We start from the raw sequence: 68,849 nt of genomic DNA, 5'->3' as shown, positions 1-68,849 counted from the left end.
GACTTATCATCATCATCAAACTGTAAGTGTAACCTTTTTTACGACAAAGAACGCAACAATAGATCCAATAATACATAAAAGAACACATAAGAGAAATCGAAACAAGGTAGAAACCTTTGAATCTGGATGAGAAAAACACAGAGAATACTTGTGGTGGGATGGATATATAAGTGTCGCTTACTCCTCGGATCTGCGCCGTGGAGTGAGAACTGAAAAGAGTGGTTATAAATAAAATCCCCAAGGGTTTGCCTTTATATAGAAGCTTTGCCCTCCCTATTTTTTGGTTTTCCCTAATTGCCCCTACCCGTTAACACGGGCTTTGCCTTGCCATTGTCTTTCTTTTTTCCAAAACTGGCCTCCCCTTTATTCTTTAACATAGGCCCATTCTCCTCTTTTTTCTCTTCACAATACATACGAGTTAATTTCACGCGATGAATCTTTTATTTAAAAAAAATTAATTTTTATACTAAAAATATTAATTATTGTTATAAATATGGATATGATTTATCGTCTTATGGATAAAAATTCATGAAACCCTCACAAGATATTTATTGATATATATATATATATATGGCTGATTGAAAAAATAATAATATTTGACAAAATAGGATGAGCGTAAGAAATCATTCTTCTGTATCAAAATAAAAGGCTAGAGCTCGGCTCACGAGCTAGATCACAAGTTCATGTTATATTTACAAAAAAATGTTCAAGGCATGGTTAGAAAAATTATCGAATTTTCAGTATATCTAGATTATCATATCGAAAAATAGTGAATCTATCGCAATTTTCGGTACAATATGATATCGATACCGAAATTTTTATATAGTAATGATATAGAATTTGAAATTTTTTTATATATACCGAAATAATATATATAAATTAAAAAATATATAATATTTTTAACTAATAAAATTAAATTATTTTAAAAAAATATAAGGTATTTTTCGTTATAAAATAATATATACCGATATTGTATCGAAATCTCGGTATACCGCAATATTTTGGTACAAGCGGCATGCTAATTATACATTATTTTTAGGCAAAAACTTGATTAAGACGATATCAGGGGTCGTAATTTGTGAGACGAATCTCTTATTTGGGTCATCCATGGACCATGAAAAAATATTACTTTTTATTGTGAATATCGATATGGTTGATCCGTCTCACATATAAAAATTCATGAGATCGTCTCACAAGAGACCTACTCTTATTTTTAATAATATAATTTTCAGTACGATATAAAATATAAATATTTTTAATATCATAATTTTCGATACGATATATGATACATATTTTTGATAGGGTATGCTACAATATATTTTCTCTGAAAATAGGTGAAAAAAACTAAATTCCATAGAGCATTCCATAGAGCAATATATCCTTATTTTTGCATTATAATATAATACATAAATCATAATAACATTAATATGATTTATCAAGCATACATTTTTTTTAATGATAAATAAAAACGCTAACTTTGCAGGTTCATAGCTTTAGCCCAAATTCCTTCATATCCACGCGATTTTTACGTCGTTCCCGATGCTTTGCTAACCCTTTGGCCTTCTCTCCCCCCAAATAATTTCCCTTATTCAGGTTTTCTTGTATGATCTGCATCAAATTTCTCAGATCTCCATCGGTTGCCTTCGTCGAAATCCAATATCGGATTTGAGGTGACGCACTGTTGCGATTCTATTTTTGATTGTCAATAATGTCGTCTTGCTAGGATGTTATGGTTTTTGGCTAATTTTCGAGTTGTTGTGAAATTTTTGATGAACTGCAACGAAGAATGGAAATTTCTGATCCTTTATTATGATTTGGATCTGGGTTTACTTGAAACTGTGAAATCTAGGGGACAAGTTGTTTGCTTACGCGATTGATTGCATACTTCAATCAGAGTTTCCATTAGCCAAGTATATCAAGGTAGGTAATATGAGAGTTTAGGTTTTCTAGTTCACTATTCAGTATTATTCGCTGTTCAGCTGGCGGATAACTGACATGAAATTCGTGTTAGGGCCGAGCTATGTAATGAAAATAAAATCAAAGTTATTTTTTTTATCATTCCAAAATATATGAGTTTCAAAAAATGCTTTAAATTTCTTCCCCTTTTATATTAATTTTATTTGCACATTATTGTTTTTGATCTAGATTTACTGAGAATGTTAAGTTTGTGTAGAATTTGAACTATATCTTACCTTGCTGTGACAAATCTTCACTAATCCGTTGGCTATAGTATTTTGATGAATAAGTTGCATGTTGTGGGTAGACATTATAGAGTATGCATCAAGAAGACGTTGCTGATGTTGGAGTCTATCCAATCTGGCAGTAAGTTTGAAGCTCGTTTTGTGGTTTTTATTGAATGCTAATCCAGTAACTCATTCAGGTTAAATCTGTGGATGATATAGACAAATTTATTGGTCCTAAACAGCTGCTGTTCTTTTCCTTATATCTCATGCTTATATTGAATTCTTTGTACAAGAGCGTTCCTTGGGATATTGTCTTTTGTTCGTTCGATTAACCGTTTGTGCTGCTCTTTGATTCACTTCAGAACTGAACCTTTTCTAGGATGGCTGATAACAATGCACCAACTGAAGACCTCGTTTCTTCAGGGGATAATAATGTATCTTCTGACAATGAGAACGAAGTATCAATTGATACCTTGGCAAAGAAGGTCCAAGAGTCTCTATCACTGGCTAAGAGGCACAAGTTTTGGGAAACGCAACCTGTTGGCCAATTCAAGGATCTTGGAAATACGAGCCTTCCGGAAGGCCCAATCGAGCAACCGACACCTTTGTCTGAAGTTAAACAAGAACCATACAATCTCCCGACTCCTTACGAGTGGATTACATGTGATATAGACTCTGAAGAGGTGTGCAATGAGGTGTATACTCTGTTGACAAACAATTATGTTGAGGATGATGAGAATATGTTCAGGTTCAACTACTCGAAGGAGTTTCTTTGTTGGGCCCTTCGCCCTCCTGGTTATTTCAGGAGCTGGCATATTGGAGTGAGGGTGAAGACTTCAAAAAAATTGGTTGCATTCATTACTGGGATCCCTGCAAAAATCCGGGTTCGGGATACTGTTGTGTTGATGGCCGAGGTAAACTTTTTGTGTGTGCACAAGAAGCTTCGATCCAAAAGACTTGCTCCAGTCATGATTAAAGAGGTTACCCGAAGAATTCATTTGGAGAATATATGGCAAGCAGCTTATACTGCTGGAGTTGTCCTTCCCACGCCAATCACGACTTGTCAGTATTGGCACCGATCTTTGAACCCCAAGAAACTAATCGATGTGGGGTTTTCGAGGCTCGGTGCAAGAATGACGATGAGCCGGACAATCAAGCTATACAAGTTACCTGACCAGACATCAATTCCCGGGTTTAGAAAGATGGAACGGCACGATCTCCCTGCAGTAACACGGTTGCTTAGAAATTACTTGAAGCAATTTGTCGTGGCACCGGACTTTGATGAGAATGATGTAGAGCACTGGATGCTTCCACAGGAGAATGTTGTGGATAGTTATTTGGTGGAGAGTCCCGATACACATGAAATCACCGATTTTTGCAGCTTTTACACCCTTCCTTCTTCCATACTCGGGAACCAAAACTATTCGACTCTTAAGGCCGCATACTCTTACTACAACGTGTCCACAAAGACCCCGTTACTTCATCTGATGAATGATGCTCTTGTCGTGGCCAAAAAGAAGGAATTTGATGTTTTTAATGCGTTGGATGTTATGCAAAACGAGACATTCTTGAAGGAACTGAAATTTGGACCGGGAGATGGGAAACTTCACTACTATCTGTACAACTATCGGCTCAAGCATGTTTTAAGAGCATCTGAGCTTGGGCTTGTGCTCTTGTAGAGTAGAACTCGTGCGGTTCTGCCACGGAGGGACCAGGAAGCATTTTTGTGATCTCGGCAAACTTCTCGTTTCATTACTGAAATCACCGCTCTTCATAATTGCATCTGTTTTTAGTGTTTAATTATTGTAAAACAAACAAGAGATGAATTAAACTGTGATCGGACACTTGCACTGAGTTTATCTATGTTATGTTGTCTTGTCTTGGAACTGTTGTGAAAGTTACGCTGTTTGATGAATCTTGTATGTTTTCTGCATCATTTTTTTCTCCAATTTGTCTGAGTTCTTTGGTATAAATTTGAATGATATTCAGGTTGTAAAAGCATTTGCACTCGATGAAAATTCATTGGTTTCTGTGTTTTCGGAAAGTTGATTTTTGAAGAAATGGTTATGTTGGGCAACATAAAATTTGGTGAATTAAATTTCACGAAAATAATTACATCATAATAATCGATTTCGTTGTTAAATACAAAAAGTAATATGCTATTTCAGTGATGAGATTAGGGGTGTCTAAAATTTCTGTTAAATCTAATTAATCGATGATCGAATTAATTCGGCTCGATTCGGTTAATTCGGAAGTTCGGTTTTGAATTTTTAAACAATTGGTTAACTCGATTAAATCAGTTTGGTTTCGGTTTTAATTTGAAATATTCGGTTAAACCGAATTAACTCATTTAGTATATATTAATTTAAATTGTATATTGACATTAAAAATAAATTAGAAGAAAGCTCAATTTTTCATACATTAGAAAGAAGCTCATTCATCCAATGAATTTATCTTCAATATTTTTATTTTTTATTAATATTTTTTTCAATGTTTTTTGTTATTTATGAGTTATGCATTGTTTTTTTTTTTTGTGTGTGTTAAAATTCACATTTTTTAAAAAATATCAGTTATTTCGGTCGGTAACCAAAATAATCGATTTGAAAATCGGTTCGATTTAATTCGATTTCTATGAATATTTCGATTGGTTCGGTTACTCAGAAATAAAATCGGTTAAATCGGTTATAGATCTATTCGTTTCGGTCGTTAACCGAATAGACTGATTGCACACCCCTAGATGTAACATAATAACATGAAACGAGAAAAAATATGATATTCCTAAATATTAAAAATATTATTTGAATACATTTCATTACAAGAGTGATATCCTATTAGCAGTCTCACATGTTTACAATGAAAAATAATATTTTTTCAAGAATTGTGAGTCGGAGATCTATCTCACAAAAGTTTGTCTAACAACAATTTGTCTGCAGAATAGTCAAATGGGGCCATAGGTGCATTATTGACAGAATAATGTGAAGATGAAGCAAAACGTGGGTTGGCAAGGAAATTTCGTGGAATTTCAGATAACGCGTTTTTAACGCGTGTTCACACGGTCAAAAGGCTCTATAAATAGAGCTCCCCCCTTCATTCTGAAATCATCCCTTCTTCGAGTTTTATCTCATCTTATAAGCATTTGAGGGCTTATTTCTATCATATTTGTGAGGTGTTTTGTTCTCCTGTATTAAGAGAGTGTGTGTTTTCTTTGGAAACACAGTGAGTGAGTTGTATACCACAAAATATTATAGTGGAATTCTTTTCATCTTGCCCGTGGTTTTTACCCTAATAATTTTTAGGGGTTTTCCACGTAAATCTCAGTGTCAGTTTATTCTTTATTTTCGGGTTTTATTATCTCAAATTCCGCACGTGGGACCAACAAGTGGTATCAGAGCCTTGGTTTAAAATTTCTTAAAATTCTGAGTATGCTCTGTGGTTGCAGCCTTGTCTGATCTTCCACATCAGAAAATATTTTTTGAGATTTTTTATTTAAGGCGGGATTATTTTGTCCGGTCTACTAAAATTGTTATAGACATAATGGCGGAAAGGTACGAGATAACAAAGTTCAACGGAAGCAATTTTATGCTGTGGAAAATAAAGATACAAGCAGTTTTAAGAAAGGAGAATTTCTTGGCGGCAATTGGAGATAGACCGGTGGAGATTACGAATGATGGAAAGTGGAATGAGATGAATGATAATGTTGTTGCCAATTTACACTTGGCTATAGCTGACGAAGTTTTGTCAAGTATATCTGAAATAAAAACAGCCAAAGTTATCTGGGATACTCTGACAAAGATGTACGAGGTCAAGTCGCTACACAACATGATTTTCCTAAAGAGAAGGCTTTATACTCTTCGGATGACGGAATCTTCATCAATGACCGACCATATCAATACACTAAATACTCTATTTGCCCAACTCACTTCCATGGGGCATAAAATAGGGGAAAATGAACCTGCGGAGCTTTTACTTCAAAGTCTACCAGATTCATATAATCAACTTATCATCAACATAACCAACAATATTCTTATGGGCTTTCTAAGGTTCGACGATGTCTTAACTGCGGTTCTCGGAGAAGAAAACCGGCGCAAGAATAAGGAAGATAGGTTGGTAACCTCGAAGCAGGCAGAGGCTTTGCCGATGATAAGAGGAAGATTTATGGACCGTGACTCCAGTGGGAGCCAAAAGCGAGGTAGATCAAAGTCGAGAAGTAAGAAGAAAAATATTTACTGCTTTAAATGTGGCGGTAAAGGGCACTTCAAGAAAGAGTGTACGAGTATCGATAAAAGCTCTCAAGGAAATGTGGCCAGTACTTCAGGCAGTGGTGAAATATTATTCAGCGAAGCGGCAACTGTTGCGGAAGGCAGACACAAATTTTGTGAGACATGGATTATGGATTCAGGAGCGACGTGGCATATGACGTCTCCGAGAGAATGGTTTGATCATTATGAACCAGTCTCAGGAGGATCTGTATTCATGGGAAATGATCATGCCTTGGAAATCGCTGGGGTCGGTACTATCAAAATTAAAATATTTGATGACACCATTCGCACCATACAGGAGGTACGATATGTGAAAAGACTGACGAAAAATCTTTTGTCCTTGGGGCAATTGGATGATATCGGGTGCAAAACTGGGATCGAGAACGGGATCATGAAAATTGTGAAGGGAGCGCTTGTGGTTATGAAGGCGGAAAAAGTTGCTGCAAATCTGTATGTACTTTTGGGGAAAACACACAAAGAGGCATAGCTAGCTGTTGCATCAATTGGTTCAGGAGAAGAATTAACGGTGTTATGGCATAGAAAGCTCGGGCATATGTCAGAACGAGGGTTGAAAATTCTCTCAAAACGGAAGCTGCTGCCGGAACTTACAAAAGTGTCACTACCCTTTTGTGAGCACTGTGTTACCATTAAACAACACAGATTAAAGTTTGGCACTTCTACTGCCAGGAGCAAAAGCATATTGGAGCTGATTCATTCGGATGTTTGGCAAGCACCGGTTGTATCCCTAGGAGGAGCGAGATACTTTGTCTCGTTTATTGATGATTTCTCTAGGAGATGTTGGGTGTATTCAATCAAGAAGAAATCAGATGTTTTCCAGATCTTCAAAGATTTCAAAGCGCGGGTTGAACTTGATTCTGAAAAAAAAATCAAGTGTTTAAGGACTGACAATGGAGGAGAATATACCAGTGACGAATTTGATGCATATTGTCAACATGAAGGCATCAAAAGACAGTTCACGACGGCTTACACACCTCAACAGAATGGAGTGGCGGAGCGGATGAACAGGACCTTGTTGGACAGAACAAGAGCTATGTTGAGGACTGCGGGTCTAGAAAAGTCATTTTGGGCAGAAGCAGTCAAAACCGCTTGTTATATCATCAATCGTTCTCCTTCAGTGGCGATTGATCTGAAGACTCCGATGGAGATGTGGACCGGGAAGCCGACAGATTATTCTCATTTGCATACATTTGGAAGTCATGTGTACGTTCTGTACAATGAGCAAGAAAGATCGAAGTTGGATTCGAAATCCAGAAAATGTATCTTCTTGGGTTATGCTGATGGAGTAAAGGGGTTTCGCTTGTGGGATCCTACTGTTCACAAGCTTGTCATCAGCAGAGATGTTATCTTCGAGGAAGATAAAGTAAAGGGAGACAAAAGCACACTGAATTCAGAAACTACTATATTTCAGGTGGAAAATAAGACGGACGAAGGTCAGGTTTCTTGTGAAGCAGTACCAGAGCACGAAGAACAAGAGCATGTTGAGTCTGAGGTTTTCAATGTGAGGCAGTCAACACGAGATAGAAGACCACCAGGTTGGCTTTCAGATTATGTCACTGAAAGTAATATTACATATTGTCTATTATCAGATGATGGTGAGCCATCGAGTTTTCACGAAGCTACTCAAAGCTCGGATGTATCCTTGTGGATGATAGCAATGCAAGAAGAATTGGAGTCATTGGAAAAGAATAAAACTTGGGATCTTGTTACACTACCACGAGGGAGGAAAGCCATTGAAAACATATGGGTCTATAAGATCAAGCGTGATGGCAATAACCAAGTGGAGCGGTATCGTGCTAGATTGGTGGTAAAATGGTATGCTCAGAAGAAGGTATTGACTTCAATGAGATATTTTCTCCTGTGGTTCGGCTTACAACAGTCAGAGTGGTGTTGGCATTGTGTGTGGTGTTTGACCTACATCTAGAACAACTAGATGTGAAAACGGCATTTCTTCATGGAGATCTTGAAGAAAAAATCTATATGCTCCAGCCAGCAGGTTTTGCGGAAAAAGGCAAAGAGAACTTGGTTTGCAGGTTGAACAAATCTCTGTACGGTCTCAAACAGGCGCCGAGGTGTTGGTACAAGAGATTTGATTCCTATATTATGAGCCTTGGATACAACAGACTGAGTGCAGACCCTTGTACGTATTTCAAGAGGTCTGGTGATGATTATATTATTTTACTGTTGTATGTGGACGACATGTTGGTAGCAGGCCCCAACAAAGATCAGGTCCAAGGATTGAAGGCACAGTTGGCTAGGGAATTTGATATGAAGGACTTGGGACCAGCAAACAAGATTCTAGGGATGCAAGTTCACCGAGACAGAAGTAACAGAAATATTTGGCTTTCCCAGAAAAATTATTTGAAGAAAGTCTTGCAACGCTTCAACATGCAAGATAGTAAGCCAATTTCGACCCCTCTTCCTGTTAACTTCAAGTTATCCTTCGAGATGTGTCCTAGCAGTGAAGCAGAGAGGATGGAGATGTCTCGAGTACCGTATGCATCAGCAGTGAGAAGTTTGATGTTCGCCATGATATGTACAAGACCGGACATTGCTCAAGCAGTGGGAGCAGTTAGTCGGTATATGGCGAATCCTGGACGAGAGCATTGGAGCACTATTAAGAGGATCCTTAGATACATTAAGGGTACCTCAAATGCTGCATTATGTTATGGAGGATCGGATTTTACACTCAGGGGCTTTGTCGATTCAGATTATGCAGGTGATCCTGATAAGAGAAAATCTACTACTGGTTATGTGTTTACACTTGCGGGGGGAGCAGTAAGCTGGGTTTCAAAACTGCAGACAGTTGTGGCGTTATCTACAACAGAGGCAGAATACATGGCAGCTACTCAAGGTTGCAAGGAGGCAATATGGACTAAAAGGTTATTGGAGGAGATCGGGCACAAACAAGAGAGTGTTCCTTTGTTTTGTGACAGTCAGAGTGCCTTGCACATCGCAAGGAATCCAGCCTTTCATTCCAGGACTAAACACATTGGAGTCCAATTTCATTTTGTGCGGGAAATAGTAGAAGAAGGAAGTGTGGATATGCAGAAGATCCATACAAAGGATAACATAGCTGATTTTCTGACAAAGCCAATAAACATTGAAAAGTTTGAGTAGTGTAGATTCTCAAGTGGCCTAGCAGAAACGTAAGCAGCAGGGAATGGCAAGATTGAAATGATGTGTGAAGATGTGTTTGATTCTCAATCAAATCTCCAAGTGGGAGAAATGTATGCAGAATAGTCAAATGGGGCCATAGGTGCATTATTGACAGAATAATGTGAAGATGAAGCAAAACGTGGGTTGGCAAGGAAATTTCGTGGAATTTTAGATAACGCGTTTTTAACGCGTGTTCACACGGTCAAGAGGCTCTATAAATAGAGCTCCCCCCTTCATTCTGAAATCATCCCTTCTTCGAGTTTTCTCTCATCTTATAAGCATTTGAGGGCTTATTTCTATAATATTTGTGAGGTGTTTTGTTCTCCTGTATTAAGAGTGTGTGTTCTCTTTGGAAACACAGTGAGTGAGTTGTACACCACAAAATATTATAGTGGAATTCTTTTCATCTTGCCCGTGGTTTTTACCCTAATAATTTTTAGGGGTTTTCCACGTAAATCTCGGTGTCCAGTTTATTCTTTATTTTCGAGTTTTATTATCTCAAATTCCGCACGTAGGACCAACACAATTGTTATAAAATCACTTTATAAAAATATTTTATAAGTAATTGTCTATACAAAACTTTTATAAGTTGCGTAATAAATGGTTTATAGCTTCTTATTTTTTCGAGATTATATGGATCATAATTAATTTAGTTGGTAAATTGTAAATCAAGAACTAGGAAAATCCTTTCGAGTATAAAGAAGTCGCTAATGCGACTCTTACCCTGACCAAATGTCAACATCGGCGGAGTAATTGATTTAGAAAACGCAAAGCGAGGTGGGAAGGTGTCCGGAACTCTTTCGATCTGTTCTCTGCTGACTCACACATATATGTCCGATTAAAGTATCATTTTATGCTGCATATATTATCATGTTCGAAACCCAGCCCGAGATTTCTTCTTAGTAACTCTAACCAACGTAATTGATCGTAATCTGGTGGATTTCGTCATGACTTACGTTTCAAGAATTCTCAATCACTCCAAAAAGGTACCGCATTTTGATGGTCTTGAATTGTTGATCAGATGATTTTGTTTTTGCTTTGATGTTTTTCAATTTGATGCCTGTAAGGCTTTTTATGATTTTATTTTGTATAGCAAGGTTTCTGTTTGTGTGATTGTTGGTGGTGTTATTATTATAATTTTTTTGCGAATTTGTATGTGTTTTACTTTTGTCAGTCAGCTCAACCTGAGACATCATCATTCCCTTTTTATTTATATATTTAAATCTGGGTTTTGGATCTTTCTTTTTGGCCATCTTTTAATTTGAACTTCTGCAACATAAACTGCTATCATTGTATTTCCGTGGGTAGTCTATCTTTAAGTTGTAAATTCTGGAATTGGGTTTTATGTATTGGTTGCAGGAAGGATAATGCCGCTTAGGAAGTTAAGATTTATTAGCTATTGACCCCAAATTTCCTGTTTGCTTGGCAAGTTTGATTACATGTGCCGTTTGTTGAGAGCATCTCAAAGTAATATCTGAAATGGGACTCTTATCCTGTGAACATTTGACAATTTGAAAAACCAGAATGTTTCATTAACATCAGCATTCCAGATTTCTTGGTTCAACTTGGGATCATTGTAAAAGGATTGTTGATATTAATTCTGATAGTGGCTTATGAACTCGTATTAACGTGGGTATAGTAATGTCAATAAATGTGCTATGTGGTCATCTTCATCTTTATCTTCACTCCATGGATGTTGCTCATCACACAGACAGTGGGTCAGCATTTCCCTGTTGCTGCTTGATGATCCACTGCTCTCACTTTTTCCAATTTGTATTTTGAATTACTCCCTTGCCATTTTGGTTTGCTTTACAGTTCAGACTTGCCCAGAACGTTTTGCGAAATGATCGTGCGATCATGATGCGCTGTTTTACACATAATGCCAGGCCATCAGTCGATAAAATAGATGGTAAGTTTCTGATAATTCTATTTTAAATTGCTTTAGTACAAGCGCTGTCTCTCTCCTCGATTGGAGGGCTGAGAGGATATGTAAGTGAGGTGCCGCCCACCTTCCACCAATGAAGATTATGCTTTCTATTTGAGTAAATTTATGGAGGTTATGTTTCACCTAGAAATAGTTCTATAGGGATGTTTACGAGAATGTGGTCCTTGGAACCTGCTAAACTGGCACTATGTTACCCCTTCTTTGGCAATGGACTTCTTACATTGGTTTCCTGCTGCTTGAGTATCCAACTATTGTGGAACTTAAAATGCAACACAAATCTCTGTAGATGTGCTTTTTGACCAAAATCATTATTCATCCATCCATCAAGTTGGCATCACATGTTTGTTTCTGAAGATTTAAATTTTCAGCAAGGAGTGGTTAGCTCCTATGTTTTCTGCACATCAATGCTTAAGATGCTCTTAACTTAGGTGCCGGCTCAAGTTTTCTTTTTGTTAGGCAGTTAGGTCATGTTTGCATTTAAATGACAGAATGATGATGCTTTAGTTACTTAAATCACTTAAAATTTTCAACTATGTGCTGTGTAAAGAGGTGTTGCAAGATAGAGAATCATTACAAATTACCCTACTCAGATGGAATTAGGGACTTTCATAGCAAGATTGTAGTACCTTCTTGTATGACATTATTGTGTTCTGTATTATGCTCTTGCATTTCTGTTATTTATTCAATGTGATGTGTGTTGTACTACAGAAGTTTCAAGGTCCAGACAACTTGGTCTTGGATCTGGAGACAAGTGTGGCATTTCTAAGTTTTCCAGTGAAGACTGTTTTTCTACCAGTAGCCGAGCAGTGAATTCCACCAAGGTGATTAGATTCATTGAAAATTCATCCTCTCTTATTAGCATGCTGTGGGTTTATTAGATTGTTATTTGGTAAGTTGAAGTTTAAATTATGTAATGCAGGAATTAACTATGAAAATGTGCAAGGGAAATACTTTGTTAGCAAGGAAGATGCATGCATCAGCAATAGGCGTAGAGTTTGACAGGTTTTTATGGTTGATAGTTTTTATTGCAACTTCTGCCTTCATGAACTGAAAAATGATCTCTTCGCTCCTTTTTTAATTATGTCCAGTAGACATCGAAGCTCAGCCAGAAGTTTTTCCACAGAGTCAGGTTAGTTTTATATTGGACTAATACTAGTAAATCACTTTGAAAATCTGAAGCTTCACCCTTGTGACACAGGCTATTAATTTATATTGGAAGGTTAGATGTGGGTCTGGCCTCTTGTTCGTGTTTCTCTGTTAACTGATGGCATATTGAAGTTACTTCTTCCACAGTTTAAAGCTAACACTCAATGTAAAATCTTAACGCGTATAATGAACTTCATATTTCGACCTTGGTCGCTACTTGCTAGGATGTTGGATTGTTTTATTTGATCTACATCATTCGCAAAAGCTTTTGTTTTGAGGTGTATCTCTCTACACCAATTTTGCCACTTTCAGGTCTTCCGCCACACGAAGAGATTGGGATGCCTTCTCTGTCACCTACCATGACAGAGGCAAGCATAATTCCAATATTATCCTAGTTATCTCATTCTGTACATACCACTACCATACTAAATGCTTCTTCTATTACTCTATTGCAGGGAAATATTGCCAGGTGGTTGAAGAAAGAGGGCGACAAAGTTTCTACAGGAGAAGTGCTCTGTGAAGTGGAAACCGTGCGTCCTTTCAATTTCTGTGCTGTCTTCTCTTCAGTGAATTTAGTTCTTCATAATGTTCATCAAAATTTTGTATATCAAATTTTTATATTCCCTTTATCTCCAGGACAAAGCTACGGTTGAAATGGAGTGCATGGAGGAAGGATATCTTGCAAAAATTTTACGTGGTGATGGCTCAAGTGGGATAAAAGTTGGCGAGGTATGTGTATGATAAGGTGTTAGGACTTTTAGTTCAGCCCATCTCTTGCATATCAGCTGAGCATTGTGTCTAGATACATGAAGATAAGCAGGAAATGAGAATCAAATTATATTTATATGAAATAATCTTTGACAAAATGGTAGAAGTTGATATCCATTACGTTGGTCATAAATACTTGTTATTTACTGAGACACTGTTCCTTTTAACGTCTGAAGCTATCAGTTGTTTCAAATTGCTTTTAAATTGAATCTGACCTAAAATACAACTAGGTCAATGGAACTATTTGCTTTTTAATCTAAATATTTACGTGCTAATTATCGAAGTTGTAAGCAAAAGAAACATTGATTCCGAAAATGAAAGAGCTGCCTACACTTGGTAAATGACCAGATTATAATATGATTGGCTCTAGATTATTGCCATAACTGTTGAAGAAGAGGAGGATGTTGCAAAATTTAAAGACTACAAACCCTCAACATCAGCTGCTGCAGCAGCTCCAAAACCACAGTCTGCTCCAATCACACCTGAAAAAGAGACCGAAGAAGTGCCTGTTGCTTCACCAGAGCCGAAAGCTTCTGAGCCTGCTACACCTTCTTCAGCTGGAAACCGCGCTTTTTCCAGTCCTCTTGCCAAGAAATTAGCGGAAGATAACAATGCAATTTTGATCCTCTAACTATATATTTATTCAACTGCTTTATATTTGAAAAGGAATATAATGGTTGTTGTGTCTTTCCAAAATGCTACAATCTTATACATTGATAATTTGTTTCATTTACAGGTATCTCTTTCAAACATCAAAGGAACTGGTCCTGAGGGACGCATTGTGAAGGCTGATATTGGGGATCACCTTGGTATTTATTTCTGCCTGGTGCTTCTTTGTAGTTTTTGAACCGCTGAGTGCTAACATGATTTTTTTTTTTTGCATTTGAGTTATGTCACTTTGTTTTTCCTGCTCTTTTTTTTTCCGTTCTTCTTTTTCATTTCTACAGTCCTTTTCATCGGATCATTGAGTTATTTTTGAGACAGTATATTTATCTGTTTCCACCTTCTATGTTTTGCAGCTTCTCATGGTAAGGGAGTTTCAGAAGATCCCAAGGTGGGCAAGCCAACATCTGGTGCTCCGGATTACACAGACATCCCTCATACACAAATTAGGAAGGTAAAAATATAAGCTTTGATATTACATTCCCAGCATTGATGGATTGCTTTTAGCTTCATCATTGTCAACTTGCCAGCACAAACATTATTAATTGAGAAAGTTTGATCTAGTCGTTTGGGGTTACTTTACTTAAGTGGAGTTCTGAGCCATACAAACCCTTGGTGTGACTTGTTTTGACCAGAAAAATCAGATGCATGTTTTTGAACACGTGCTTCTGTCTTAGCACTGAAATTGTATCTGAGGTTTTTTTGGGGCTTCAATGGGTGCTTGTATGCAATTGATTTAAATTCTGAGGACAAAAATTGGATTAATGTCGATAGCTTGCCACATTTTGATTTGAATTTTCTATTCCAGTTTAATCTGTGTTACCAACTGTGACAGATCACAGCATCTTCGTTGTTGCAATCAAAACAAACCATCCCGCACTATTACCTAACTGTGGATACATGTGTTGACAAGTTGATGGAGTGAGTACTAAGCTCTCATTTATGATACTTACCACCCAAAAATTTGTCTTGTTTGTGTTATACTCTTCTATTTTTTTCCTGCAGAGTGCGGAGCCACTTGAATTCATTGCAAGAAGCTTCAGATGCAAAAAGGATATCTGTCAATGATCTTGTGATTAAAGTATGAGAACTTGGCACAAATATTCCGTTTAATTTAGCTTGTTTGTCTGTATCTCTGTCTGCTGTGCTCTGGTTTCCTTTCCTTCTGCTTATCATTTTTTTGGCAAAATTTGCCTCACCAAAAGGTGCGAATCAGGAATTCACTTTGAATGAGTCTCCCTCCTTTTCATTTATTGTTTGTCTTCCTCTAATTCTTTTTTTTTTCTGGGGGGAGCTGACAGTTTTGTGAGGGCTCTGGGAAAGGCTTCATTTGTTTCAAACAACTTAGATATGGCTTTGATTAAATCGAATATCTCATTGCTAATCAATGGACCAACCATTTTACTGCAGGCTTCTGCCCTGGCTCTTAGAAAAGTTCCTCAATGTAATAGTTCATGGACCAATGATTATATTCGCCAGTAAGTATGTTCATTAACTTAAGTAGGCTTTCAATCATTAGAGGTTACTAGTCTCTAAATATTTTGATCATTACAGGTATCACAATGTGAATATAAATGTTGCAGTGCAAACAGATAAAGGGTTATATGTTCCCGTAATTAGGGTGAGTTGTCTCACCAAAAGTCAAGCCATTTTGTATAGTGTTTGTCAGTGAATTTAACTCGTAAATAATAGAAGTATGTAAAAAGTTTATGTGACAGTACTCTATGCCGATATTTGCAGGATGCTGACCAGAAAGGTTTGTCGAAGATTTCTGATGAAGTCAAACATTTAGCTCAGAAAGCAAAAGAAAACAGCTTGAAACCGGAAGATTATGAGGTGAAACCAAGTCCCACTTTATTACTTTTTGATGGCTTCTAGCGTTTTAAATCGATTTATAAGCTACCCTTTATGCAGGGGGGCACGTTCACGGTTTCAAACTTGGGAAGGCCATTTGGTATCAAGCAGTTTTGTGCCATCATCAATCCTCCACAAGCAGGCATTCTTGCAGTTGGTTCTGGTAAGATGAACTGCATCTCAGTGTAAGTTCCGATGTTTTTTATGTGTGTATGTCTATCCTCACCGCTTAACATGTGTGAGCAGCTGAAAAGAGGGTCGTACCTGGTACCGGTCCTGACCAGTATAAATTCGCATCATTCATGGCTGTGACATTGAGCTGTGATCATCGGGTAATTGATGGTAAGATAAACTCTGGTTTATTAAAACATAACACATTAAATTGTTTATGATTGATTTTCCCAACACATTGCTTCACAGGTGATGTCCAACAAGATGTTTATACCTTAACACGTCCTTTACATGTGTATGGAGATCAGGGAATGTATGCTTGAAATTAATATTTAAGGCACCCACATATAGATTAGTTGGGTTTCGGGCAATAAGAAAACATAAATAAGCACCCAATACCGCCTTATTGACATACAAGTAAATTACTATCATGGGATTTTGAATATGTGATATCTGGCTTTGATACAATGTTAGTTACGACATTCTTAAAAGCTTGGCCCGAGCTCATAGAAAATGAACCTACCCTTGTCTTATGTTTTATCATAAGCTACTACCAACGCCATTGATTATACGTGGATGGTTCTAATAACATAATTTTGATGCTCTTTTCAGGTGCCATCGGTGCAGAGTGGCTGAAGGCTTTCAAAGCTTACATCGAGAATCCAGAGTCGATGTTGCTTTAAAACGGTTTTTACCTTTCTTCTACTAGTTTCTCCAAATTCTTCCTGTATCGACAATCACCAGGTAACACAAGCGAGGCAATGGGACACGGCCACGGATGTCTTTCAAATGCTTTCTTAGGTCTGCAACTGATTGTGTCGATATTTTGGTTTTTTGACAACATGATGTTGATGCTATTTTTTTGAGAATAATGGGCACTGAAGCATGTGTCCTGAACTAAGTTCTTGCTCATGAAGAGTAGTGTAAAGGCCCTTTACCCCTTTCTGATTAAATAAGTCACTTGTCTGATGAAATTTTTTGGCATTTTGGAATTCAAATTAGTTGTGTAAATGATAAAAACTGAAAAATTAAAATAATTTTTTTCTTTAGAAAAAACAAGAAGAAGAAAGTTTGATGGAACTAACATACATTCATTTGTAATGGAAGTGAGGTATTTGATGAAGAGAGAAAAATTATTTCCCAAGAGATCACAAGGTATGAGTTTTTCTAACATATATTTGGGAATCAAATATACGTTTTTAGGGAGGGGGAAAAAAAGAATTAGAGGAAGACACAAAAGAATTAGAGGATCACAAGGTATGAGTTTTTTTAACATGATTTCGATTATTTTTATTGTTTATAATAATATAAAATATAATGAAATTTAAATAATATTGTTATATGATTAATTTGAATTTCATATTACTTAGATATATAAAAGATGAATTTAAAATTTATAATATTATTTATTTAAGGGTAATTTGCCAAAAAATCTCTATTCTCATTCTCAACTTTTTCTTTACTCCTTATCCCACTAAAACTTTGTTTCAACTCTCCATATCTATAAAATTTTCAATTTTATCCTTATATTTTTATTTTTAAATAATTGATTTTTCTTTTATAAATAATGGCACATCATGCTTCCGTAAAATAAATTAGATATTTTACCTCTTTGACCAGATTACCACCTGGTTATATCCACCGTATTTTACAGACCGCTCCTCACAGCTCAACCACGCGATCGCAACCGATAGTTATTGACGCAGATTCCTTCAGCAGCACTTGGCACAACCCTAATTCGTTTCCTATTTTAGGGTGTATAATAAAAGATAAAATTTTGAAAATAATACATGAGAGGGGCTAAGAGCAAAGATCTCTTTATTCAAACACAAACATTTATTATTACACTGAAACCTCCTGTAGAGGAGGAGAAACTTGTTTACCTACTTATAATGGCCGAATTTGAAAAACACATATACTAGAAAGATAAATATTACAATTTATTTGTTGAAAGAAATGAGGAAAATGTTCGATATTCTTCACTTCTTTCTTCCTGCCTTATTTATAGAATGCTTCTTCGGATTTGAAATTCGGATTCCAAATCTTGATAAGCCTTTACAGCTTGTACATGGACCATGTAGTGGTTGAGTGGTCCCTTGCGATGGTCCTTTCTTGAACTGTCTTTTTCTAGATTATCAATCTAGAAATCAACTTCTCATCTTCTTTTATTTCTCCGTAATACCAGTAGAGATGAGTTTGTAAGAGATCTGCTGTAATCTCATTTCCTTTTTCATTGAAATGTTGGACTAGCCATCTAAGGGCTTCCGCCTGATCTCTCTTATACTTGATTCTTCTTTTTAAAACCTTTAGATATGTGTAATACATTTTTTTTATATTCTTTTCTGGTGTGGTTTACTGGTTCCCATTTACCCTTATTTATAGTATAAGTTTTGGGTCCAATTTTCTTGTCCGTTTATCAGATTTCCTTTAAAGCTAAGGAATCAAATGTTCTTTGTTATTTTTCACCTATTATTGGTGGTCCTTGTTCTTTTACCACCGATTATTGGTGGTCCTTGAATTCCACTCACATGGTTTTTCACATGGTGGTCCTTCTTTTTTCAGTGGGATGATCACATATTCCTTTTAACTATGTCGAAGAATCTATGGCTTTTTGTATCATCGAGGAAAATGGGATTGTGGTCATTCCCTACTTGTCCTTATTTCGGTAAAATGTTTCCGATCAGATCTCGGTTTGAATCCTTTACCGAACTCCGGTTCTTTCTGATTCTGGCATTCAATGCAAATGTTTTCTGACCATCTTCCTACATGTGCCATATTACAGAATTTTCGGCGAGTTTCTTTACTGGTCGGCAACTTACTGTTCCACAGAAGATTTTTTTTCTTTTCAAATATTTCTTCTGCAAAACTTGGGATTTTTCCTGTCATTGTATTTAACAGGAACGATCCATTTAAAGAATTTTGATAAAATTTAAATGAAAACTTGACTTTGTCTATCTCAGTGAGACAGACCCCATGCTCTTCTGGTTGAAATATCGTCTTCAGTTATTGAAGCAACCAGGGGTGTTTCTTCTGTCTGAGGGTCCTTGATAAATTTTTGAATATTTGTATCTGGCCTTCTTAACTTGATGAAATGAAAGACTTCGTGTGAACCTTTCTCTGCTGGTTCTGGTGCTGCACTGAAAAAGTATAGCTCCAAAACATCTTCTCTGGACAAATAATCGTTATTCGCCCAAGTTTCATGAATAGCTTCCTGAATCCATTTAGGTAGTCCTGAAATTTCCGGAAAGCTGGGTGATGTGATATAAACTGAGGCAAGAGCCCCGAATTCATACCAGGCTTTGACCTCCTTGGGATATGAATTATGTTTCATCCATATCATAGGATATTTTCCTGAAACATTAACCCTATTGGTAGCTTGGTTAATGCCAAATCTTGTTTTTAGTTTCTTCCAGTTCTGTTGGTAAGCCTGAAATGGAGAAATTGCAACTTCATTAGTACCAACCTTAGATTTTCCTTTGTCAGTACGAGGCCTAAGGTTGATCTCTCCCTCTTCAATTCCCGAGGTGAAGGGTTGACTTGAGGACTCAAGATAAGGATCAGGAGTCTCAATTTTTGTTTCAGCCGACTCATATGGAGATGATACCGACTTAACACTTGTGCTAGGGGTATTTAAATCTCCTGCTCCAGGTATAGAGTCTTGTACTCGAAAACTCTCCATTTGGGAAACCAATGGCTTCTCAATGCCTTGGAGGATAGGCCTTTGTGTTACAGACCATAACTGAGTATAAGCATGTAAACATCCTGTAATTCGATTAGAGACAACTCTCTTATCGGCTTATTGTAGTCTTCCCGCAACTTCTGCGTTTAAGACCAGCTTGTTAAACTCGTTTTGAAACATTTCAAGGTGTTCCCTCAAATGCCTCTGCATCTTGATGATTGCATCGATATCACCGCTGTCCATCTCTTGTTAAAAAATCTGCAAGAATATTTTCATGAGATTTTATTATCACAATATCAAAAATGTAATTCTGACATAGTGCCTACCACCTTAATAATCTGGCCTTCTCAGGTTTAGACTCAATTCTATTCCTTAAGAAAGCTTTTACTTGTGTGTTATCAAGTTTCAAAGTAAATTTCTTTGCAAGTAAAAATAATGGTCATTTTTCAAAAGTCCTTTTTACTGCATAGAATTTTTTCTCGTTGATATGCCATCTGATGGCTTCTGTATCTGAGAATAAATAACTACAGTATCTGCATGGTTGTTCTCCTTCGGGTGTGAGCTTTGTTAAAACTGCAGTACATCAATGATCACTAGCATCGGTATATAATACCAGATCATCTTCATCTTGAGGTAGCCATTTTTGGAAGATTCTTACAAATCTTTTTCAACTGGGCAAGTCCTTCTGTGTGTTCTTTTGTCCATATAAATCTTGAATCTTTTTTCAATAATGGACTAAACACTTTAATGTATTTTGTTAGGTTTTTAATAAACATCCCAGCAAAATTAACAACTCCCAGAAAACTTTGAAGCTGTTTCTTTTCTTTTAACTCGTTTGGAAAATTTTGCACTTTCTCAACTATATGATCCTGCAAAATTATTCCAGACTCATCGATTTTTATTCCTAGAAATTCGATCTTTCTTGTGGCAATGACTGCTTTCTTTTCAGATAAAACCAGTCCTTTTTTGCAAACATTAGAGAAAAATTCTAAATGCTTGACATGTTCTTTTATATTTTTATATGCTATTAAAACATCATCAATATAGACAAACATAAATTTAAAATAATCTTTAAAAAGATTATCCATTTTTCTTTAAAATATCTGAGGTGAATTAGCCAATCTCATTGGTAATACTTCCCAGATATAAAGTCTTTGCGGTGTGGAGAAAGCTGTGAATTTCTTGCTTTCTTCCTGCATCCGAATTTGTTAAAATCCAGATTTACAATCGAACTTAGAGAATATCTTGGCGTTGCGTATGCAACTAATCAAGTGTTATCTACTAGGTATAAAATATCCATCAAACTCCAGAATCTTATTAATTTCTTGATAATTAATAACTAATCTGGGTTTTCCTCGTTTTATCTCACCATGATTTCTTAGCAGAAAACCTGGACTGCTATATGGTGACATACCTACTTTGATTAAACCAAGGTCCAAATGTTCCTTGATTATAATCTGCATATCCCTTTGATCAATGATATTCATTGGGATAGGCTTGCAACGGAAAAATTCATACTCTTTGCCTTCCTTAATTTTAAGGCAAGCTTTAAGTTGATTTATGTCCCACCATGCCAAGGGATCTTCATTGTAATTTTCTTTGATCCTCTTCTTGACATCTTCCAATGATACCCAGGATTCAAACTCTACTTCATTCGTTTGTAGAGTTATCTTCAGGCATTCTATATCTTCTGGTTTGAGTACTTTGTCTGCTCTTAACTGGAGTATTGTTTCTCCAAATCGTCTAGAATCCTTCATTTTTGGGTTCAGAAATTTTCTTTCATCATCACGCTTGCTGCGAAACTGGATTGGCAATTTTCTGTAAAATGCCTCTCGTAGTCTCTGGACTATAATTTTGTGATCACATGGTGTTGTGAACACTAATCGTCTAGTTTCATTTTCTTGAGTATAGGACTTGAAATTTGTAGGAAATTATTTCCTAACAATATGTCAGCTCCTGTATCATGAAAATAAATTGGTGGTGTTTTTATCTTGTACCAAGGTGTTTGTCCAGCACTGCCAGTCATGATTTCAGTCATCTTAATCCCTTTACATAAGATTAAGATTCTTCTGGAAAAATCTTTTCCAGCAATCTTTGGTAATTCTTCTTCCAAATTATTTGGAAAAACTCCTTGTTTTGCTGTACAGATTTCAACACCTGAATCAATATAAGCAGCAAAATATTCTGCCTTATATTGTTCATATAACATTCCTACTGGAATTTATATGGAGAATGAACTTGTGGTCATTGGATTTTCCACATCTTATCATCTGCCATAAACTCCATTATATACTCTAGTCGTTTCCAAGGTTTGTGTTCCTCGAGAAACTCTAGTCCAAGAATCAGTTGATCTGATTCTTTCCCTGGAATTCCTTTGTTATGAACTTCCAATTCTCCGATATTAATCAGTCCTTGATAAGTTCTCATCAAAGGTTGTTCTAAATAGTATATTGTATTACAAGAAAATTGATTCATTTGCTTCGTAATATCAAATACTATTTCTACTTCCTTCCACCCTTCTGGGCATCTAAGCTTTCCCATGGTTGAAAAGCTTTTCGGCTCCTGTTGGGTTTTTGGATAAGTGTTTTTCCCTACCTATAACTAGTAATTCTATCTCCTTGAGAAGATAGTCTTCTTGATTCCAATCTAAGACTTTGATTTCTTTGTAGAATCGGTTTGTCTTGTATTTGGATATCTGTTTCCAGTATTAAAGGAAACTCAACTCTTTCTGGATAAATTTCCTGGGCAACTTTTCCAAATATCTCGGGTATTTCAATGAACTCATTTCTAATAAACAACTCAGAATAATGTGTATTAGATAGAGCATATGAAATATGATAAGTAATAGAGTATGGTCTATTACCTTCTTTCATCAGCCTTTTTTCCTTGAAATTTTGGTGCAATGTCAAGGCTCGGCTAAAATCTCGATCTACCAGGTTGTATGCTATCCTTGAATAAATCACTCCCACAATCTTTCCTGCGCAGAGATTTCCTGAGATTGTTCCCAGTACTGAATCTTGTAGATTCCCCATTATTTTATCGCATATAGCAATATCAATAAGCGAATCTATTCCTTCTTTGAAAGTAGCCTTTATCATAATCTGGATTGCTCCGATATGAATCCAGGACATAGTCCTTGCTACTTCTATCTTGAGTTTTTGTAATTCCTTCTTAATTTCTTCAGAAGGAATTAACTGCATCTCCATTCTATTTCCCGTAAGTTCCATCGGGATTGTCATTTCCCTTCTAGAAACTTTATAAATTAGATGATGCTTTCTGTTTCTTATGCCAAGACTTTCTAAGAATTTTTCTACCTGTCCTGCAGAGAATTCTTGATATCTCTGTAGACTAGGGTTTTCTATCATGATCCTTTGGACCATGTTATAAGATATCGTTGTCTGGCTAAAGAATCCAGACAGATCTTCATGTGTTTCGTGTCGAAACACCTCGTCCTCAGTCAGATTCCGATTTTGTTCCATCAGATTCTTCCTGACTTAAGACTTCTTCTTCTTCATATATACTCTCATCTGAGACAATGTCCTCAAATCGGTATACCTGAATAAGATTTTGGTAATAAACTGCTTCTTCAATGTCCAGGGTTGGATCGAAGCGTTTAATACTTCTTTTTTCATTTTCTGGACAGTTGGTCGAGATATGACATCTTGCTCCACATGTCCAGCAATTACAATCCTTGAAATTTTCATTAGCTCTAGTATGAGCTCTTCTGAAATTTTTCTTTATAGGTGTTCTTCCTATGCTCCGAGATGTACTCGATGCTTGGGATGATATCCTACTTCTTGTTGGTCCACTTCTTTGTCCAGATTTATAAGATCAGGCTTTCTGTCTAGACCAAACAATTCTTGGTTTCCAAGAATTTCTTCCACTTCGAGTATAAGGATGAGTCCTAAAACTTTTCCTCTTATGCTTCTGGGGTTTGCTTCCAATAATTGTTGGAACATCATTTTCTTTACAATACAAAGGAGTTCTTTTGTTGATACCCCTTAATCATTTGTAATTCTTTTGTAATGCTGCCATATGACACCATTCTGCCAATTTTTCTTTTCGAAAAGAGGCTCTTCGTGCTAACGTATCTGGATTACCAGGTACGTATTCTCTTATGAGCATTTCTCTCCAGGGACTTGGCATTTTTGCGAAGAACAGCTGCATAACTATCTCTTCTTCGACTCCTGAATTTCATCGATATTTAGTGAATAACATAATATATTCATCTACTAAACATATATCGTGTAATTCAAGACTATACAGAGCCTGAGTATATTTCTTCCTCTTCTCTGTATCTTGACTGTTGAAATAGTCCACCCCTATAAATTGTGCTTTAAACAGGGTAGCCATTTTTCCTGCTATCTCGCTCAGAGATTCTCTTGCCAGGACTGACTCTTTCATTTCTAATGAAGTCATGTCCCAAACAATTTTTACCGATCCCATAAGACTCATTTCTAAAAGTTTAATGAATCATTCTTTGTTGAGATCAAATGTTTCTGCTGCGATTCTCATAGTAAATGTCTAATCATCTATGAGATTTTCTCTGTTTTTGAAATCTAACACATCAAGGTTAAGCATACCCCAAAAGGATGTATAGGATCTAAAACAGTTTTCCCATAGGGTGTTTGCTGCAAGGGAATTTGACTTCTCCTTGTCCTTGTTTCCGCTGGGTGTGATCCTCCTTCAGTATGGAAATCAGATTGAGATTCTCTCATGTTAACATTCTGAGATCCCACACTTTCCCTTGGTGGTTCCTGAGTAGATGACCAGGTTATAGCGGGTATTTCACCTCCTGCTGTATTCATCTTTAGATCTACAACTTTGAGATTTGCGAAAGATTCTGCCAGCTCTTGTAGATCCTCCAGATCAATCCTTTCAAAAGTTGTCATCAGATTAATTTCTTTTCTGAGACAAATTTAATTAGATTGATCATCTTTTCTTCTTCAGTCAATGGTTTTGACACCACTCTGGCCTTTTCTTGTTGATGTAACAAGGGTTCAGTACCAAATGATGGTGGTAAGTGGTAACCATCCTCCTGAAATTCTTTTACTAGAACTTGGTTGTTGTTCTAGTTTTTGAATTCTTGTTTGAATATCCTTTAATATTCCAAGAATTTCTTCCTGGTTTTTAAGGATTTCTTCAACTCGTTGGGGTACAAAGTATAGCATATTGATATAATTTTGTACGATTTTCTGGATTTTTCTAAGATCTAAAAAGAGCTTAGAGGAGTCTGGTACTATCTTCAGAAACTTATTTGCTTGAATCATAAATTTACCTTAGAGTATACATGAGGGTGCTATAGCTTCCCTTTCTGTTCTTGATATCTAACAATACTTAGATACTCTTGTGTATATTCCAAAATATTGGAATAAATCTTGTAAATTATTTTTCTCGAACCTAAGTTCGGATTCATAATTTCTCGAAATTCTCCTCCTCAAACATTCCGTTTCTTTATAATAATAACTACTGTGTTTGAAATAAATCAACCTTAGGCTCTGATACCATTTGAGAAAGCGCGATGATCAATTAAAATAAAATAGGGAATAAGGGTAATTTTGTCAATTTTATGGTATTAGGGAGTTTAAAGAAATGTTTTGATGTGTAGGGAGTTTGGGTTTGGAGAGTTATAGGCAATTTACCCTTTATTTAAATAACAAAAATAAATATTAATATATTTGAAATTTATCGATTCAAACAAACACGTATATTTTCAAAAGAGAAGGTTTCTTGTGAGACGGTCTCACGAATTTTTATCTGTGAGACATATAAATCCTAACGATATTCTCAATAAAAAGTAATACTCTTAGGCCTTACCATAAAAAGTAATATTTTTTTATGGATGACTCAAATAAAAGATTTATCTCATAAAATATGAACTGTGACATTGTCTCACGTAAGTTTTTTTTTTTAAATTGAGGAGGGGTTAACAGTGGACCACAATTGTGTCATTTTGTGTGATATAAAATAATGTACTGGAAAACAATATGTTAATTTAATCAGCTTTTCTCACCCCCCTTGGACAAGTCACCGCAGAGATCGACTGGGGAGCGTAGCGAAAACCTAAATAGAACTCATCGCCGCTCCTCCGCACGTCGTTCCACCTGAGCATAAACCCTAGAACGAGCGATCAATGGCGTACCAGCCTCGAGCTCCAAATCAAGCTACCAATAGCGACGAAAACGATTCAACTCGCCGACTTTACAACCCTTACCAATCCGTGTACAATCTCCCCACCTCCCCTGAATACCTGTTTCAAGAAGAGTCGCTCGCTCAGCGCCGATCCTGGGGGGAGAATCTCACGTATTATACGGGAATCGGATACCTTGGCGGCGCATCGGCTGGTGCTGTCAAGGGTCTTGTGTCCGGAGTTAAATCCATTGAGCAGACCGATACGTTTAAGCTGAAAGTGAATCGGATTCTTAACGGATCGGGCCATGCGGGTCGACAGGTGGGTAATCGATGCGGTGTTATCGGGTTGATGTATGCGGCTCTTGAGAGTGGAATGGTGGCGATTAGGGATAAGGATGACGTCATCAACAGTGTCGTTTCGGGGTTGGGGACTGGAGCTCTGTACAAGGCGGCGGCGGGACCAAGGTCTGCGGCGGTGGCCGGAGCCATAGGTGGCGTGATTGTGGGGGTTGCTGTTACGGGGAAGCAGGTGTTGAAGCGATACGTACCCATTTGATTTTTTTTTCTCTCTTTCTCGGACAATAGTGAAGATCGCATCGCGTAATCAAGAAATTGGAAGATTTTTCTCTCTGAATTCACAAAGCTGCAGTTTTGAGTAGTATCTAGCAATTAATTTCATAGACATGGAGTGTAATATTTGTTAGAAGACATGGTTTTGCGAATAAATTCCTGGAACTCATTTAGACGGTAATGTATGAATTTTGGCCCATGAATTTGTTGGACGGGAGTATTATGTTTTCCCATTCAGATCCTCCATTTCATTGAATTCTTTGGAGGACAAATGTATGAATGGAAATGTTTGGTGCTTTTCTTTTGTTTGTGTGCATTTTCAATGTTGTTTTGCGCTCTGAAAGTGGTTTTTCCCTGTAATTTTTCTATTAGAAAGCTCATTCACTTGTTGTAACTTTTATATCCAAGTGTTACACTGCACAAAAATTACTAAATAGCAGTCAAACGTGATTCAGATGTCCACACTTGAAAGGCTAGAGAAATATCCAGGGATACAGTTTTTTTTAATGTTACATTTGACGATCAACAATTGAAGGGACGTTGCCGATGTAAAATTCTGCCCCGGTTGGTTGTTTGAATGATTCTTCTTTGCAGAGACTTTTTGGGTGTCTGCATGTAGATGGAGCATATTGTTTCCTTGGTTTTCTTCTGACTAGCAATTCATATGCACCTTTGTCCTGATGAAATTTTCTTTCTTGCATTGGTAGCTTGGTGAATGGTGATTCAGTACTCTCCGTATTCTATGTTCCAAAATATGCATCACCCCACTTGCATTTCTTTGTATGAATGACGTAATTAGATAAGATTTCAGTCTCATTTATGTTGGATCTATGAAGGTATAAAAAATTTAAAGAATTGGTGATTGAGTTTTGCAGTTTCATGATTTCATGTGCATGGGAGCTGTACAAATCTCTTCACATCAATGGCCTCGGACACTTTGGTGAATTCGTGGTTATGGAAATCTACCAATTTTGAACAAGATTGGTTCTTAGTTAATAACATGTGCAAACTGTTGGCAAACTTGAGTTAGTTACAGTGATAGACAGAAGTCAAAGAATTGGAAATAATGGATTCAAAAGACTTTATGGTTGTTGGTCAACAGTTGTAAAATAACAGTAATATAACTATTAATTTGAAATTTCAGATAGTTTTATATATAAAAATTTTATTTAGTCTCTTTGAAAAAAGTTTTCTTTTTTACTTTTCTAATTGCAGTATGTCAGGCTGTTTGATGATTCATTTGACTGAGTTAAGTTAATAAGATGAAAATAAACCTTTAGATAGCATTTCTCGAGTTTCTTTTCGACACAAATAGCTAACACCCATGAGCCTAGAATTTAGAAATGGAAAGTAAACTTGCATGCAGAGTCTTTGCAAGGTAGGCTTTATAATACGAAAAGTGCGCAGCAGTCATGCTCTTAATGTCACTCACGTCTGATATATAACAAAGACTTTGATTCAGAGGGATGTATGAACATATGATTAAGAATTTCCCAACTAATCCACATTTTCTAGTGTTGTGCTAGTGCCGCTTCCGCTTCCACTTCCAGATGTGTAAATGCGAGAAGTTTTCATTTGGATTTCAGGATTGCCGTTCGTTGTTTCCTAGTTGAACATGAAAACACTCTTCGTTATCGCGTTAATATATTACATTTGATATAAATGTGATGCTGACCTGACTTGAACTCGAGCTTTCTTGTTGAAATCTTTTATGATGAAAATTCGTACCACCAAATTCCTTCAGAAAAACATGGCTAGAAGGTGATGTTTGTGCAAACCTTTTATCTTGTGAATACACATGATAAAATTTGTTTTCGTCTTTAACTTCTGATCCCAGCTCCTTCAGCCGTTCCAATTCAGGTAATATCACGGAATCAAGATCTGGCCTGTCTTTTCTTCTCAATTCACAACAATTCAAGGCCAATTTAGCCAAGGATAAAACTTCCTTAACAGGCCAGTCTTTCACCTTATGGTCTAGAATGTCAGAGAAATGACCTTCCTCTATAGCACTCTCAACATAATGCGTTAGGCCCATTGCAGGTTTGGCTGTCATGATCTGCAGCAGCATTACACCTAACGAATATATGTCTGATTTTGTTCCCAGCATTCCTGTTTGCTGGTACTCTGGATCAATGTAACAGAATGTTCCTGCTGGTGCTGTCATGTGATACTGAGTACTGGAATCAGCCAAAGTGGGTGGAACGAGCCTTGATAGGCCAACATCACTAATCTTGCTCACGAAGTTTTTGTCTAAGAGAATGTTTGCAGGTTTAAGGTCACGGTGAACGAGTGGCTCTGGTCTCATTTGATGGAGAAAATTAAGAGCAGTGGCGATTTCTGCGGCTATTCTGATACGAGTGCTCCACGATAAAGGTGGAGTGCCATTTCTGCAGTTAAGCCTGTCTTCTAAGCTTCCATTTTCCATGTACTCATACACGAGGCAGCCATGCTCGGGACATGCTCCCAAAAGGATTACCATATGGGGATGTCTCATCTGACTCAACACCTCAACCTGTCGGATATAAGAAAACATAACATAAATTATGCGATCTTTACATGTGGCAGTGTCGATTCACTGTTTTATACTTGAATGAAGAAATACCTCTCTTTGGAATTGCTTTTGACCTTGCGATATATCTGAGCTCAAAACTTTTATAGCAACAGGTGTGTGATCTAAAGTAGCTTTATAAACAAGCCCATATCCCCCTTCACCGATCTTTTGCGAGATAGAGAAGTTTTTTGTTGCAATTTCAATTTCATGAATGGAGTACCTTCTATATCGAATCACACAGCGGGCTAATGCATCAATTGCCTTCTGCTTCTCTTCGGCCTCATGTTTGAACTTCATCTCTGCACGCTTTCTCTTGACTGATTCCAATTCTGCAATACGTTGTGCCTTTTGTGCTAGTTGAACTGCAGCTTTACACTTCTGCTTCTCCCTCTCCACAATGGCCAATGCTGCCTTTTGCGCTTGCTTAGCATCTTCTAGCTTACTCCATTCCTCCAATTTCCCCTGAGCATTATCTCTTGCCTGCATTAAAAAATTTGTTAGTTAATTTCATATTATGGGATGCTTCACTTTTTCCAGTACTTTATTTTTATCAATAAAATACACGGTTTATTTTGTAACTTAATTTACCTTCTCTCTAGCAGTTACAGTTTCCTGGCATGCAGCATTGTACATGTTTATGGTTTGCTTCAATTCTGCGTTCAACCTTCTCAATTCGTCCTCTGTTTCCTGGAATACACAGTAAATGATGTTGCATTTGAATCAAACTGTTTAGTTTTCCGAAATTTGTTGAAGCTTTTTTAACTCACAGCTGCTTGAGGAGATTTGGGGCTCTTTGTTGAATCCGAAGATCGAGGCTGGTCCAAAAGTTCGAAGGAGACATCAGAGGTAAAACTTGGAACTCCAGAATTGTTACTCGATCCAGACAAAGAATGAGTTGAAGTCTCCTTGGTTCGGACCCGAAGATTCAAATTTGTCACTGACTCCTGGATCGCAGAATGCTTGTTGCTAGGTTCAATCCCACTAGTCAATGAACTGAAAGGTGAGTTGTGATTGCTGCCATAGGGTAAAGACTCGTAACTACTGTTTTCTGATTCCACATATGTGGGATTCTTACTCTCGTTGCGCTTTTCCCACTGGGCCGTGTGGACAGATCCACTACTTTCTTCCGAGTTTTGAAGGGGGATCTTACTTCTCATAAACCTTTTACTTGGAGTCGTTTGCAGATAATCTCTACTATTCAGCGGTGAAGTATTCTTGCTTCCATCATTAAATGAGAACTCAGAGACAGCACTTTTCCAACTTCCTTGTCTAAAATAAGATGTTCAAAATCCATAAATCGAATATGCTTGTCTGACACAGTAGGAGAGAATCAAATGATGGTCCAGAAACAATGCCACATAATCACTCTCAAAGATTTGGCATGATCTCCACACCTAGATGATGCCGCACCATCACTATCGGTGATATGGCACCGTCTGCACCATTTGGTATGGACCCACTGTGCAATGACCAAATGAAGGTCTAGATGATATCACATCAATTCTCACGTTGATGTGACAACGATCTACACCCTTTGATCTGGATCCATTTTGAAATCACCAAAGGATGCCATTGCCACTTTGAGTGACTCAGACATCATCTGCATGCTTTTGATCTAGTCACGTTTGGTTATTGTGTAACTAAACGTAACGTGATCAATACTTGGTGGATAACCATCTGGGGCCATTATTAACGTTAAAAGATACTGATTTTTGAGCAAACCGTACTCTATTATAAGAATACATGCAATTGTGAAATCCCAATTCAGGTATAATCATATTGTTAGGCTGTGAATCCGACAAAAGAATCAAAAGTGTAGTCAACTTACGGACGAAATTTTGCAGAATCTGGACAATGAGGTGAGAAAACATTGTGTGGCATCGAACTAGTTGCACTTGTGGGAGTGGAAGGTTCGCTACCAGATTTGATTTTCAACACTTTTCCCTTCGATACAGTGTAAACTGAACAAGAATCTGGTGCAGATTTCCCTATCGAACTCGGAACATCTGTATTTCTAAATGCCCTGTGAATGACCGAAGAAATATTAAAACCAGGTGAGCCTATCATATATGCACGTACTAATTTGATAAGGTTCAATTAAAAAATGTATGATTCTTCAACTTTTTTGAGACAACGTGTTGCAGGTAAATGCATATACCGTGAAATGGCGCCTCGACTAGAAGCACCAAGAACAATGGTTGTGATGGAGTTAGCCATGATATACTCGGTAAGCGCGCCTGCAATGTCAAGGTCTCGAAGAACTACCTCCTTTGCTATAATCTAAAGACAATACGTTAGTGTAAAAATCCATCATCTGCAAGAAACGAAGCTTATATACACAAAATAGGTGTGACAAGCTTCAATTTCTAATACATTATGCCTATACATCTGTGGCTCTTGCCTACCCCTTCTCTCGATCCACTCTTCATCATGTAAATTTATGCAAATAAGTGTGATAATTACCCCTTTTCGAGCACAAAAACTGCGATATGGAAGGAATAATTGTTGTGTTTCGGCTTGAGTAAGCGCGCGGCCTTCTTTTATCATACCATCCTCTGCCCAACATCAAACAATAGCTTCAAAATGCTAGAACCTTATCATTAAATTAAATTGAAATCTTGTGAATCTAAATGTATTTGAATATGATTATGACAAAGATCTCATGCATACTGTTAAATTCTTGAATGATACCAGGCAACTTTCATCAAAATTTAAATATATTTTTTTAGCACAACCTCAGAGATCATGATTTGCATATTCCTTCTCATGCTGGGAAAAAAAAAAACTGATCTTTTCCAAGAGCGGAGGCTAAAAATCCCGAGAACAATTCTTTCTTCCTTGAAGTCATAAAATTGTTATGCGCAATAACAATCTAGTTTTTACTACAAGATTATTTGTTACAGCAAAAAGAGAAGGACGAAGAAAACCTACGGAGGTGAAAACTAGGTTGGCTGCTGACATGTACGAGGATGAGTCTATTATCCTTTAACATTAAATTGTCGATGGCCCATTTGACGGCGAATTGGCTGTTCTTGTCTTTGTCAATTGCCACCGCTGAGGAAATGATCGTCATCTCCTCACGATAATGATTTGCAATGTGGGCGGCGGAGGAGTGGTGGCGCTGGACAACACGCCGCTGGAAATGGCTGTTGTTGGGTGGCGCTACCGTGGAAGGTCAGCCATGCATGCACGGTGCACCGGAGTTAAAGCGGCACCGGTTCACAATTAAATGCAACAATTGAGTCAAATAGTTGATTGCCTATATTTGAGGGCCAACTAAATTGTTGGTGTTGTCAAGTCATAAGAATTTCCACCTCTCTTTTATATTTGAAAATATAATTTTTTTAAAGTACATTTCATTTGAATTTTTCTTTTTTTAAAAAATTATTTCGTTATATTACTGGTTTAAAACTTTGTTTGAGTTATGTATAAAATAAATTGATTTTCACTACAATTTTATTCAAATTTATGCCGTTAATTATTATGTTAAATTGGAATTATTGGCACTTACACTACAACAAAAATAGCTTTTCGCAGCGCGCAAATTCTCTTTCCGTAGCGCACATTGCACGCTGTAAAGTTGCAAATAGAAGATTCAATAGGTTATGTAAAGATATTTTTTTTCCGACGATCGGGAGAAACTACTAGCAGACAATTTCACACAATTTATTAAACTCATAGTTCTAGCTCAAGATCGAGGTGGATATAAGAGCAGAAAAGGCGATCTATGTACTAATGTTTTAGGAGCATGTGATGCTAATTTGAATTTCTTTATGTGCTACTTAGATGAGAGAGATCCACTTCGGATTCTTGAGTATTATGTGATGCGTTGAGTAGGCATAATAGCTTAAAAGTTAACAACTGTATGTTAAAAATGCTTGAGTTGATATATGTTTTTTAAGTAAGTTTGCATATTAATTTTATATATTTTTTAAACTGTGTTTAGATGAATATTATCTAATTGATGTTGGATATACATATGGTCCTGGTTTTCTTGCACTTTCCGGAGAAACTTGATAGAGTAGGTAAACGGTCTCACGAATCTTTATCTATGAGACGGGTCAATCTTACCGATATTCACAATAAAAAGTAATACTCTTAGCATAAAAAGTAATACTTTTTCATGGATGACCCAAATAAGAGATCTGTCTCACAAAATACGACCTGTGAGATCGTCTCACATAAGTTTTTGCCAACTTGATATCATCTTAACGAGTGGGGAGGAAACATTCCATAAAATTACAAAGAGTTGTTCAATCTTCTGCTCGAAACGCAATCGAACGATGTTTTGATTTGCTTAAAAAATATGCGATTTTAGGCACTACTAGCTTTTATAGTCTAAAAACTCAAATTAGAATAATTAAAGCTTGTTGTATTCTACATTTCTTTATGCGTGAAGAGATGCCAAAAGATTCATCATTGGATGAAGCGGATTGAGAATTGGGACAAGGAATTGTTGAACACAATGACAGGTGTTGATGAACAAATAATGATTGTCCGAACTACAAGAGAATGAGCAGTGTTTCGAGAAGTCTTGGCAATCCAAATGTTCCAAGAATATTGAGCTCGACGAGGAATTTAGTTGTTTTTTTATAAGTCAATTTAATTAGTTGGGTTTGAATTTACTTGTGTGTGTGATTTTTTAAAACTTATTTTACCAAGTAGTTACACTATTTGTTTTTTGTTTTTTTTTTCTTTTCCGCACTTTGATATTTATTAAGATGGATTGAATGTTGGAAATTTTGTTACTTTTAATATATTTGTTCTGAAAAATGTTGATACTTTCTTAGAAATTTATTTATATAAATATTATAAATTTTTTTTGTCCAAATTAAAAATACTATGAAAAATGTTAATACGTTCTTCGAATTTTATCTATACAAACATTATAATTTTTGTCCAAAATAAAAATTCTAATCAAATTCTATTTATTCGAATTGGAAACTATTACTCTATTATCATAATATGTATTTTAATTTCAAAGCAGTAATATATTAAAGTTTTTATAGTTTGAATTTCTCAATGATTTTAGCCAAATATTATATTTCAAATTAATTGTTTTTATTCTATTTTGAAATTTCATTTTCATCCACACAAAAGATTTGATAAATAAAGGATTTCAAATCAACGAATTTCACTGATTTTATCAATGATTTTCATATATATATATATAACCACTTAGATTAACTAATAATATTTTTTTTTTTGGTTGCTAATTTTGACAATAACACATTAACCTGTGCAGGAAATGATGAGCATTAATGTAATGATAAACTAGGACGGGGAAGACGGCAGCTGAGCTCAGGCGAAATGGGAAGCTATTTCAGTTCATAAGAATAATTTGACCCTCGACAGAGTGGCGATCAGATTGTTAGAATGGATCGGAAACCAAACTTACGTTGTATCATTTGCCAGAGAGCTATATTTCACAACATCCCTTTTACATTCAAGACTCACGGTTCCCATAATATGTCATATAGAAGAAGCCACCAAATCAAAATCCCTAGCTAGCATTGTCCCCTTGAAATCCAAAAAGCACACAACCCTCTATATAAAATTAATGAATTAATGATCTTTTAAACATGTCAAATATATCTAAGTTTACAAACACGTGGTTTGAAAAGTAATATGCTGAAATCAGTACTAACAAATACACATGATGAAATTTACATATCATATATAATGTTGAGACAAAATTGGACAAGAATTGTGTTCCATGCCACACCTAAAGTAATTACTCTAATAAGCTAAAGCATTATACTATGATATAAATTTGGTGTATTTAATAATGTAACTAAACCCAAATTCACTCAGTCATAATCACTTCTAGTCTAGTTAAAAATACCAAATTTGTCTAGTGTGCGTGTGCGTGTGAGTTTAACAAGTTTAGTGCATGATAAAGTAAATCAAAAATATTGAGAATTATATATATATATATATATATATATATATGTTTGCATACAATAGGTAATAATGTTTCATTGTTTTCTTCCTGAGATAAATAAAATTGCAGCACATCCATTCAACCTAAAGATCGGTAATAAAGTTACTGCAACTCTAGGGAGCAAACACCACTCGAGCCTATCATTTCTCATGCACCCAGACAACTACTATCTCGAATCACTCAAACATTTTTCGCTAATTCTCACTATAAAATGTGGATCACATATGAAACTCGAAACAAATGTTGCCTTACCTCCTCCTTTTCCTTTTCGTAGTGTGAAATTCTAGCGGGAGGGGAAGGGTCGCGACCAACACTTTATTGTCACGAACAAACTTGCAGCCCAAGTATTCATAATGTGGTCTTAATGAGATTGAGTTCATCCGAAGATCTTTGGCTATATCCGAAGGGTCCGACCGAAATTTGTCAGCAAACATGGAGAGTACCAGGACATAACTAATAAGCAATTGCTGTTTTTCATCCGGGATTCTCCTTTGGTTTGAACCAAACATGGAGGAAAACTTCTGTGAGAAGATACTGGGAAACTTGTGACGTTTTGCAGATGATACACCATCCATGGAATTTCTGTCTTTGAACTTGATGAGATGAGTGATATATGACAATATGCCAGCCATCTGTCTTTTCTCCTCCTCATCCTGCAAATTCAAAAAGGGACTTGAACAATGAAGATAAGCATAACCTCAAAGTGATGTAATGCTAATTTACAAATATTTTTTCGTGATTCATAGGTTGGTTGCACAAATAAGACAATTTCATTCATTCTTTTTTTAAACAAGATACTAAATTCCTTCACAGAATGATGGTTCGTGATGGAATCTGCAGTTCAGATAAAACAGATGTTTCAACAAAAGAAAAATATATGCGTGCACATATTTCAGAAGCCTATACACTATAAACTCGTGTGTAGATCCTTACCTCAACTTCTTTCAATTTCTGAATTCTGTTACATACAAAACTAGGGTAAACATCAGGGTTCATTTCTGACCCTGCTTGTGTACGTTCAAAGATATCAAGAAGGTAGTCCCACTCCCCTTCAAAAATTATCTTGTTTAATGGATATGCCATGTCTGATGTGGTGGCACCCAAATCATACGGTGGGATATTGCGAGCATTAGTTGTAGAAGCAATGGCTTGTAATGCCTCTTTATTTATCTTGATCTCTTTCAATTTATAGTCCAAACCCTGCTGAGTTTCTGGATCCTCTGGCTGCCTTAGGGTATCAAGTTTCAAATCCTGATATCCAAAGCAATCACAACATTAAAAGAAAAAGGAAACATAACATAAAAAATAAGATACACTCAACTCATGTCAAACTTTCAAGTATTCCGAATCCTTTCTCAGCCATCAGGGGTTGCATGAATAAAACAAAGAACCATACCCGTCTAATATTTGTCTTTGTCGAATACATCACAGTGAGAGTCCTAAGTTTATCGGCCCTCTTCTCAGCCGTTTCTTTGGCATGGTGGAACTCATTTTCAGGTTGCTCTGACTCTCCAATTTTCGGCTCCAACCTAAATATCTGCCCATATGACCAAGTGCATACAACATAAGAATTTTTTTTTGTAAAATCAGTAACTGGGTAAGTACTAACACCATCTCGGTTCTTGTTATAATAATTCACGTACCACATTTGTAATAGTGATATAACAGTGGAGTGAAAACTTTCTATATAGGATAATTCGATGCACGTTGATACAGAAGATGTGAATCACTGTCGCATATTAGCAAAATTCCGAATTGTAGCTAAATCTACATTCGGGTATGAGGTGCACTTTGCAAGTCCCCCCAATGTTCAACAGAACAATACACTATCCCGACACCTTCACCCGGTATCAAATCAAACCAAAACAATACAAAAAATGAAGAACGGAACTTACCCTATTGGCAGCAATCGGAACAATTTTCAAAACGCCACTCTCCTTATCCAACATCCCAAGAGCATAATTACACAGTTGTGGTGTCGCGGCCTCTCCTGAGTAACTTGTGCCCACAAAATTCACTTGAGACTCATCATCCCGCACCACCAGCTGCATTCTGGGCTTGTTAGGGTTTCGCGTGTTCAAACTCTTGTAAACCTTAACGGAATGATTCTCTTCCGCCTCCGATTCTGAGTTGTGGTGATTCTTCAAAGGATCATAACCAGATGGAAAGTACCCGATTATTGGTGCCATCTTTTTATCCGGGTTCTCGCCGATTGTCTTGATTTTCACTTGTAGGGCTTCATAGCTTTTTCCAACATCTTCTTCAACTTCTGATATATTTTTCTTGGTTTTGGATTTCGCCATTGTTGAAGCTGCGTGGAGATGGAGAACAGGTCCCAAAAACCCTGACCCTTTTTCCAATATATAAATGGGCTCCAATTAAATGGGCCTTATTGTTTTGAACTCCAATTAAAAAGCAGGCCCAATATAATAAACTTTTAATTTACTCCCCATCTGTGGGCTTATGATTTAATAAGATTTGGTGTTCTATATAATAATAATAATACAGTATGAAATAGTAGTTTAGTAAATAAATCCAATAATTTGAGATAGAATAAATATTAAATTCTATTTGCTTAATTCATTGCACTAAGTAATAAAAAAATGTAATATTATATAAGGGTTCAATTTTGTATAATCAAAAGATAAAAAAAATATATAGTTCTACTTAAATAAACAATTTTAATGTTTTATCAAATTTAAATATTTTTATAAGATGTTCTAAAAATCCTCACCTCATTCATCATGTTTTTGGGCAAAATATTGCTTCTTTTTACACATTTTCTGAATTCATTAGTAAATCTAAGATTTTGGATAATATTTTTTAGTGAGTTATTTATCATCGGGGAGTTCATCATATCGTAAAGATTAGGGGTGATATATCTTACCGTACTATACCGAAAATCTTATACCGTATATCATACCGAAAATTACGATATATGAAAATTCATACTGATATCGTACCGAAAATTTCGGTACGTATAACTAGCACACCGATTATACCGAAATTGTACGGTATACTGAAATTTCGATACGGTATCGGTATATACTGTTTTATACCGAAAAAACCTTACATTTTAATTTTTTTATATAAATTTATTGTTTTAAAATATCATATATTTTAAAAATTTTGTATAACTTTTCGGTATTTCGGTATTCCAGTATATACCGAAATTTTCAAATTGCATACCGTTACTGTACCGAAAAATTCGGTATTGTTACCGTACCGTACCGAAATCTTCGGTATAACGAAAATTCGGTAAATTTGGTATTTTTTCGGTAAGGCAATCTCGATATACCGAAAACTCGGTATTTTTTCTCATCCCTAGTAAAGATATCTAATTATATGATACATTTTGTAATTACCAAGTTCAACTTTCTCTTTATTGAAACAGGTTCTCTTCATATTCCTTGCTTTAAATTAATCATCCATATCAATTTTTTTTTTTCTTTTGGAAATGCGTGTTCAAATGTAGACGAAATATACTTTTTTTAAAAATAAAAGATTAAATATCATTTTGAATAATTGAAATTGGTATGTTTTGTTAGGACACTCGTTTACTACATGAATTGGATTTGAGAGTTGAAGTACGAATTTGAAAATTCGTATTTTATGGTGCTATAATCTTAGTATGAATTAAGATATAGAATCAGAGTAACTTATGTTCATGAATAACTTATGTTCATGAATGTTACTGTCGAGTTTAATACTCGTAACAACGCAAAATATATCTACTTAAATGTTAATCACTTAATAATGGGTCGAACTGTTAACCCTATTATAATACTACTTGATAAGTTTTAACAAGCTCAAAACGATCATCCTCTTGGCTTGGTCTTCAATTTGGTACAACCATTGCTAAAAAATATGAAGATAAAGTTATATGTTACTTTTCAAGTTTGGAGTCATGAAAGGGCACGACATAGCGCACGATTGATTTTATGAATCTTTTGCGAATGTTCGAAACTTTAATAAACTCCTAGAGATTTTGATGAAGTAGTAAAGTCTTTAAACTAGCTCAAAAATAAACTGTAGTTCAAAAAAAATTTGAGAAGAATGACGAATTTTGTGCCCACTGCAAGGGCAAGGCTCGAGTTCGACTCATTCAATTGAAACAACGGTATACAAAAAAAGAAATAAGAATGGAGCACATAATTCAATTGTCTTGGTTTCATAATTCTTCAAATGCAGTGGCAAAAATTCCCAATGCATACAAACTTAAGGAGGTGAAATCTTGAAGCATCATATATGTTCCTTGTATTTGACAAGAAACCGCTATCTGTTTCTAACTTCTCCAGACCAAATAGCTTCACATCGAAACCATTAGAAGATGATATACATCTTTCTCATATGTTGAACTTCGAAGGAACGTTATCAAAATCATCAAAATCAAATCTCTTCTGCTCTTTTCCAGCCTAAATACATGACCAACAAAAATAAATCAAAGGAAAGATCAATGTAATAATTTAAGCAATAGGCAATGAAATGCAAATGGTACATCAGGGGGGTGCCGTGAAACCAGTACCTTCCCAAGGTAAGAAAGATCGCATGACATGAGTTCATTCATGGTTGTTAACTTCTTTGACAGCGTCATAGCCCTAATCAAATTTGCAAAGAACGTATCAACTACCCAATCACATTTCATCGATTATGCAGTAAAGAGGTAAACTAGCAAACATAACTGTCATTCTTGCTCACTTTTCTGGTTCAAGTTACCAATATAACATTATATTTGCAAGAAATTAGAGCCGTTTCCAGTATATATATACAAAAGGTGTAACACTACTTGGTGGCAAATGATCAGGGCACTCTAAGATAAAAAGAATACATTTCATATTTTGTAATTTGTTTTCAAAGCGCCTGAGTGTTGTCCATCAAAAGGACAGTTACAGATTTCCATAATCCATCATGTTTATTTAGAGGGATTACTGAACCTTCTCATCAATTCTACAGATACCAAATTATGACACATACATACCTCCGGATTGAGGAGTCAATTCGTTCAATCATCTCACAAGTTCTGTATTGCTCAGGATCCTCCAGGAATCTAACCATCCCATCCTTCTGGTTAATTGTGGCATAAATTTCACCATCTTGGATCTATAAAACAAGAGAAGTGGTTCAAGAAAAATGGCTTGCTAAGACCACTTTTCTTTTCATTTCTAAACATAGAAAGTCACCAGATGCTTCACCTACCATTTGAAGTACATGCATCTCAGCCTCCTTGGGACTATTTAGTTGGACAGTGTTCGCTATATCTTGGAGGGAGAGCGTTAGGTATGTCTGTGTCAACCTCTGAATATTGCGTTTATACATAGAGGACACTACTTGTTTCACCAACCCAAGATTCTTGTCCTGAAAGTGGAGGAAAAAGTCATATCTAATCTACCTATATATTCAGTATAATCTAACATAATAAATGGCTGAGTGAAGAGCTTCAACACAGTATCCTCACAACTTACACTTTCAAATTTGTCCTTGTTAGCCTGAACAAAAGTCTCAAGCTCTGATATTCTTCCAGTACTATAACTATTCACCAACTCAAGGTATGGCTGCTCAATAAAAGAAACAAGAATGACCGAATTAGGAGAGAAAAATATATGCAAAAACAAATCAAAGGTACTTCGGATCTAAAAAAATCTGGCAAGATTGGCAGGTCGCAATCTTTCTTTTGATCTAAAACAAATTAATACACACCTGAACGATAGAGCTTGAATCCATAAAAACATGATCCATGTCTATGGGTTAACTTATTCAGTTCTGTTCTTTAATATCTCAAATCTTGGAATAGTTTCAAATCAGTTTACGGTCTCTCGGTGAAATGATTGCATTTCATCTTCACCGGGTTCCAAATTAACCACGATAACTGAAAAAAATTAAATTTACATTTGATATCTATACCCTAAAAAATCAAAAAATCATCTAAAAATGATTGCATTTCATCTTTACCGAGTTCCAAATTGACCACGATAACGAGAAAAAATTAAATTTACATTGGATATCTATACCCTAAAAAATCGAAAAATCATCTAAATGAAAAAGGTATAAGAAGTACACCTGAGAAAAGTTTTTCAGATTCCTTTGGGCGGCTGAAGAAGTATACTTGGGGAAACTGGTCGAGAACTGCCATTAAAATATAATTGTTAAAGCATTTTAATAAAACAAAAGTTGCAGGCCGAAAGATAAGGCGGCCAGACAAGATTTATCAGCAAAGAAGAACAGTTAAATTAGAGTTAATTTTGTCAAACAATTAGAGAAAAGCTACCACAAGGATACCTGACACAAACAAGCACACTTGCAAAAATAGTGCTGATACCAGCATACCTAACCTAACAGTATGTCACAAAAATAGAACACCATGTGTCTGCCTTCCTAACAACATAACAGAATCCAACATGCTAAAGAAAAGTTGATTCAACTGGAGAAATAATGTGTACGCATAAGATAGACCAAAAATACCTGCCCAAGATGAACGAGAGACACCAGTATGTATTTTTTGTATGCTTCAACTGCTATAGCACTTATAATGGACATAGGTGCAGTTACAACCTAGAAAAAAAACGCAAATAAGAATGATACATAAAAAGAACTGCCGAAGAGGTTGAAGTAACAAATTAGTACATCACAAAAGGTAGAATCTAAAGAAGATAATATGGTACAAGAAAGCAGATAAACAGTCACGTACATTGTGCAGTAGCTCCAAAGCTTTCGGATATTGCTTTTGTCCAATGCATATTATACCCCTGAATTTATGCAAGATATCAGACAAATGTCAATAAGGTTTCCTTTTCATTTGGTAGCAACAAAAGGACATAGGAGATTTCAAGATACGTAGCAACACTATCATAGCTGCCACACTGTATCTTCGGACTCTAAAACACAAGGCATTATACTTCAAAAAAATAAGCAAACAGAACATGGACAAGCAATTATTGGTTGACCAAACTAATCTTTATCGTAAACTTATCACAAAAAATTGAACTGAATCACAGGCTATTGTTAACAGATCGGAATTTTGAAGGTATACGTTATTATTTCAGTAATTAAAAATAAGAATATGGTAAATGCAAATGGGGTTATAGCAATTTGATCAAATCCAACATAGCACATATGTTATTACAAAGGTCAATCAAAAATCTGAGCGAGAAAGTGTTTTTTATTGTCTAAGGGAACATACCCATAATAGCAATAAAGTAGAAGATCGCGTGGTTGCTCAACCTCAAATATGTCATCTTCCAAAATGGAAAGACCAGATTTATAGCACTTTGACAATAAACATAGAAGAAGATAATCTGGATGTAATGTTGTTAAATGTTCAGATGACGACCGAAGCTTCCGCAGAGCTGTCAACATTGGAGCCACGCCTCGCATGGGATCTTGAAGAAGCATAACTTGGTCCTTTAACCTTTTACAAACAGATATGACTGCAAGTCAAGTCACCACCAAAATTTAAATCAGAAAGACAACAGCAACAAAAGAAACTGATCACATAAAAGAAAAGGTCAATACATTTATCAGGTGCCAACCGAATTTGCTCTGCAGCACAGAAATTTATAAACTTGGATATGGAAAGCACAATCTCATTGACTTGTTCTTTCAAAACTGGCACCGAAGTGCACGCATCCCTGAAAGAACAATGTATACGATAAAGGTCAAATGGTTGTCAGCGTATAAGCAAACAGAAAAGCCAGTCAATTGAAGAAAATTTCAAATCAAATATGAAAAATTTACAGTCGGCTGGAAAATTCAGAGATGCTTGATTAGCAATAAAGACTGGAAAATTCAGAGATGCTTAATTACCAATAAAAATTTTGATATCATTCAATGTATCAGCGATAAAACAAATCCAAGACCTTTCAACGTTCCCATATGATATCGGAAATATTAATAAAAACTAAAATTTGCCTCTTCCCTCAAAAATTCAGCCCAGATGCACTAAAGATTCTACTAGAGATTGAGGACTTCCTTATAAACCGGAAGCAAAACAAAGTGATACCAATATACTTTTCCTTCTTACATATATTCGCATATTAGATGCACGAAAATAGAAGACCAGGCCTTAAACTAGGACAGCCTGAATCCAAAGCTCTCAATCAATTTAACCCTTTTCCAAACAAAATGAAAGAAAACCCACAAATTTTACAAACCACTATTCAAACTAACATGAAAAAATTAGCCCAAGCAAAGAAAATAGGCTCTCGATAAAAAAATTGTAACATACACGAGTATCAGTGCTCCATCCACAATGCGAACACAAACCCCAGGTTTAGGCAGACAAAAACCAAACATCATAACGCCATAATTTCTAAACAAATTGAGAATAGCCTATTACAGGAGAGTACAATAACCAAAGACAGCATTTCTGGCATATAATTCGCCATCATAGTGGCGGTAACTGTCTAAATACGACTACACAATGCTAAAATAATAATAATAATAATAACATGAATATCATTTTACTGGACTACACGCTACACAGACGAATTAATATCGCATAATGCAATTAAGGTATGAGATGAATATTTACAGGATGTAAAGGTAGCCAAGGGAGTGTATCGACGGGTCGAGTTCGTTAAGTAGAGGAGCGAGCCGACTCGATTCAGTGTGAAGCAACTCTTCGGATTGTTTTAAGAAGCTGGAGAGCTGAGTTAGCTCGATGATGTCGCCGGAAAGCCCTTGGATTTGAGCAACCACCGATTCCACCGAGTTCATGTTCAGATTCATCTCTTGCAGATTTCCGCCCTCTGATTGCCTGTCAATTACGGACGACGATTGAATGTGAACAACAATTTCAGAAGAATATTAAACGGAAAGAGTCGCGATGGCTTATAAGCGTTTTCTATGCTAGGTCTTATATTTATAATTAAGTTGTTATATTCGAATAAATTTATTTTTGTTCAAAATGTGAAAAATATTTGTATTGAAAATTATAATGTTGAATGTTGAAAATTAGGTAAAATTAGTGTGCGATGATGTATGTAATGATGAAATTATTTTTGGATTGTTTTCCAAAGAAATCCTATAAATAGGTCTCCATTTATAAATATTTGAGACAATTGAGTTGAGAGAAAAATATTATAAAGTGTGTAGTTTGATAATTTTGAGAGTTTGAGATTTTTACTTTTTACCATAAATTTTTACTTTTTCATAACATGTTATCAGCACGAAGCTCTAAAAGTACTCCATATTTTTCCAAGCTCCAAAACAGAAGAAAAAAGTAACAAAAGTAATAATATATATTTTACTGTTTATTTATTTATTGTGTATCTATTTAATATATAATATAAAGTTATTCAGAAATAATAAAAATAAATTTTTCAAAAACTTGTTATAAATCCTGGGATGATGTTAAGACGACATCCCACACTCCCCGTAAGAGATACGAGAAGTATAAAAGCCTATAAGGTTTTTAAACAAAATAACTTGTGACACCGCATTATAATAATGTGATATGATATACATAATTATTTAAACATGACTAATATTATATACATCAAATTATTACCATAAAATTATACAAATACATACATTTTTTTTACACCAACGGTCATAAACGGTAAAAAAACGGCTAGTTTTTGCCCTATAAATATGATCTCACAAACAGATTCAATCACTCCAACTTTCACTTCTTCTCTAAAAATTATTCTTCATCAAATTTTTAAAGAAAAAAGAAGATGGCTTTCTCAAGGATATTTTTAATTATTTTGGTTATCATACTCACGAGTCTTGTATTTATTGAGAATGTCATCCTCGTGTGTTTTCTTTATTTTTACGAATGCTTGTAGTTGTTGTTCATTCATTACTTTGTATTGCAATATTCATTAACTAATAAAATGTATCGTAAATTTTTTTTAGTACCACCATGACAAACTTGGCAAAGCTTGAAGTCATTGCTCTTGATATTACGGGGAAAAATTATATGTCATGGACCCTTGATGTAAAAATGCATCTTGAGTCATTGGGTCTAAACGAAACCATTAAAAAAAATGGTATATCCTCATCACGAGAAAAAACAAAAGCTATAATATTTTTGCGGCGACATCTTGATGAAGGTTTAAAATGTGAATATCTCATCGAAAAATATCTCATGGCTCTGTGGAAAAGATTAAAAGAAAGATTTGAACATATAAGGGAAGTTATACTTCCGACCGCCCGTGATGAATGGAATATGTTAAGATTCCAATATTTTAAGAAAGTAATTGATTACAATTCAGCGATGTATCGAATAATCTCGCAGCTAAAATTTTGTGGACATGAGGTTACAGAATCGGAAATGCTTGAAAAAACATTTTCCACGTTTCACACATCAAATATAACTCTACAGCAACAATATAGAGTGCGTGGATTTGCGAGATATTCTTAACTCATCGCATGTCTTCTTGTGGCGGAAAAAAAAAACGAGCTGCTAATGAGAAATCATCAGTCCCGACCCACTGGATCAACAACATTTCCTGAAGTAAATGTTGTAAATAAAAATAAATTTAAACCTGGAAACCAAAATCAAATTCAAAGACAAGCTTTTGGTCAAGGTCGTGGTCGTGGTCGTGGACGTGGACGTGGAATTGGCCGTGGTCGTGGTCGAGGCCGTGGTTTTGAAAACAATCGAGATAGTTATTTTTATAACTCATCTCAAAAGGGTGTCACGAACCACCCACTAAAAAGACATCATGAGAACATCAGTGTTAATGAAAATCACTCGAAAAGATTTGAAAGTTCTTGTTTCAGATGTGGCACTCCAGGACATTGGTCTCGTATTTGTCGAGCCCCCGAGCACCTTTGCAAGCTCTATAAAGAATCGATAAAGGGGAAAGAAAAAAAGACCAACTTCACTGAACGCAGTGACCGTTTGAGTGATTTAACTCATTTTGATGCTGCTGAATTTATGAATGATTTCTCTGGAAATGATCAATATGTTGGTGGGATAGAAATGAAAAATATTGATACTGCAGATTTTCTCAATGATTTCTCTTAAAATGAACAATATATTGGTGGAATATAAATGTACAATAATTTATTTTTCATGTATTCATATGATAGTGTTTTATAGTACAATTGTAATATGTGTTATATTTACATACGTATTGTCAGTAATTTTTTTTCATTGCATATTTTTGAAGTTCAAATATGAAAAATGCCATGAAAAAAGTTAAACAAGGAACTAATCCCATGGAAATTTGCATACCTGATAGTGGTACAACGCACACTATTCTTCGAGATAAAAGATATTTCTTGGAACTAAAACCAATAAAAACAATGGTGAATACAATATCAGGTCATGTAGACTTGATTAAAGGATGCGGTAAAGCGCAATTTTTGTTACCTAATGATACAAAATTTTTTATCAATGATGCTTTGTATTCACCACAATAGAAAAAAAATTTGTTGAGTTTTAATGATATATATTCCCATGGGTATGATATTCAAACAATGAATGAAGGGAATAAGAAATATATGTGTCTGATCACATATAAATCAGGAAAGAATTATGTGATTGAAAAACTACCAATGCTCTCTACTGGATTGCATTATACACATATAAGTCCCATTGAATCAAACATGGTAGTTGATAATTCTTCAATATTAACCAAATAGCATTATCGATTAGGACATCATGCTTCAACAATGATGCGAACAATTATAAAAAATATACATGGTCATCCATTGAAAGACCAGAAGATCTTTCAGAATAATAAGTTTCAATGTAAAGCATGTTCTCTTGGAAAACTTATTATAAGAACATCACCGGCCAAAATCCAAACTGAATCACCCATGTTTCTTGAACGTATTCAGGGTGATATTTGTGGACCAATTCATCCACCATGTGGACCATTTAGATACTTTATGGTATTGATTGATGCCTTCAGCAGATGGTCACATGTATGTTTATTGTCAACTCGAAATGTTGCATTTGCAATATTACTTGCTCAAATAATAAAATTGAGGAATCAATTTTCCGATTATACAATCAAGAAAATTAGACTTGATAATGCTGTTGAATTTACTTCCCAGACTTTCAATGATTATTGTATGTCTATGAAAATCATTGTTGAGCATCATGTTGCTCATGTACATACACAGAATGGATTGGCTGAATCATTGATTAAACATCTGCAAATGATTGTTAGACCAATGATTATGAAAACAAAGCTCCCTATTTCTATATGGGGACATGCAATTTTACATGCTACTGCATTAATTCGCATCAGACCAAGTGCATATCATAAATAATCCCCATTGCAGCTTGCATTTGGTAAAGAACCAGACATTTCTCATCTGAGAATTTTTGGATGTATGGTGTATGTGCCTATTGCACTACCGCAACGAAAGAAAATGGGACCTCAAAGAAAGATTGGAATTTATATCGGTTATGATAGTCCATCAATCATTCGATATCTTGAACCTCAGACAGGCGACATATTCACAGCACGTTTTGCTGATTGTCATTTTAATGAGAAAACTTTCCAATGTTAGGGGGAGAACAGAAACATATCGAAAAAGAAATTACATGGTATGTATCATCATTGTTACGTCTGGATCCAAGAACAAAACAATGTGAAAAAAAATTGTGCACTTACAAAAAATAGCAAATCAAATACCAGATGCATTTGCAGACACAAAAGGGATAACTAAATCATATATACATGCTTCAAATGCCCCTGCTCGAATTGAAATTCCGAAGAAACAAATTAAAGATACTCATGATGTCATTAAACACCTGAAGCGTGGAAGGCCAGTCGGTTCCAAGGATAAAAATCCTCGAAAAGAAAATTCGTAGAGAAACACGATGATCACAAAATAGAGAATGATGTTCCTGAAGAAACACATGATGATCACAAAATAGAGAATGATGTTCATGAAGAAACATATAATGATGAAATTGTTCTGTTAGAACCACAAACTGACGAGAATCGTGAAATCTCTATCAATTATATTAATACTGGAAAAATATGGAACCGAAAAGATATAGAAGAAATTAATGATATATTTTCTTATAATGTGGCAATCGACATCATAAATAATAATGAAGATCATAAACCAAAATCTTTTGGTGAATATAAAAATCGGCAGGATTGGATAAAATGGAAAGATTTCATCCAGGTTGAATTAGATTCGCTAAATAAACGTAATGTTTTTGGACCTATAATCCTTACACCTGAAGGTGTAAAACCTATTGGATACAAATGGGTTTTTATTCGAAAGCGAAATGAGAAAAATGAAATAGTAAGATATAAAGCTCGACTTGTAACACAAGGTTTTTCTCAAAGACCTGAAATTGATTATGAAGAAACGTATTCTCCCATGATGGATGCAATTACGTTTCGGTATTTGATTAGCTTGGCAGTATCTGAAAATTTAGAAATGCGTCTTACGAATGTTGTTACAGCTTACTTATATGGATCACTTGATAGTAATATATATATATATGAAAATCCCTGAAGGATTTAAGATGCCTAGAGCACAAAGTTCAAAACCCAGAGAATGTTATTATGTGAAATTACAAAGATCATTATATGGATTAAAGCAATCCGGCCGAATGTGGTATAATCGGCTAAGTGATCACTTGATGAAAAAGGGATATGTAAATAATTCAATATGCCCTTGTGTTTTCATTAAGAAAATAACATTCGGATGTGTAATTATTGCTGTATATGTTGATGATTTAAACATCATTGGAACGAATAAGGAAATTCAAGAAGTTGTTTCATACTTGAAGGAAGAATTTGAAATGAAGGATCTTGGAAAAATAAAGTATTGTCTGGGTTTACAAATTGAACAAAAAGAATGTTGAATATTTGTTCACCAGACAAATTATACAGAAAAGATCCTTAAGCATTTTAATATAGATAAATCAAATCCTTTAAGTACTCCAATGGTTGTTAGATCATTAAACATATAAAAGGATCCATTCCGTCCATGTGAAGATGATGAAGATATTCTTGGTCCAGAAGTACCATATCTAAGTGCTATCGGTGCCCTTATGTATCTTACAAATTGTACAAGGCCTGGTATATTTTTTGCCGTAAATTTATTGGCAAGATTTAGCACATATCCAACAAAGAGACACTGGAACGGAATTACACATATATATTCCGTTATCTACGAGGAACAACAGACTTGAGACTTTTGTATTCAAAAGATGCTAATCCAAGTATAATTGGTTATGCCGATGCTGGATACTTATCCGATCCACACAAGGCACGTTCTCAAACTGAATATGTATTTATTCGTGGAGGCACTGCAATTTCTTGGCATTTACAGAAACAAACAATCGTAACAACTTCATCAAATCATGCCGAGATTATTGCACTACATGAAGCAAGCCGTGAATGTGTGTGGTTAAAATCAATGACCCAACATATCCAAATCTCATGCGGATTATCATTCGACGAGTAGCCTGTGATACTATATGAAGATAATGATGCATGTGTTGCTCAAATGAAAGAATGATACATAAAAAGCGATAGAACAAAACATATTCCTCCTAAGTTCTTCGCATTCACCAAGGAGCTTGAGAAGAATAAATATATTGATGTTCGTCACATTTAATCAAGTAAAAACTCATCAGATCTCTTCACAAAGGCACTTCTTACGACAATCTTCAGAAAACACATATATAATATTGGGATGCGCAATCTACGAAATTTGTGAATAATTGTTTATGTCAACATGAGGGGGAGTTTATGTGACTGCACTCTTTTTCCCTTACTATGGTTTTTATCCTAATGGGTTTTTCCTAGTAAGGTTTTTAACGAGGCAGTATAAAAACACGTAATGAAGACAATCATTATGATCATCATCACAAGGGGAGTGTTGAAATGTGAAAAATATTTGTGTTGAAAATTAATGTTGAATGTTGAAAATTATGTGTTGAATGTTGAAAATTAGTGTGTGATGAAGTATGTAATGATGAAATTGTTTTTGGATTGTTTTCCAAAGAAATCCTATAAATATGTCTCCATTTGTAAAGATTTGAGACAATTGAATTGAGAGAAAATATTATTATAAAGTGTGTAGTTCGATAATTTTGAGAGTTTGAGATTTTTACTTTTTACCATAAATTTTTACTTTTTCATAACAATTTTAAATAATTTAAATATTATAAATAGTTTTATAATTTTAATATTTAAAAAAATCTTTTTTATATTTATATTTAGGAAAATTTATGTTTTTTAAATAAAAAATATATAATATTATTTTTATTTTGTATAAATAAAATGTTGATTAAAAAATTTGCAGTTAACAATTTACTTAATAAAATATTAACACTTTCGTTTTATATCATAATAAAAAGATAGAACAAAATCGTATTTTAAATTTGATAAAAAAAAACAAGTGATAAAGTGGAAATTTAAGAAATGATGATAAAATGAAGATTAAAAAAGATATACGAGGATAGTTTGAAGAAATAAAATATAAAAATAAGATCTTTTTGAAAAATAGTGGGGTATCCTAACTTAAAAAAAAAAATGTTATAAGTTAGTTTGCAGCTTTTTTACCTAACAAATTATGAGAATTTATTAGCTCTACGACAATTTTTAAGGGATATATTCAATTTTGAAAATTTAATTATTTTTATTGAATTTTTGTAGAGTTCAAAAATTTAGAGGTATTGAATATAGACTTTATAAACTTTATAAAAGTTTAGTGGTATTCAAGATTTTTCTATAATCTTAAAAAGTCTAGTGACATTCAAACTTGACTTTTTAAAAATCTATATGTATCCAATATTTCCATAGATTTACAATGATTATAATATAATTCTTTATGTACAAACTTTAAAACTCTAGGTACAGCTATAACAACTCAAAAATTATCTTTTAATATTTTGGTAGATTTTTAATTGAATAAAATATATATCTCACCCATATATCTCTTTTCCTCATTCAAAAGACGACGCTTTTCTCCTCATTAAAGAGAAGTCGAGGATTCCTTTATCATCTCCAAGAATTAACTGGTCTGCTCTCTAAAGAGAAGTCGAGGATTCCATTATCATCTCTAAGAATTCACTAGCCAAGATCGTCACCCTGAAGATGCAAAAGATTTGTTCAATCTTTGTCATGCCTCTTTGAGAAACATCATTGAGAGGACATTTGGTATATTTAAATGGCGGTTCAAAATATTCAAAATTGCTCCTCCATTTCCATATACAAAACAGGCGGAGCTTGTATTGGCTTGTGCTGTATTGCATAATTTTCTTCGAAAGGAGTGTCGATATGATGAATTTCCAGTTGAACCAGATAATGAAGTTCCACAACCTTCATCAGAACAAGTTTACGAGGATATTAACTTTGATCAACTATTTGACACTGAAGAACAACAACGAGCAGATGCAAATGCATGGAGAGATATTATAGCAAATCGAATGTGGAGTGATGTTGATCATATTGACAATAACGAACATTAGATTTTTCATAAAAAAAACTGCTTAAAATTTATCAAATTTCATAAGGTTTTGATTAGTTATTTATCTATATTGATTAAATTTATATATATACTTATAAATTAAAAATTTATTGATTAATTATTTATGCATGTTAAATAGACATGAAAATTGAAAATTTTGATTTTGTTAAATTGAATTGTGATTTTTTTTTCATATATTAAACATATTTATTTATTTTAAATAAGTAAATATATTTCAAAATGAAGATGTTATTTATGTTAAATAATTACTAGTTTAGAAAAATTATATATATATATATAATATATAAATTTTGATTTTGTTAAATTGAATTATGTTTTTTTTCATATATTAAACATATTTACTTTTTAAAAACATCGTTACTAAATTTGCGATGCTGTTTTTACAAACTGTCGCCACAAGTAGCGACAATTTTTGAAAAAATGTTGCAAAAGGTCAATGACGACCTATATAAGACGAAGGCCAAAACTGTCATTAATTTCACATTTTATCATCGTAAGACTGTTTTTTTTTTTTTTTTTTTTGAATAATCTTAAATCAACACTTGAAGTAATGGGATTTGGGAAAAGAAGAAGAAGAAGAAGATAAACATGGTTTTTAAAACAATATGATTGCATTATAAGATCTAAGACTAAAACTAGATATTACGTTATAATCCAAAATCAACAAGAAGGTTTATTTTTGAAGCATATAACTGAAAAAAAATGTCAAACATTTAATTTCAAAACCATTAATTGGCATCCCAATGACATATTAGTGTTCTCAAGTAAACCTCGAGTTATGAAGTTTTGTTTTCCTCTGTATGCTACGAACGTAAACTTTAGAGTATTATCATAATGACCCCTCGATTATGTATGAATTATTACTTTGGCCCATCCACTGTAATCTGAAAAACAGATTAAAAATTGTGGAGAGTGGGATTTGAACCCACGCCCTTTCGGACCAGAACCTTAATCTGGCGCCTTAGACCAACTCGGCCATCTCCACTTGATGCTTAATTTTATTCTATTGCATACTATTTAAATAATATTAAAAAAAATAAAAAATAAAAACGGATCTTATGATTTGGGTTTGACCGAACCATATTTGTCGCACAATAAATTTCATGCTTATTATAAATAAGTATTTGTATAATATTTTCCATTTATTTATATAATATATTTCGACTGTTACATTTTTGTATCATAAAAGAATTATCGAATTTATCAAATAGAATGATAATTTGGTTTGTGGTTTAAACCAAAACAAAACCACAATTGTCGACTTGACCAATGCACAGCCGTTTGATTTCAAATTGAAAAAAATTACATAAACGAAAATCGATTATTTTTATTTTTATGAAACAAAATTCTCCCCAATTGAAATCATTTTCAACTATATGCACATCACTGCGTTGGCTGGGAAAGAAAACTTGGTCTAACTTTGTTAGATAACTCTTTGGAGCAATCAATTTTCAGGACAAAATGAGGAACCCGTGAGGAAAGCGAAGCGGAGAGATGGAGCATTTTTATGTACATGCAAAAAAAAATAAACTGAACAAATCCAAACAAATCCAGATATTAATGTAATGAAACAAAGAACCAAAATACAAAAGAAATGGACAAGAAGAACAGACATGGGTGACAAATTGTACTCTGCGACAGAACATCATGGGACACTCAACACCGATGGTATAGAGGCATAAAAATGATCCTAAAAGATCAATAGAGCTTGTGCAACATGATACATCAGCTGCCAGGGTACCCAAAACCATTTCCAAACAGACTTTTATAGAAAATATTATTTGCTTCAATCGTAGCGGAAACCCAACATGGGATTTATCTTCATCAGCTAAAATTCCCTTCCTTGGTATGGCATTTCCTGCGCGATTGAACCAATGAATGAGCAATGAGTTACCATAAAGATAATTGTGCAGCCATGACTGGCAATCTAGGAATGAATCTAAGACACAAATGTGAGGACGTAGTTGAATTTAAGTCATGTTTTGCCCTTTTTTAACATGATGTCACCCCTTTATACTCCACCGTGACGCATGCCATTAGAAAGTCACATGTAGTTTATACTGCACATCAACCCCTGCAACGTCACGGACCCCAATTTGTAGTCTCTTTCTCTCTTCAAAACAAAATTTCGAAGTTTAATGAGTGCAATATTGTCGTTTCTAGTTCTAATTAGAATTGCTCATAGCAAGAGCAATGCGTGGAATTCTTTCTCCAATCCATTTCACAAAGCATACAAATTCATTCAATCCCCCATGGAACACCGACATTATAACATGTTCGAAAAGAAAATTCAATAAAAACTACGGTGATCCATAGAGCAAACAAAACATGGAGTTTAACCAGTCAAGGTCTCGAGGACTATCATCATGTGCCCACAGTTATTTAGTTAGGATATGTTGGATTTTCTCAGAAGGTTTCTTTGCAATACGTAAATGAACACGGCATTGTCATTAGCCGATACATTTTTGTTTTTCTTCCTTTGAAATAAAAATCAGGCATACACAATACAGCAGAAAGGAAGTCAAAAAACAAATGGTAGTGAAAATTTCTTAAAGGAGCTGGTTTTGCCACAGCAAGAATGATGCTTGAATAGTAGCAGCAATATAAAGAACACAGTGAGATTAGTGGAAGAACACAAATGATCATACTTGTGGATATGCTGGCATGAACATGACTGGCCGAGGTTGTCCAATTAGCATCTGCTGCCCATACTGCACTCATATTCAATAAAAAAGCATGGAACTACAACAATTAGACATATTCTGAGGGGGCGCACGACCAGTAATTCAGAAGTGATATCAAACCTGAGGTCCATTTGGATGATAGTATGGCTGATGCTGCGGCACTACAGCCTGTGGATTGAATATAACAGGCTGCTGAGAAGCAAAAGAAGGAAGCTGCAACAATCCAACATCATCATTAGCAAATAAAAATAGTGGCACCAAAGAAAATGGCAATTCTGACAATGAAGAAAAGAGAAGATTTGAAAATGAGGCAAATCGATTACTCACCCCAATACCAATGGGCATCCCATGCATGTGCGTTACAGCTGTCATGTTAGCTGGATAGTAGAAAGAACTATCAGAAACCGGAGATGAAATCCTTAAAGGAGTCGGAGTTGGGATGAAACTTTTTGCATTTGGGTTGAACTTAAATTCCTGCCACGGAGTCAAACGAAGAAAGAAATTAGCAAAAGATACAATAGGCAAGTGAAATAAAATTTAACAGGAAAAACGAACAGATTGGACAATCATCACGCTATGCATGTGATGTCAGCAAAATTAAACAAAATAATAAGAGGACCAAACAACAACATTAAAAAATGGGGATCTCCAACATCCAACCTTCGCATGTGGATTTAGAGCAGACTTCTCTGAAGAAAATGAACCAACAGATGAACTTGGTGATAATCCTCGACCGGTAGAACTTGAAGTAGCAACTACATGATTGGCAGTGGATGAAGAAGAACTACTGGGCTGGGCTACGGCAGTAGTGGTTCCTCGTATTTTGGGAGGCAAGGAACCCTCTGATGGCTCATCGGAAGAGCCTGTCTTTTCTTGTCCTGTGGATGTTGCCGAACTGCCAGGACGGGAAACAACGATTGTGGTGCCTTGTGCTTTGATGGGTACTACACTGTCTGTTAGCTCATTAGAAGAGCTAGTATTTTCCTCACCCTTGGATAACGACCAAGATGGATCAAATGCCAAAGCATTTGGAGACAATCGAACCTTTTCGTAGTTTTCCTTTTTTAATCTCGGAAACGAGTACAAATCTGTGAATTCATTGATGTTATTGAAAATAACGCGAGACATAAAATGTCAAATGAGTACAAGGGAGTAAATATTTTGTAAAACTCATAAAGGCCAACACAGACACAATATCATAAAACTGTGGACAGCATCATCATAAGTTTCAGATAATTCCAAAGCCTATGTAGCAAATTTTAAGTCGAATTCCTGTAGGGATACCACATAGATCAAGTGAAGCCGATAAAATCCATTTTCAAAAGATAATGTCCAAGTTCAATAAATCCTCTACGAGAAAAAACTCAGCATATACAGCAGACAAACAAAGTAGTTTCGCCCTCCGAAAATAAATAAAATAATAGTAAATAAATCTTGGAATCCTGTAAATGATTGATTATGAAAATAAAATTAGAAATAGAGAACTAATACAAAGGTGATGAGAATAGACAACAGGATAAAAAAGGCATGCCCTGGCAAATCATTATGACAGCCTACCAAATGCCATCTGGAAACTATTATAATCATCGCCAGGAATATGGTTCACTCACCCTCAGCTTTTGATGACCAACTCTGATCGGACAGCTGCAGGAAAAAAGATGCAAAAGCATTCACTAAAAACAATTTCAGCAAAGACACACGTGTCAACTTAACGCAGCCAACAGATGCTCACCTTGTGTTCTCTATCATCCTTATATAAATAACTATCACTACTTCCAATAAAATGGTTACCACGAAGCCTGCATAAAAAATCACAATCAAACAATTAGTGTCGTAAACTTGCATATCTGCATTTTGCTCATTCTGACTCAACCCAGCCATATCCGCAAAACCATAAATCATATTATGGTATTACAACCTGAAAGCATCAATCTCAGAGGAATCTTTAGGAAGCTGTTCCGCTGGTAGGTGTTGAGCATTATCAGCAGAACTTGAATGATGCGTGCCAGTGCTTTTAGCAACCTTACAAGATTGGACCCCCCCCTACAAGGGAAAAAAAGATTTAATGGAACAAAATATAAATTCAACATCACAATAACAACCAAAAATAAATTTAAAAATATTAAACAAATAAATAAGAAACAAAAGAATATAAGATATAACTATATGTTCAGAATAAATAGAGCAGAGCAAGTAATTACATACATCTATATTGATAGATCACTTTGTTTCTCTTAAAACGAATAAATAAAAATCAAAGGAAAAATGTTGTGCAGAGAACTATACACTTGCTGCTAAGAAAAACCTCACTGTTTCTGGCAGCAGTGAAATTTATGGCTTCAAGGTCCAACTGTGAAGATGAGCAAGCAGTTGAAGAGCATGAGACTGGAAGAGGGAGAAAAATGTCTCTAAAAAGGAAAAATTTTCATTGCACATCACTATTATGGGGTGAAGATTCATTCAAATTATAACCAATATATTCATGCATTAGTTGCAAAGTGTTACTTCTTATGACCCAGTAATTTGTTCAAAAGATATTATCCCCTTCTTTACCAAATTAAAACAATAGAAAAACGAAGGAAAAAAGAGCTTCCGGAAGTAACATAAAACAACAGAACAGCTACATGCATGATTACTAAGAAAAACACTTTTTTAAATGAATAACAATACCAGCAATGTAGATCTCGATGAGAATTGAGCTCTCTCATTGGTTTCCAAAAAACTCATGTTAGTCTGAGGTTTGTCAATGACAGAACTAGAGACAACTCCAAATGTTTCATCATTCTGTGAATCCAATAATATGTCCTCAATCTCATCATATCCACCATCATCTACTACCCTGTAGACTGATGAGAATCGAGTTTCTTCATCAATGTCAAAATTTCCATCAAGTTTAAAGCCTCTTTCCTATGGAAACAATGTAATTGGGATGAATGAAAACAGTAAACAGAAATTAAAGGGATAAAAGGAAGTCAAACCTTAGTCTTACCTCTGCTAGATGAAGATCAAAGGTTTCCTCGCCCTCAATCTCTCTAGCCATCCTTGCAGCTTCTCTTTCTAATTCTTTCAGCTGAGGACCTCTCGCAAGCTTTGTAGTGTAAAGTTCCTCATTGAATGTACTCTTCACTCCGAATAAAGTTTCATTTGCTTCAAACTGATCCCATCCTCTGGTGGGCAAAAAAAGTTTTAAATCAGTCAACATGGCACCAGCTAAACAACAGTGACTGTGAATGACCTATTGAAACTTTCTGTGGAATAAAAAGCAAAGCTTCAACAAGTCAAACATCAAAAGAATAATCCTCTATGATTTTCTAAAGGGTCACCACATCAATTGTTTAACGATTTTCACATAAATTGTTATTCAAATAATTGATATTGTTAGCATATTATAAGTTTCGGTAAATTAGAGGTTCAAGGAGTTTCCCTAGCTGGTTGTACAGTTTACAAAAGAAATAGCAATTTATTCAAATATCACAGAAGAAATGAGATTTCCTAACCTATTCCGAGGTCCATCAAATACGGTGTCCAATTCAGGACACTCTGGATCATTTTCATCAGGGATCCAAGGCTCCAGTTCTCTGCCAAGCTCTACGTGGCGGGATTGTGATATGTAGGAATCTACCATAAGCTCTTGCTTCTTGTCATGTTGGAATTCAATCTTTGATACATCACTTGTGACAGAAACACCCTGTTCCAGTTCAAGATAAAAGCAAGTTTGTCAAATAACTTCCTACGTTGGGGTAGTTATTCAAGCAGAAACTTCTTGATGGTGAAAGGGTTTATAAAAAAAATGCTGCCGGAGAAACCATATCATGAAATAATGGTGTCCGAGGTTCTTCAATAACCTGAAGCATTTCCATCATCATCATCGTGAGTAACAGCTATTCGTAATCATTACAACATAAAACATATTGTAACCTTAGCTATCAGTTGCACAAGATCCTTTCCGGGGATGATCAAAGTTCTAGAAGGAGATTTGCTTGGAGAATCTGCCATCTTTTTCTGTGCTTGTGACCCATCCTTAATTAAGCATGCCATTTTCAGAACAATGCCTACACCCCAAGGCAATCATTTGTCAAAAGAAAAAAAATTACTTTCTGTGCATGCAGAGATCAAAGAACGGATTCATCACCGAAAGATGCTCTATTCACCAAACTTGAGCAATGATTCTTTGACATACCAAAATCCTCTGTATTTGTAGCATGAACTATTCCAGAAAATATAGATCCATCCAGCACCTGGACTTCAACTTGATGTCCAATGAGGCATGCACTTAAATATATAAGGCGATCACATGGAGGTAATTCAAGTCCTCCTCCATTACCTACAACCACTATAGTGAGAAAAAGAGAAAATATTAAATTGTAAGACATTTTAGTGCCATGAACTCTCACCAAAATTAATCCTGCTAGAACTTGTTTTCCCAGCCTGAAACTTATTATCAAACCTGGTGGCCACATCTCTTTCACTTTTACGACGGCCGCCATTACAAGAAAACCGAGGCTGTGGAACTTGATGATTATTCATCTTGAACCCACGAAAAATATACCACGACAACTTTGGCCGAATTGAGAAAATAAACTGCAAAAGGCAACAACTTATCAACCATCTTCAAAAGGCTGGAGTGACTACAAAGAGAATAAAACTAAAGGTATGACGATAGCTCATATTAACCAAAAAGGTAAATCTTCTTGCAGACATACAAAAGATAACAAGACAATTTCAACAGTTACATGTATCCATAAATAAATTAAGATGCTCAAAGAACGAATATGGCACTCCATGCGTCTAACATTTAGGGTGTGCTTATTTAAGAACAATTATGCATAAGAATTCGGGATCGAAATCCATTGCACATGTTTGACATCCCATCAACTTTTAGGAGATCGAACAGTTAATGGGAGCAAAGAAAGAAAGCATATACAAGCCACCGAAAAGCAGGCATCCCAGCAAACATATATTCACTCTAATTTCCAAAACGCACCAGAATATTTAGTAACTAATCAGCAAAACACCCCGCAGCAAGAACAACAATTAGATAACTTCAAATCCATAAAATAACCGAGTAAAAACGAAATATGAAGAAACAAGCAGCATACAGAAAAGAACAGTTTTTCCACCACCTAAAACTAATGCATGAAATTCATCCCAGAATAAAAGACACCACCAAATACATGAACAAACTAGTACATTATTTCACAATCTTCCACGCACGGAGGAATAAATAGAGCCTAATTTCATCTCGTTTAGCTTCATCTATTTCATCCCATACAAGGTTGAGCTGAATTAAAAGCCCTGGAAAAATCCTCAAATTGAAACCCTATGATCTGATCATCTTATTAAATCACAAATCAATACACATGCAATACAGGGATGAATAGATAAGAATTCCAGAAAATGGAGAAAAAAACAAGGACGCGGAGGTGTCGACGAAAGCTGAAACGATGTAGTACGGGTGGGGGCTCACCGCCACGGAAGAGCCGGAGAAATGGAGCGAAAGGAGCAAAGGCCTGCTCTGCAATCAAAATTTCTACTGTTTTCCTGGATCGAAACCCGCCCCGATCCAACCCGCCCCGAAAGACAACCCGATGCGAGATGAATTACACCGGCCACGTTTGATATTGTCTGTGTAGTAGGACGATCTCACGAATCTTTATCTGTGAGACGGGTCAATTTTATCAATATTCACAATAAAAAGTAATATTTTTAACATAAAAAATAATACTTTTTCATGGATCACCTCGTCTCACAAAATATGACCCTAAAAATTTATAATCCTAGCGTTATATATGATAATTTTCGTTATTTTTAAATTAATGATTTTTTATATTTTATTAGTAGTGATAGATTATATAAAAATTTAAAGATAAATTAAATTAAAAAATATAGATAAATGAGGGTATATTTTAATTTTAATAAAAATTCATTAAATCAATTATAAGTAGGGACTTCAATTTTAATTTAATAGTAAGATAATAAACTATAAAGCTAGGATTAAAATTTTAAATTTTATATATTCACATATTATTAAAATTTAAGCAGACCTAAAACTAATGTATTTAGATAATATAAAAATTGTTTAATTTTAAATTGTTTTTTCCAATAATATTTCGAAAGTTTAATAATTATATTGCTGTATTATTTGGATATCAAACTGGAAATAGCAGGAAGATTATTTTCAAAATATTTATATTTTTGTAATTTTTTGTTTCTATAATAATTGTTGACATGATAAAAATTATTTATCTTACAGAGTAAAAAAAAAGTAAATAACACCGAAATTGAACTAAGTTAAAATAGAGAAAACACATACATTGTTACAAAACTGAGGATGAAATAAACCATGAAAACTTATAGCACTTGTGTTTTCAAGAATGTACATTTTCTCATTTCCTTGTATTTTGACTCATAAAACACAGTACATATCACACAATTTGCTACGTAAAATTTCAATGAATCACTGACATATGGCACAATAAGTTGCCATGTTGTTACAATAAGCCATACATGAAACATCAGACACGCTTCAAGAATGCTATTTCCAAATGCTGCGGAAGAGGAGAAGAGAAGAGGTCGAATAAAGCGGTATGGTCGATAACCAACCAGTTAAGCTTCAGCTGTAGCAGCCCGATGATGCAGATTGTACGAGTCATGTCATGTTCCAACACGAATATGAGACTGAACACGACTGTTGTTTGATATACTTGAGGTACTAAAGTCAACTGTGCCTAATATATATTGTCCATGATGATAAGGTTACCAAGATTTGAAGTTGAATTTTCTGGTGTTAACCTACAGCTTTAACTTGATTCTCTCAGACCATGCGAATATATCTGAGTGCACCTGGTCGCCCCCCAGTTCGTCTCCGGTGGCACCAGCAGCAACCCTCATGATGTCCTCGATCAACGCAAAGTTTCCCATTATGTCAACATGGGCGCCGCTCTGAGTGCCACGTCCCTCAAGAAAATTGGCAGGAGGGGCATGATCATACTCCCTAACATAGTTCTTGATTCCCGAAGGATTGAATCTTGTTTTCCCGCGCCACCCTTTTGTGCCCATGAATCCTGCACTTAAAACAGTTACCGTTTCATCTCCATCGACTGTGAAAACACCATCTTTTAGGCATTTATCTTCATGTTCTTCATCCGCTGATGTATCAATTTGAAATGGAATGTGGCATTCTGCATATGGAGCCTGCCGATAGACATAGGCTCTTTCTGTCGGGATTCCAACGCCGTACATAGAGATTATCTCCATCTCGGGGGCATTTGGCAGCCTGCACAACAAAGCAGTTTGTTGCAAATGAAAAAAAAATGTTCTATCATATGATGTGATATATTTAGAACAATATAAGATGTATTTTTTATATGATTTCATCTTGATTTAGTCGCAGAAAAGGTTATGAGAACAAGAAATTATAGCAATCTCACTTTGTTTCCAGTGGATTTGACCAATATTTGTAGTGTGAATACTTTGGATCATCCAAATTATCTGCTATACCATACGAGAAATGAGCACTGCCTCGTTCCATCATTTTGGGGGCGACAAAGTATAGCAGATCCAATACATCTCCGGCGGTATAAGCTTTGTATTCTGCCACAGCTTTGATACCACTAAATCCCATGTCATGATACTCAGTCCACACATCACGGCACGTGTTACTCACGAAATTGCTACCCTTTACGGCATCCTGCACAAGAAAGTAACTTGATCAGTCCAACTGAAGATTTCATCTCGGAAATATCCAAAAACATTAGCCCATACGGTGTAAAGATTGAGAAAATAGACAACAAAACCACATAAAAGAGATCACATCTATATTTTTCAACATAGATCTTTCCTGTTAGGAGATTTAAAAACGTGTTTTTGCTGTTCTTTAGTTTCTTTAGAAAAATAAACAAGTTTTATACACAAAAAATAAAACAATAAACAAGTAATAAAAAAAAGGAAACAATAAACAAGAAAATGGTCCTGTTTGACAGTACCATTAGAGTTTCTATTGGGGACATTACGTGCAGGGGCAAGAAATGTTACCCGAAAATCGATCCTATGAATCTCAGAAGAATGCGCATCTGCGATATCTTGTCCAAATGATATCATTCTTCCATAGCTGGGCTGTTTTATTTTTGATTTGGTGCTTCCATCCTCGTTATGGACTAAAGGCTCTATGTCATTATATCTCTGTTTCCTTTTACTTGGAACGAAGCCTTCTTCGGGAGACCAGTCGAGACCACCCCAGATAGTCTCTCCACCTTTTGGTATCATGGACATGGTCGAATCCCAAGTCCTTGTCATCTTCATAATGTGCTGTAAAGTTTGAAGGTGAAATACATCCTTATCCAAAACGCCAGGTGCTATTGCCCTTCAGCACAATAAAGAAACACATATGAAATAAGCAACGGAGATTCTTCTCAGATCGATCACAACATCATAGCTGTTACTAGCTGTGCGAATCAAATATTTTAAACCATATGGCAATTTAAGTGCCGCATTTGGTTATTATGTCATATGGGTAGCCATATATAACAGTTGGAGCAATTGATACAGCCCAATATATTTTACCTGGCAACGGCAATATCCCTTGCTTCTGCAGAAAAAAGCATAGAAACGGCTTTTGGAACACCTAAAAACGGTCCTCCGATATTCATCACCGCTTTAATATGTTTAGCACACCAGTTAGGTCCACCCCCTCCACCCATCGGCGCAGGTGCTTCCACCCACTTCATAAAATGGAGGAAGTATAGGGCACCCATTGAATGAGGAATAATAACCGCCTTGTTGCCACCGTTTGTAGCAACCATCAATTCTATATTACTTTTTATCCTGCTCAATGTCTGGTCACGCACCTGCGTAAGGAAATATACTAAGGTATAAATGTGAAATAAATTATACCCATTGACTTTGTTAGAATTCGGGTACAGAAAAGGTAATTCAGTATATCTGCTGCAGTGGAAGGAAATAGTTATGACTCGCCTAGAATCCTTAGATTGTAAATGAGTTAAATCAATGTGTGAGTCCTCTTTCTTGAGTGGAATACTATCAGAGCACTCCGCACCCTTTAAACTCACGGAGAAACTTATGGTGACGCATCAAGAACAGGAAATGTTAAAAGGGTGTCGATAATTCTTGGGAAGACAAAAAACTAACCTATGCATCATATATATCATATGTAAACGATGGATGGAAACTAGCACGTGGATCATATACCCAACCCATAATCCAGCAGTCAACAACAAGCCACCCCAGGCTCAGACCATATCGTTTTATAATGAACACTACTTGATCTGACAAAAGCAAAAATACAATCAACTGTCTCGTCTAAATGCTTAAGATCACATATAAGTGATACATTTATGTTTATCGTCTCTATCAGTAGAACTCTATTACATATGACAAGTTGAATGTACCTCTGTGTTTTGGAATGAAAGTCTCCAATCATATGCAGCCATATACATCGTTTTCTCCTCATACCCAATCTGAGCAAGATTAGCAATTAGAACAGCCCAGACAAAGTATCCCGGAGCAAAGTAATCAGCAGCAACAAGACCATTAACAGCTCGGATCCGTACACCAGGAGGATCTAAACCAGTTTCGTTATCGAGTGACATATGATCCATCCAACATAAAGGTCTGTAAAAAAAGAGAAAAAAGCAGCCAAGTCTTGATCAGCAAAGTAAAATTTTATTGAATACAGTGGCAAAAATGAGATAGACCAAGCAAAGAAGCAAAATCAACTACATTTTAAGGTTTATTACTGTTTATGATAATTTACAAATAGAATGGAGAACAACCTTTTTGTATAAGATTTTAATGTTCCACAGTTTCTTATGCATGAAAGAAGGAAAAAAAATTTGTGGTCCAGCAAAAGATATTTTATTCATGATTGTACAGCACTCTATTGCTCCAGTTCCAGCAAATTAATGTTTGACAAAAAAGAGAAAATAATCTGAATGATAGTCCTATAAGCAAACCTGTTTATATAATAAGCTGACTTTATTGTGAAGAACAAAAAATTCTTGCGATAAGATTAACTATTTATATAACAACCAACTTTGATAAATTCAGAGGGCCTTGATCAAGGATTCGATTTGACAGATAGATGCAATAAACTGATTTTCAAAACATTTTGTGGGGAACAACATATAAATGGAGATATGGCAATCATCAAAAAGTCTATTCACAACACTAATTCCAAACATCAAATGTCGAAATGAAAATATATGTATATATTTATGTGAGTTTGTATTCAGAAAGAGCAAATATTATCTGTCTAAAAATGAAAAGAATTAAAAGATCTAACCCTCTGTTAGATAATGAGCCTTGACATTCATCTCAATGTTAACTGGACTAGTAATGTTCATTCAAGATGACATCAATTATATGAAAAATCCGAATACATCCAGATTGAAAAACTACATGAAAATTTCATCTATTTTAAACAAATGCTTCATGACATTTTTATGACAGTAAAATGCAGTTTAGGATTATCAGGACATATAAAGCAATGAACAGTTTGACCAAGTCAAGTATGACATTGCTGAAAAAATTCCAACCTGCAGAATCTCTTGATATGAACTACGCCAAAACAAAGGTAGCAATAAATAAATAGCTTTTCAAGAACCTCAAGATTCCAAATAATTACCCCTCATTTTTTTTTCCACAAAAATGTCCTACCAAAAACATCAAAATCATGTCAACAAACCCCAGTATGAATTGTCAACAAGGTGTTAACTTTGTAATATATCATTCCCAAGTCCTAACAATACTTCAAACCGCTGTTGTTCTTTGGAAAATGAATCTACACATTTAATTAACTCCAGAAGATACAAAGCCAGCATGTTAATGACATTACTCAGACATTTCGGAGACGCGGACTTGTAAAGAATTTTGTCTATGCATCTAATTACCCCTCAACATGCAAAACAATAAACATCTTCCCTAACCAAAATATCACGTTTAAAAGCCCCGCTTTACTCCAATTAACATCTAACATATATTTTTAGAAAGCCCACAATTTTTAACCAATTAATAACACTAAAGTTATGACTTGTAACACCAGTTGGCTAAATCTTTGAAAATGCGATGAGCCATTCAACAACCTTCAAAATCACAAAGCAATCTATAAACTTCCTGATAAATTTACCAATATAAATCCGAAACAGCTGATAAAATGTACCTCACCTCTTGTAAATCTCTCCAAACGACCCACCCCACAGCCTTTTTCGAAACAACCCATCAGAACAGCTATGCCCCTCCCACAGCTCTAGCCCTCCGGTCACAATACCGGGAACGAAAACCACTGGATGCTTAGCCCGCAAGCCTTCTTTCTTCAACTTGACTCCAGGAGGGTCAGGCATGGGACCCGTTATCGCCTCTGTCACGTACAGAGGAAAAGACGAAGGCATCATATTGTATGAAAACAACAGCCCCCACCACACAACACATATGCATCCAATGAACCAGCAGCAGTTATCCACACAAGACCATCTATTCCCTTGTTTAGCTTTTTTGATCTCGTGTTTGATCTTTATCTCATCGGGGTCGGTTGTTGGGGTCGTTTCATTTTCTGGAACCTTTCTCCTCCTCAGCAGCGCCATCTCGGAACCAAGCTATCCGTCAGCTGGATGCGTATGTGCATAATTTTATTAATAAAAAAACATCAACTATAGAACCTTAAAACGAAATTAAATTGCATTACCATATGAAACTCACACGCAATTTACAGCATTCACACATTCTGCCACACAGATGTTACAATAAGCAAGAAAAAAACAAAATGGAAAAAATAAGCTATACAAAAGAATTGGCAAGATACCCATCTGCGATAGCGATAGTTCAAATGTTCAAATTACTCATCGTGACATTAAATCATGTGAATTCAAGAATGAACAAAAAGCAATACCCAATTGCTGCTTATATCATGTAATTTTAATACGTCTTCGCATGGATTTTTGTCGGCCTATGCCTTTCCGAACTTTCTCCGTGGGGCGGCGACCGGGAAGCGACGCTGTGGCGTATGGAGGAGGCCTTGAGGAGCTGAAGATTGGATGGCGAATGGCAGAATGTGGGAGCTGGGAAGGATGGAGTGTAATTAATGCGGGTGACGTGGCTCATGTTTAACGGTTGATTAAATGCAATAATTAATACCGGCAGTTTATGTCCATGAAATCTAACGGTTGGTTGACCTTGTTCGAACCCGTTAAATATCTAATTAATTAATTAATTAATAATCAATCCCCAACTGGGCACTTGTTCACTTTAATAAATATTAAATATTAAATAAATATTAAATCACAAATATTTATTTATTTTGATTGGTCTTGCTCGCTTTGAGAAATATCTTGTGTTCTTAAAAAAACAAAGGCATCCAAAAATGCTTTCCTTTGCCTTGGGTTAAGTAGAGTTGATTAACAATTAGGCAAAAGCTTATATGAGACGATCTCATGAGTCATATTTTGTGAGATGAATATCTTATTTGGGTCATCCATGAAAAAGTATTACTTTTTATGCTAAGAATATTACTTTTTATTGTGAATATCGGTATGATTGACTCGTCTCACATATTAGAATCTGTAAGACGGTCTCACATGAAACTCACTCTAACAATGAACATGAGCTATTGCTTTACAAATTTTTTTTTCAAAAACAAGATTTATAATATCTAATTTTTTGGTATACCGAAAAATTTGGTACGATATCGTTATGAAATTTTCGTTATTTCGAAATACCAAGCAAGATTTATAAATTAAAAATATATAATACTGTTAAGTAATGAAATTATAAATAAAATAAAAAAAATTAATTTCAAAGACTCAAAAAGCGACCAATTTTTAAAATATAATATAGTTTTGTCTTAAGTTTATCTAAGCATATTGTAATGATTTCTTTTTTGTAGCAAATAATTTTTTCGATATAAACAATATAATATTGATATCGTATCGACATCTCAGTATACCATAAATATTTAATATAATTGGTATTTTACTAGTATCGTACTGAAATTTCGGTACATTATATGATATGAGTAGTTTTCGGTATAAAGCACTGAACTACCCCTGATCACACATTGAAAAGAAAAGAAAGAAATGAAAGGCTTAGAAGGAGAAATATATCAAACAAATTAAATTTAGATGGTGACTAATGTGCATGAAATCTAGTATGAATTACAAGATAATACTATTTAATAGTAAATATTAGGATTTGTTTTTCTATTTATTAATATTAGTTTTAATAATTAAATAATAAATTGTATCATAAAAGTTGGGATGAACATTGTTTTTTCGAATGAAGAATACATATTCATAAAGGTTTTGATTGAAGAAGCGCAATTCAATAAGCATTTTCCCCAATAGTTGTTTATGCATTATAAATACAAGCGAACGAGGACATGTGTTGTGTATGTAAAATAACGATCGTGATAATTAATAGATCGAGTTGATTCATAAATTTTTTGCTATAGTTTCTAATTATCATTTGGATAAGGATAATGCAGTTATATTAAATATGAGATTTGTAAATATAATATGTGAATTTTGAGTTTTCAAAGTGGATTAAATATTGTAGTAATGAGTAAATTATATGAAAAACATTATTTATCTAAATGAATATGAAATTTTCGTAAAAACTAATTAATATCACAAAGTGTCAAAGTCGGATCACTACGGACCTGAGCCTTTATACTATACTAGTAAAAGATGCACATGCATTGCATGTGCTATTATTATTTTTAATTTGATAATTTGATCAAATAATACTAAATAATTAACACAAAATTATTTTCGATTTAGAAAAGTTGTTCGATTTAAAAAGGAAGTTTTGTTTTGATTTTTTTCTATTTAAAATATGGAGTGACTTGAAAAGATTTTTAGTGGAATAAGAAGGGTAATTATGGAATTAAATATTTTGGTGTCCTCGAAGGTAGTTATTCTAAGGCTCTCACACTTAATATAATAGTACAGATAGTATAGATATAATAATGCATCAACCCCATACAGTAACTAACTTGGACATTTTAATGGATGGACAAAACTACCCATTATTTCATTCAATTAAAATGATTATAAAAATTATTTTATTACATTATATAATAACTAATTAATTTGTTAAAAATCTTAAAAATAATTAATTATGTTAAAAATCCATGCACGCAAATTATTGCAAGTGCAGGTCGATCGCTAGCTAGTATATAATACAGATGAGTCCGTTATCTGAAATATGGACAATATTTTTTTATTTTTTCTCTTCTTTTCACATTAAAACCAAATTTGTACTCTAATTTGCTTGGGTGAATTTATTATTGTTTATTAATTCTTTTTTTTAGGAAGTCTGCCATCAAATCCAACAGTAACGTGGTGGGGAAAAATTTCCAGAAGGATGGTGAAATCATGCTTGAAACAAATATCGTAATTTTTGAATTATTTTCTAACATTGTCTCTTTCTCTCCTTGTCAAACAGACAACAAACGTAAGCGAGCGACGGAGAAGAGTTGCGGCGGAAAATTGTAAGTTCTCTTCTCCCTCGGGTTATGTAATTGTGTTCTGCTTATACATCTCATCCAAATGAATCTCTGGTAAGCCCTTGTATCATTATTTTTAGAATTGGTTTGGTACTTTACGTGAAAGTCGAAGATAATTTAATACTGATCTAAACTAATCAGTCGAGAAAACATTATGTGAAAGTACGGAAATATCTCGAATTG

General features: G+C 35.1%; 9 protein-coding genes and 1 non-coding gene across 21 annotated transcripts in view; 3 read left to right on the top strand and 7 right to left on the bottom strand.

The window, feature by feature from the left end:
* LOC142531310 (eukaryotic initiation factor 4A-8-like) overlaps positions 1–244 on the bottom strand; it is a 3,392-nt gene extending 3,148 nt beyond the window's left edge. The window contains exon 1 of the mRNA XM_075637407.1: positions 115–244. The gene's annotated coding sequence lies outside the window, so the exon portion shown is untranslated. The remainder of the gene's footprint in view (positions 1–114) is intronic.
* A 1,200-nt stretch (positions 245–1,444) lies between these two features.
* Positions 1,445–4,119, top strand: LOC142530809 (glycylpeptide N-tetradecanoyltransferase 1-like). Of its 5 annotated transcripts, none has more exons than XM_075636652.1 (3): positions 1,466–1,670; positions 2,264–2,322; positions 2,563–4,119. In XM_075636652.1, exons 2-3 carry the CDS (start codon positions 2,276–2,278, stop codon positions 3,860–3,862), a joined length of 1,347 nt encoding a protein of 448 aa, XP_075492767.1. In that variant the 5' UTR covers positions 1,466–1,670; positions 2,264–2,275; the 3' UTR covers positions 3,863–4,119. The 5 variants fall into 5 exon arrangements, with proteins under 5 accessions (XP_075492769.1, XP_075492767.1, XP_075492766.1 ...); XM_075636651.1 differs by having other exon boundaries at positions 2,247–2,322; XM_075636654.1 differs by lacking the exon at positions 2,264–2,322 and having other exon boundaries at positions 1,445–1,670.
* Positions 4,120–10,345: 6,226 nt separating this feature from the next.
* On the top strand, positions 10,346–17,030 carry LOC142531067 (dihydrolipoyllysine-residue acetyltransferase component 2 of pyruvate dehydrogenase complex, mitochondrial-like). 3 transcript variants are annotated; one of them, XM_075637079.1, is made up of 19 exons: positions 10,346–10,605; positions 11,435–11,528; positions 12,276–12,385; positions 12,484–12,566; positions 12,653–12,693; positions 13,023–13,078; positions 13,166–13,240; positions 13,347–13,439; positions 13,849–14,091; positions 14,215–14,287; positions 14,498–14,595; positions 14,977–15,062; positions 15,147–15,222; positions 15,552–15,619; positions 15,696–15,762; positions 15,882–15,977; positions 16,056–16,158; positions 16,242–16,337; positions 16,779–17,030. In XM_075637079.1, the coding sequence occupies exons 1-19, from the start codon at positions 10,567–10,569 to the stop codon at positions 16,847–16,849; spliced, it is 1,668 nt and encodes a 555-aa protein (XP_075493194.1). In that variant the 5' UTR covers positions 10,346–10,566; the 3' UTR covers positions 16,850–17,030. The 3 variants fall into 3 exon arrangements, with proteins under 3 accessions (XP_075493194.1, XP_075493193.1, XP_075493192.1); XM_075637078.1 differs by having other exon boundaries at positions 12,273–12,385; positions 12,656–12,693; XM_075637077.1 differs by having other exon boundaries at positions 12,273–12,385.
* An 8,813-nt stretch (positions 17,031–25,843) lies between these two features.
* Positions 25,844–26,851, top strand: LOC142531005 (mitochondrial import inner membrane translocase subunit TIM23-1-like). The gene has a single exon (XM_075636979.1). It carries the CDS (start codon positions 25,979–25,981, stop codon positions 26,531–26,533), a length of 555 nt encoding a protein of 184 aa, XP_075493094.1. The 5' UTR covers positions 25,844–25,978; the 3' UTR covers positions 26,534–26,851.
* An 889-nt stretch (positions 26,852–27,740) lies between these two features.
* LOC142531004 (U-box domain-containing protein 52-like) lies at positions 27,741–32,392 on the bottom strand. 2 transcript variants are annotated; one of them, XM_075636976.1, is made up of 9 exons: positions 32,030–32,392; positions 31,562–31,653; positions 31,257–31,378; positions 30,927–31,121; positions 29,866–30,367; positions 29,687–29,785; positions 29,150–29,578; positions 28,223–29,059; positions 27,741–28,152 (listed from the first exon to the last, which is right to left on the bottom strand). In XM_075636976.1, exons 1-9 carry the CDS (start codon positions 32,169–32,171, stop codon positions 28,045–28,047), a joined length of 2,526 nt encoding a protein of 841 aa, XP_075493091.1. In that variant the 5' UTR covers positions 32,172–32,392; the 3' UTR covers positions 27,741–28,044. The 2 variants fall into 2 exon arrangements, with proteins under 2 accessions (XP_075493091.1, XP_075493092.1); XM_075636977.1 differs by lacking the exon at positions 31,562–31,653.
* A 2,619-nt stretch (positions 32,393–35,011) lies between these two features.
* LOC142531390 (uncharacterized) lies at positions 35,012–37,391 on the bottom strand. The gene is made up of 4 exons (XM_075637494.1): positions 36,938–37,391; positions 36,439–36,579; positions 35,976–36,293; positions 35,012–35,695 (listed from the first exon to the last, which is right to left on the bottom strand). Exons 1-4 carry the CDS (start codon positions 37,343–37,345, stop codon positions 35,291–35,293), a joined length of 1,272 nt encoding a protein of 423 aa, XP_075493609.1. The 5' UTR covers positions 37,346–37,391; the 3' UTR covers positions 35,012–35,290.
* Positions 37,392–39,195: 1,804 nt separating this feature from the next.
* On the bottom strand, positions 39,196–43,869 carry LOC142531568 (COP9 signalosome complex subunit 3). Its single transcript, XM_075637750.1, has 11 exons — positions 43,570–43,869; positions 42,552–42,667; positions 42,220–42,466; positions 41,728–41,785; positions 41,502–41,591; positions 41,100–41,165; positions 40,505–40,594; positions 40,239–40,397; positions 40,021–40,142; positions 39,568–39,640; positions 39,196–39,457 (listed from the first exon to the last, which is right to left on the bottom strand). Exons 1-11 carry the CDS (start codon positions 43,764–43,766, stop codon positions 39,389–39,391), a joined length of 1,287 nt encoding a protein of 428 aa, XP_075493865.1. The 5' UTR covers positions 43,767–43,869; the 3' UTR covers positions 39,196–39,388.
* Positions 43,870–52,371: 8,502 nt separating this feature from the next.
* Positions 52,372–52,452, bottom strand: TRNAL-AAG (transfer RNA leucine (anticodon AAG)). Its single transcript has one exon. It is a non-coding gene; the product is annotated as a tRNA-Leu (tRNA).
* Positions 52,453–52,968: 516 nt separating this feature from the next.
* LOC142530849 (polyadenylate-binding protein-interacting protein 4-like) lies at positions 52,969–59,770 on the bottom strand. 4 transcript variants are annotated; one of them, XM_075636714.1, is made up of 16 exons: positions 59,619–59,770; positions 58,546–58,732; positions 58,332–58,475; positions 58,070–58,203; positions 57,958–57,996; positions 57,649–57,839; positions 57,141–57,318; positions 56,822–57,058; positions 56,070–56,194; positions 55,884–55,950; positions 55,762–55,795; positions 54,812–55,239; positions 54,479–54,625; positions 54,272–54,364; positions 54,116–54,178; positions 52,969–53,325 (listed from the first exon to the last, which is right to left on the bottom strand). In XM_075636714.1, the coding sequence occupies exons 2-16, from the start codon at positions 58,676–58,678 to the stop codon at positions 53,296–53,298; spliced, it is 2,043 nt and encodes a 680-aa protein (XP_075492829.1). In that variant the 5' UTR covers positions 58,679–58,732; positions 59,619–59,770; the 3' UTR covers positions 52,969–53,295. The 4 variants fall into 4 exon arrangements, with proteins under 4 accessions (XP_075492829.1, XP_075492830.1, XP_075492831.1 ...); XM_075636715.1 differs by having other exon boundaries at positions 59,605–59,757; XM_075636716.1 differs by lacking the exon at positions 59,619–59,770 and adding an exon at positions 59,342–59,478.
* Positions 59,771–60,412: 642 nt separating this feature from the next.
* LOC142530768 (phospholipid:diacylglycerol acyltransferase 1-like) lies at positions 60,413–66,246 on the bottom strand. Of its 2 annotated transcripts, XM_075636580.1 has the most exons (7): positions 66,054–66,246; positions 65,333–65,771; positions 63,559–63,781; positions 62,714–62,997; positions 62,186–62,513; positions 61,582–61,841; positions 60,413–61,427 (listed from the first exon to the last, which is right to left on the bottom strand). In XM_075636580.1, exons 2-7 carry the CDS (start codon positions 65,746–65,748, stop codon positions 60,944–60,946), a joined length of 1,995 nt encoding a protein of 664 aa, XP_075492695.1. In that variant the 5' UTR covers positions 65,749–65,771; positions 66,054–66,246; the 3' UTR covers positions 60,413–60,943. The 2 variants fall into 2 exon arrangements, with proteins under 2 accessions (XP_075492695.1, XP_075492697.1); XM_075636582.1 differs by lacking the exon at positions 66,054–66,246 and having other exon boundaries at positions 65,328–65,440.
* Positions 66,247–68,849: the final 2,603 nt, after the last annotated feature.

The sequence above is a fragment of the Primulina tabacum genome, chromosome 17, assembly GCF_025594145.1.
Source record: "Primulina tabacum isolate GXHZ01 chromosome 17, ASM2559414v2, whole genome shotgun sequence".
Taxonomy (NCBI): domain Eukaryota; kingdom Viridiplantae; phylum Streptophyta; class Magnoliopsida; order Lamiales; family Gesneriaceae; genus Primulina; species Primulina tabacum.
The sequence above is the reverse complement of the archived record's forward strand: the minus strand, read 5'-3'. Positions and strand labels throughout refer to the sequence as shown.

Bases quoted from the DNA above. Each gene is read 5' to 3' on its own strand.
- LOC142530768 (XM_075636580.1), bottom strand. From the start codon at position 65,748: ATGGCGCTGCTGAGGAGGAGAAAGGTTCCAGAAAATGAAACGACCCCA. The intron at 63,782-65,332 runs GTGAGGTACATT...CTTTTTTTACAG, and splicing joins TTTGGAGAGATTTACAAGAG to ACCTTTATGTTGGATGGATC. The intron at 62,998-63,558 runs GTACATTCAACT...TTCCTTACGCAG, and splicing joins TTTCATTCCAAAACACAGAG to GTGCGTGACCAGACATTGAG.
- LOC142530849 (XM_075636714.1), bottom strand. From the start codon at position 58,678: ATGAATAATCATCAAGTTCCACAGCCTCGGTTTTCTTGTAATGGCGGC. The intron at 55,951-56,069 runs GTTGTAATACCA...TTTTTTATGCAG, and splicing joins TCTGAGATTGATGCTTTCAG to GCTTCGTGGTAACCATTTTA. The intron at 55,796-55,883 runs GTGAGCATCTGT...TTTTTCCTGCAG, and splicing joins AGGATGATAGAGAACACAAG to CTGTCCGATCAGAGTTGGTC.
- LOC142531390 (XM_075637494.1), bottom strand. From the start codon at position 37,345: ATGGCGAAATCCAAAACCAAGAAAAATATATCAGAAGTTGAAGAAGAT. The intron at 36,294-36,438 runs GTATGGTTCTTT...TTTGGATATCAG, and splicing joins CAAAGACAAATATTAGACGG to GATTTGAAACTTGATACCCT. The intron at 35,696-35,975 runs GTAAGGATCTAC...TTGAATTTGCAG, and splicing joins AGAAATTGAAAGAAGTTGAG to GATGAGGAGGAGAAAAGACA.
- LOC142531004 (XM_075636976.1), bottom strand. From the start codon at position 32,171: ATGACGATCATTTCCTCAGCGGTGGCAATTGACAAAGACAAGAACAGC. The intron at 31,379-31,561 runs GTAATTATCACA...TATTGTCTTTAG, and splicing joins GTTTTTGTGCTCGAAAAGGG to ATTATAGCAAAGGAGGTAGT. The intron at 31,122-31,256 runs GTATATGCATTT...GGTCATTCACAG, and splicing joins AGTCGAGGCGCCATTTCACG to GGCATTTAGAAATACAGATG.
- LOC142531005 (XM_075636979.1), top strand. From the start codon at position 25,979: ATGGCGTACCAGCCTCGAGCTCCAAATCAAGCTACCAATAGCGACGAA.
- LOC142531568 (XM_075637750.1), bottom strand. From the start codon at position 43,766: ATGAATCTGAACATGAACTCGGTGGAATCGGTGGTTGCTCAAATCCAA. The intron at 41,592-41,727 runs GTACGTGACTGT...TTTTTTTTCTAG, and splicing joins CTTTGGAGCTACTGCACAAT to GTTGTAACTGCACCTATGTC. The intron at 40,398-40,504 runs GTAAGTTGTGAG...CTCCACTTTCAG, and splicing joins ACAAGGACAAATTTGAAAGT to GACAAGAATCTTGGGTTGGT.
- LOC142530809 (XM_075636652.1), top strand. From the start codon at position 2,276: ATGCATCAAGAAGACGTTGCTGATGTTGGAGTCTATCCAATCTGGCA. The intron at 2,323-2,562 runs GTAAGTTTGAAG...AACCTTTTCTAG, and splicing joins GGAGTCTATCCAATCTGGCA to GATGGCTGATAACAATGCAC.
- LOC142531067 (XM_075637077.1), top strand. From the start codon at position 10,567: ATGACTTACGTTTCAAGAATTCTCAATCACTCCAAAAAG. The intron at 13,079-13,165 runs GCAAGCATAATT...ACTCTATTGCAG, and splicing joins TGTCACCTACCATGACAGAG to GGAAATATTGCCAGGTGGTT. The intron at 14,596-14,976 runs GTAAAAATATAA...CAACTGTGACAG, and splicing joins CTCATACACAAATTAGGAAG to ATCACAGCATCTTCGTTGTT.